The sequence below is a fragment of the Balaenoptera borealis genome (genome assembly GCF_965194805.1).
Source record: "Balaenoptera borealis genome assembly, chromosome: 9".
NCBI classification, from domain to species: domain Eukaryota; kingdom Metazoa; phylum Chordata; class Mammalia; order Artiodactyla; family Balaenopteridae; genus Balaenoptera; species Balaenoptera borealis.
In genome coordinates, this window is record NC_138873.1 from 26,619,375 (window position 1) to 26,691,463 (window position 72,089).

Sequence of the window (72,089 nt, forward strand, 5' to 3'; positions counted from 1 at the left end):
CCTCCATAATATTGTACACAAAACCCCAATGTATTAAACTGATAAAACGAGCTGCCCAGCTGAAGGAGACTCCTGAAATGGGTTGATGGGAGGAGGAAGAATAGACCTCCACGCACCCACTCAGCCTTCCTGGACCTCCCCCACCTTTCCTGCCAGCCCCGGCAGTAACCACCTCCACAAAACCAGTGGCGTCCATGAAATGCCATTTGAAAACCGCATCTCTAAAAGATAAATTCATAATTCCCTGTAAAGCAAAAAAAAAAGCCTCCTGTAATCTAAGCCCCACTCCTCTCCAGCTTCCTCCCCTCCCATCATTACCTAGAGATACCCTGTGCTCTGTAGCTGTGCTGACAATATGGCAGTCACTAGTCACATGCAACTCCTTAAATTTAAATTAATTAAAATTAAATTAAATTAAAAATCTGTTACCGCTGTCAACTAGCCACATCTCAAGTGACCAAGAGCCACCTGTGGCTGGTGGCAGCCATGATGGCCATCACAGATACAAAATATTTCCACCTTTGCAGAAAGTTCTATTGGACTGCACTGCTCTAGCGATATGAAACTAAATGCAGTTCTCCAAACCCCGCCCACTTTCTCACAGTCTAGAGCCTTCACACATGCTGTCCTCTCTGTCTAACATCTTTTCATCTCTGTTGTCTATTTGGTAAATTCCACACATTCTCCATGAGTCTGTCTGGAGAAAACTGCCCTTAGGTGCCTTCCCCTAACTTTCCAATCTCCTGTCTCTTTCAGGGACGACTTGAGCACTGTTTCCTCCCTGTACCCTTTGTACTCTGAAATCCTTCTAAGCTCCTGCCAAGGTTGGCAGGAAAGGTGGGGAGGTACAGCACTTTTCACCTGGTTTTTATTTGCTTGGCTGTGTATATTGCATATTAGACTGGGAGCAGAGATATTTTAACTCATCTTCGTAATCAAAGCAATCAATAAATATCTATTAAATTAATAAATTAATTGGTAAAGGATGGAGAAAAATCAGATTGCTAAATACATTTGGGTGAACATGATAATCATCGTGGAAATGGTGAATGTGGTAGGCAGCAGAATGACCCCGCCTCCAAAGATGTCCATGTTCTTTTGCTCAGAACTTGTGAATATGTCACCTGACATGGCAAAAGGGACTTTGCAGATGTTGATAAAGTTAAATTGTTTGAGACAAGAGGGACTTTGCAGATGGTGATAAAGTTAAATTGTTTGAGACAGGGAGATTATTAGGCATTATTCAGGTGGGCCAAGTTAATCACAATGGAATCCTTAAAAGTGGAAGAAGGAGGCAGAAGAGAAGATCAGAGTAATGCAATGTGAGAAGGATTCAGTCAGCAGTTGCTGGCTTTGACGAGAAGGAAGAAGGCCAGGAGCCGAGGAATGTGTGTGGCCTCTAGAAGCTGGAAAGTCAGGAAAACAGATGGTCCCCTAGAGCCTCCAGAAAGGAACATAGCCTGCCTACCCCTTGCTTTTAATCCATTGAGATCCATTTCCGACTTCTGACCTCCAGAACTGTAAGAAAACACATTTGTGTTGTTTTAAGCTGCTATGTTTGTAACAATTTGTCAGAACAGCAGAAGGAAATGAATACAGTGGAATTAGGAAGGAAAGGGTGTTGGTACAGAAAGAAACTATATTTAACTGGGGGACTTCTCAGCCCTGGGGTCCTGGAGTCCAATGCGGGGAGAAAGCCCCACTGCTGTAGAGTGAGGACATCATCACTGACCCCAAGAGGATGTGTCCCGGGTTCTGGCTTTAGTCTGAGAATCACAGTCAGGTGTGAGAGGGTTTTACCAGACCCTGGAGCTGGGGATTTTAGTACAGGCAGGAAGAGGGTTTCTCTTGAAAGGCCCAAGCGTGCTAACACCTAGTCTAGATTTTATCCTCTTTGAGAACACAGAAAATGACCAAATGACCTTCCCTGGGCCCGACCCTCGGCATCTAAGCGTCAAGCTGTCATAGCTGTTTACTATGTCTGTGAGCATCTGTGCTTTATCTCAGTTTATTTTGTGCATCCATCAGCAAGATGTGTCCTAAGGTAATTGCTTCTTTGCTTTAGGCCTTTCCGGCTTACTAAAGCTGTCATAGGAAAGCTCTACTTTCAGATGGTGGGGAAACTTGTAGATACAAATATTGAATTATTGTGTAGTACACCTGAAATTAATGTAAGGTTATATGTCAATTATATCTCAATTTTTAAAAACTGATCTTGCACCTAATGTAAATGCCATCTTAGGTAATTGACAGGAGAATTTTCAAAGGCAGATTTTGAAATGCATCCACCACACCCAGTTCAAAAATTTATAAATTTTCTCTGATTCCACCATCTAAAATCCGGTTCTCCCCTAGGTAATTTCTGAACTCCCCAAAACTGTATGTGTAACTTCCAGCTGTGCCTTGTATTTCTTTTTTTCCCTCACTGTACAGTTATCTACTTAAGCAAAGGGTCTTTTCATAGGTCCTTGTAGCTTACTGTAGTGCCTATCACAAAGCACCTAGTAAATGCTCAATATTCATGGCAGCACTATTTACAATAGGCAGGACATGGAACCAACCTAAATGTCCATCAACAGATGAATGGATAAAGAAGACGTGGCACATATATACAATGGAATATTATTCAGCCATAAAAAGAAATGAAATTGAGTTATTTGTAGTGAGGTGGATGGACCTAGACTCTGTCATACAGAGTGAAGTAAGTCAGATAGAGATAAACAAATACAGTATGCTAACGCATATATATGAAATCTAAAAAAAAATGGTACTGATGAACCTAGTTGCAGGGCAGGAATAAAGACGTAGACATAGAGAATGGACTTGAGGACACGGGGTGGGAGGGGGAAGCTGGGGAGAAGTGAGAGTAGCATCGACATACATACATTACCGAATGCAAAATAGTTAGCTAGTGGGAAGCAGCAGCATAGCACAGGGAGATCAGCTCGGTGCTTTGCGGCCAACTAGAGGGGTGGGATAGGGAGGATGGGAGGGAGATGCAAGAGGGAGGAGGTATGGGGACATATGTATGCATATGGCTGATTCACTTTGGTGTAAAACAGAAGCTAACACAGTATTGTGAAGCAATTTTACTCCAGTAAAGATCTATTTAAAAAATGCTCAGTGAATATTTGTTGAGTTCTCTTATTCCTTTCATCAATAAATAGATGTTAAATTGCCCCTCTATGCAGGGCACTGTGTGAGACAGTGAGGATACAACAGGAGGCCCATTATGCACAAATCCTGCTTCATGGAACACCCAGGTTACTGGCCACACAGACATTAATCAAAACCTCACAGATGTAAGTGTGATTTCAGTTGTGATTTGCAATCCAAAGGCAAGATGTGCTGTTGTGATTGCCTAGTAAAGGCATTTCCAAACCAGGGAGGGCCAGGGAGATATCTCTGAGGAACTGATGCTTTGAGCTGAGTTCTGCAGGAAGAATGGGGGTTAACCAAGTAAGGGGTTGGGGAAGTATACAGGGCAGAAGGAACAGCACATGCAAAGTCCCTGAGCCAAGATGGAAAAGGAAAGAAGAAATGGACTGACATCCTCTCCTAGAGCAGGTCGGCCGCCAGGGAAGAAGGTCAAGGCCTCGCACGCATGTCTCACTCTCCCTTGCCACTTCCCCACCCCTTCATAATATCAGTATCAATATTAGGTGGCAAATATCCCTACATTAAAACAGCATCCAAAGTTTGGATTTTTAAACGCATTAAAAGTTTTTCATTCACAGTTCATGAATTTTATTTTATTTTATTTTTAATATTTATTTATTTGGCTGTGCAGGGTCTTAGTTGCGGCACACAGGATCTTAAGTTGAGGCATGCAGGATCTAGTTCCCTGACCAGGGATCGAACCTGGGCCCCCTGTATTGCGAGCTCAGAGTCTTAACCACTGGACCACCAGGGAAGTCCCAACACAGTTCATGAATTTTAAATTGCAGATTTGTATGGAGAAACAGTCAGTGGCACAAGAATCAAAAGAATCTAGGTTCTAATTACTGTGTAATCTTGGTTATTTGCTTAACTTCTCTGGGTCTTGATTTCTTTTTTTTTTTTTTTTTGGCTGTGTTGGGTCTTCATTGCTGCATGCGGGCTTTCTCTAGTTGCGGTGACCAGGGGCTACTCTTCATTGAGGTGGCTTCTCTTGTTGTGGAGTACGGGCTCTAGGCACGTGGGCTTCAATAATTGTGGCACGCGGGCTTAGTAGTTGTGGCTCACGGGCTCTAGAGTGCAGGCTCAGTAGTTGTGGCGCATGGGCTTAGTTGCTCCGTGGCATGTGGGATCTTCCCGGACTAGGGCTCGAACCCGTGTCCCCTGCACTGGCAGGTGGATTCTTAACCACTGCCCCACGAGAGAAGTCCTCCCTTGATTTCTTGATTTGTAAAATTAGGAGGGTAGACCATAGACTACTGTAGAAGTTCCTCCCTGGTCTAAGTCTTCTACATTTATGTGGGTTTAGGTATTTAAGGCTTGAAGAGGCATTGGCATGGTATAATAAAAAAATAAATAAATAAAGCAAAGTATGACATGGTTCTCATCTCTGATCTGTTACTCTGTAGCTGTGCTATCTTAGGTAAATGACTTTACCTGTCTGAGCCACAGTTTCTGACTATAATAATGTCTACTCTGCAGAGTTACAAGAAAAAATATATAAAGTAGTTGACTCACAGAAGTTATTACAACTGATATACACTATTTTAGTACTCTGAAGGATTCTATGACCTCCTTTTTAAAGGAAATTGTAAAACAATACACAGTAGTTTTAAGAAAAATGAATTGTTTTCAGAGTTTTCCAAAGAGAGTATATCATTTTTCCTCGATAAATGCAGGGTGTTATCATTCGCTATCGTCACTAACTTAGACACACCCTGATAAGTAGAAAATTAAATTTACTAAACATTTGCCCTTTTGCTGAAAAAACCATTGAATTTGAGAACGTGAAAGGCCTTTTTCTCATCAAGTAAGGAGAGAAGAGAATTACTATCAATAGGGGATTTGCATCTACAATCTAACAATTTTTGTTTGTTTCAGCTTTCATTCTAAGAGGCAGTGTCCATAGTATTTAGGGAACAAAATGTGGGAAGTGAACCCATCAATATGACAGGCTATGAGAATGCTCACCTCAGAGAATCGTGCTATTAATTCAGCGCAGTTTTAGGAAAATTGTATGAGAAATAATTTTCCCTGATGTCTTACCCACATAGGCCCTGGACCCAAAATCCCAGCAAGCATAAATCCTTTCTCTTCTCTGAATAACCGACATGAACGGCGCTATGTGCTTCTAACTGAGACGGGTAAAATTAGATTTTTGAAGACACATTCTTCATTCTACCACAGAAAAATGGTTACAATTATTTCAAAAGTTTAAATCAAAATATTTAAACCAAAAATTTTCATTTCTTTTACATCATCGCTTTTACTAAAGTTTTAGAAATATCACATTATTTATTCCACTTCCATTTTCATCAGATGGAATATTGTTTACTGAAGGAGAGGAAAAACAATTTTTCCTCTACCCCTCCAGCTTCTTGGCTGAAACCACCACCCCCTCCCATAATAAAAGAGAGATTAACAGGAAAAAAAACAAACAGAAGTTTAATAACATGTATATCTCCTGTATCCATGGGAGATACCCAAGAAAACTAACTCCCCCAAATGACCCAAGCCATCACCTTAAATACCATCTCCAGCTAAACATAAAAGGTGTCGGGGGTGAGAGTGGGGAGAGCCAGTTATGGGGGGTTGCCAGGAAAAGCACCGTAAACAGGGGCAAGGTTCTGCAGATTTAAGTCCTGTCCCTCTCCACTGACACGAGTTTCCAGAATTTTAGCCATCTTCCTCTTCTTGGTACAGAGACGAAAACATGATGACAAATGGAGGTTTCCCTTACAAATGTAAATTTCTCTTACAAAAGGGTAGCTTTGGTTTTCAGAGCTTCTCCTTTGTCTGCTGTTTCTTGAAAATAACCAGCTCAAGATAATCTTTATGCCAAAGAGGCATATTTTGGAGTGGCGTATTCTGCTCCCCTTCACTGTATTGAGAAATCCTCCCAGTACAAAACATTTATATTAAAATTACATTAAAAATATTTTGAAATGCATGATTGAACTTCTGGGACAGTAAGGCAGTTCTTGGAGGCCCCATACAACAGGGTTAAAGTGATGTTTATGCTGAGAGTGTATTCCTAATTCTGGTGGCCCAGGGCATGTAGTCTGGGGTTCAAACCAGTCAGATGGAAGCTCCCTGCATAAAACATAAAGGGAGACTAACTTGAGAAATAAAAACCCATTCTGCAGAGGTAGGTGCTGAGGCTAGTTGCCAATCATAGCCATGCAGCAGGAAGAAAAAATAAGGAAGGAAGGGAGGGAGGGAGGGAGGGAGGGAGGAAAGAAGGAAGGAAGGAAGGAAGGGAGGGAGGGAAGTAGGGAGGGAGGGAGGGAGGAAAGAAGGAAGGAAGGAAAAGAGAGAGAGAGTTTAAAGATATAGGGAAAAAGAGAATGTAGGGAGAGAAGGAGAAGAAATGAAGGGAGAGAGGTGAAGGGGAAGAGGAAAGGGTCTTTTCAGAGAATTTCTGTCCTAAACTGATACTTACATGAGTTTGAGAATTAAAGTTCAATTAATCTCTGTTCCCAGTAACCCAAGCTAAAAATTTAGTTTAAAATCTCTATTTTGGTAGTATACTAAGGTGCTTAGCAGAACTAAGTGTAAATATGCTCTAGGAGAATGCACTTTAAATCCAGACATCAAGGAATTCCCATTAAAAAAAAACTTTTCCAAGGAGCATGATTTGACAGTCATGACCCCAAGCCATCAAGAAATCAAGCCGTCATCAGGAATAACAAACTGCAGAATGAGACACACAATGTCTGCTAATATGGAGTTATCAGATACAGGTTATCAAATAAATATGTTTACTGTGCTTTAAAGAAATAATAGAAGGAACTGAAGATAAGATGAAGAAGTAAGAGGTTATCAAAAATGACCAGTCAGAATTGAAAATAGCCAAATAGAAGATGTAAAGTGAAAAAAGTAATATTTGAAATTAGAAACACAATGGATGTAGAAAACTGTTGCTCGTCCACCAGTTCTACAAAGACTGAGTCATTAGCCACTGCGGACGCTAACGGACCTGCACCCTGAGAAGAATGTAGGATGAGAAGCAGGATGGGGCACTCTGTGCTTTGGAAAAACAGACCTCTTAGATAGTTAGTTGTGCGTCTCAGGAAGACTCTTGCATCTTCCCATACACGGGAAAGCACTAAAATCATCAACTGAGATATCAGTTCCTTGTGACTAGCAGTAAACTTTAACAGAGATGTGTGCTTGACTACACAGATGCCCTAACCAAAAATCATATATATACTGGCTTCTCCCCTACCTCTGTGGAGCAGTTCCCTCAGAGCTACTGAGAGGCTGTTTCCAGGGCTATAGTCTTCATTACAGCCCCTGAATAAGACTGAAATTCACAACTCTTACATTGTGCATTTTTCTTTTAATTGACAGTTGCACAGCAGATTAGACACAACTGAAGAAAAGATTACCAAAACACAGTCAGAAAATGATGAGAAAAAGATTACCAAAACACAGTCAGAAACAGGAAATTAGGAAACAGGTTGAAAGTTTCGGGTCATAGAATGAGAAAATGTGAAGTATAGCTAATCAGTTTTCCAGAATGAGAGAAAAAATTTTGAAGAGATATTGGTGAAGAAACTTTTGGAATTTATAGAGAATAACAATTTTCAGATTCAGTGAATCCAAGGAACCTCAAGCAAGATAAACAAAAAGAAATCTATACCTATTGAAAATGTACTGAAACAAAAGAACACCCAGAAGATCCCAAAGTTGCCAAAAAAGAACAGGTATTTACCTCTATCTTCAAAGTGCTAAGAGATTTTTATATTCAGTGAGACTGTCTTTCAAGAACAAGGGTAAAATAAAGACATTTGCAGACAAAGACAAAGGTTACCAGCAACAGAAACTCACTAAAGAACTTCTGAAGTACAATCAGCACTCTGTATCCACAGATTTCGCATCTGTGGATTCAACTAACTGCAGATCAAAAATATTCAGAAAAAAAATATTCCAGAAATCTTCAAAAAGCAAAACTTGAATTAGCCATGAACTACTTACATAGCACTTACATTGTATTTACAACTATTTATGTGGCATTCATATTGTATTAGGTATTATAAGTAATCTAGAGGTGATTTTAATTATACAGGAGGATGTTTGTAGGTTATATGCAAATACTACATGGTTTTATATAAGGGGCTTGAGCATCCAGGGATTTTTGTGTCCATGGAGGTCTTGGTCCAATCTCCTACGGATATTGAAGGATGACTGTATGTTTTTCTGGAAGAACGAAGGTCTCAGATGCAAGATGGAATGGTGAATGAAGAAAATAATAAACGCATGACTAAATCTGGAGACTCACTGATTACATAGAATAATAATGCCCAAAATGACTACTTTTTGCAAGTATAAAGATAAGGCAGGCCTTCCCTGGTGGCGCAGTGGTTAAGAATCCTCCTGCCAATGCAGGGGACACAGGTTCGAGCCCTGGTCCAGGAAGATCCCACATGCCGCGGAGCAACTAAGCCCGTGCGCCACAACTACCGAGCCTGCACTCTAGAGCCAGCGAGCCACAGCTACTTTAGCCCGCATGCCTAGAGCCTGTGCTCTGCAACAAGAGAAGCCACCGCAATAAGAAGCCTGCGCACCACAATGAAGAGTAGCCCCCACTCACTGCAACTAGAGAAAGCCTGTGTACAGCAACGAAGACCCAACGCAGCCAAAAATAAATAAATAAATAAATTTATGAAAAAAGAAAAGGCAGAATCAAAATCCTTGATAAAAATAGCATTGAAGTTAGGAAAGGGGTAATCAGGGGCAAAGCATTCCAAAAATGCTAGTGTTTAAAATGAAGGTAAATGTTTAACTTGAGACTTAAGTTAAATGTGAATATTAAAATTTCTAGAATCACTGCTAAATATATACAAATAGAATGTATCATTTCCAGATTTGCAGTGCGAAAAAATGGAACATGGAAGGCAGATGCCTTAAATCAATGCATTTACAGAAGTCAAAAACTGCAGAACTAAATAATATATGTTTTCAAATACATATATGATGAAATTACATTTTTTAAAAAGCAAAGGAATGATTAACACAAAGTTTAGACTGGTACATGCCTCCATAGGCCACCCCTCCCTGAGGAGCTGGCTGCATCCTTAAAAGAAACAGAGGGTACACTCAAATGGATTCGAGAGGAAGTTACTAAAGGGATTACTTACAAAGGTAGGGGCAGTGTGGAGAAAATGTTAATGCATTGCCCTATTGCATTGCCCTATGCCAACTGGAAGTCAGAAGGCAAAGGAGGCTGTAGATGGAGACCCTAGGGGTCAGGGTCAGCTCCCCAGAGCACGGAGCGCGTGGAGCAGAGCGGAGCAAGGGCATCAGGGTGATGGGCAAACTGAAGGTATCTACACAATGGACTCATTTCATTCTCCTTTTAAGTCAGTAAATGTATTTTTTTATATCAGTTTATGTACATGATATATTTTACAGCTCAAAAATGGGGGAAAAAAGCAACAAAAATAGGGTTTTTTTTTTCTCATTGAACTATTACTATAATGATATTTCAAAAGCAGAAATGAGGAGCAAGGAAAGTAAGAAACATTAAATGACTAGTAATGGGCATTGTTTTTCCTTTCAGGGAGAGCAGTTTGCTGGCGCAAAAGGGGTAGACTGGGAATAAATTAGATCACATTTGCTGTGAAAATGATACAACATAAGTAAATAAAAGTTAAATAGAAGACTGTTAAAACACAAAATTCAGTGGTCATAAAGTCATTTTTCTTTCTTTCTTTCATTTTTTTTTTTAGTTTCAGCACTCCCAATTATAATGAAATTATATACAAAAGCATAATTAAGCAATAGTAATAACCAACAATTACAAAGTGCTTATTCTTTTTCAGGCAGTGTTCTAAGTGTCATACCTGTATTAGGTCATTTAATCATTACTGAAAACCTACAAGGTAGGATTATTAGTACTTTTTTTTACAGATGAGGACTCTGAGATGTAAAAAAATCAAATCACTAGACAGTGGGATTGAGCTCATGTTCTCCTGTGTCCTGGAGATGCTCCAACTGAGGGAAGCTTAGATTGTGAGTTTTTAACCCGTGGTTCATGAAAGGCTCTGAAAGCATAGATAAACTCTTGTGTGTATGTCACCTGAATGTCCCAGACATCCTTGCCTGTGAAATCAATTTTCCGTTTGATGTCCAAGTCACAAATAGTCTGAGTCCCCAGCATGCTTAAGTGACCAAAGTTCAGTTCTTTTTCTAGCTGCCTGGCAAAAGAAATCTTGCCATTTCCAGGCAAACTTACATGGTCCACTGAAAGGGAACAGAACCAGCCTCCTCAAAATGTGCTGCTTTGTCATGTGGATTATTTTGAACTAAAGGCAATGGGAACTCTGAGGGCACAAGAGAAACTCTGCTCCTCCCTTAAATACCTAGAAGGATTTAAATTGGGGGTCTTTCCCAGAATGAGAATTATTACCAGAGATAAATTTTATCTGAGTGACCCATCTACATGGCAAGGCAAATATCTAATTACTAAACATCTGCTCTTTTTATTGTCTTATGAATCACCTCCCCTTCTTTGAAGCCCCGGGTCCCTTTCCCATTCCTTAGTTTAGGATGACATATATACTTCATTTTATCCTTCTGTCTTGGAAACTCTCATGTACGTGGGGTTCCTGTATGTATAAAGTTAAATTTGTTTTTCTCCTGTTAATCTGTCTCATGTTGATTTGGTGACTAAGCCAGCTGAAAGAACCTTTGAAAAGTAGAGGAAAATTCTTTCTTTCCAACACCACACATCATCCTGGTTGTGGCTTGCCCAACCAGACCTCTGTCTCTATAGTGTCCATAGTCTCCTTTCTGCAGATACCTCTTGCCATTTTACAAACAATTGATTACTAAAATCCTTATCTTAGAGAAACTGAGTAGTACAGTAAAAATGCACAGACTTTGAGATCAAACAGACCTGGGTTTAAATCCTGTGTCAAGCACTTTTTAGCTGTGGACAAGTTGTTTAAATTGACCTCGGTTTCCTCATCTTTAAAGGGAGGATTATAATATCCACTTAGCAAGATTATAGTGATAATGATATTCAGTAAAGCACGTGCCTGGAACATAGTGTATTTTCTGAATGGCAGCTCTTGCTAGATTATTAATCTTTGCAACAGAGACTTCTGAAAAAGTGCGGAATCCTTAATTTCTTACATCAATGTAAGTATTTCTTACATCAATTCGCAAGAATGCCAAAGACAACAATATTAAGTTACATTGCTAAAGACAATTTAACAAGAAGCTACACTAATTCAGACCAGATAGTTTAATTTCTGGTGATCTAATTTGATAAAGGGCTAGAAGTTAAATCTTACAAAGGATGAATATTAATATTTTACTCAAACTGTTGTCAAATATGTTACCTCAATTGCACTTTTTTTGTATGATTTAATTAGGTTAACTCAGAGCTTTTTGGTGAGTTCACTAAATATATAAATATTCTTTGGATACAAATATTCTTTGTTGTTAAACTGAGACTAGAACTACAGATTTAAGGTGCCAGATGTGTACGTGGCTTACACATTCTCATCACTCTATACATGACCCTCTATAATTTTAAAAAATTATATATAAAGTTTTAAATAATACAATGAATACCCATGAACACATCACCCACAAATTAGAACATTACAAATAATCTACATCTTCCTATTTGCTTTCCCTCTTTCTTATCTCTCCCTCTTCCCTCAGAAGGAATAGCTATCCTGAATTTTATGTTCATGCTTCCCTTGCCTTTTCTGTTTTACAATAAATATTTGTGAACTAAAAATAGACAGATGCATAAATACTCTATTATGTAATTTTATGTGTTTTTTAACTTTATAAAAAGAATATTAAACCATGTGTTGCCTTTTTTGATTTGAACTGTTGATTCAACATTATATTCCTAAAATTAATTCACATTGTTGCATGCAATTGTACTTGATTCATTTCCCAAGTAATATACTGTTCTATCATGAAAATGTACTATAATTTATTTATCCATTGTCTGGTAAGTGAGAATTTGAGTTGTTTACAAATTATTTGCTATTATAACCCAAGCTTCTATTAATATTTTTCTGCTTCTCTCCTGATTCATCAGTGTCAAGTTTCTCATTTGCATGTAACTAGAGAGAAATGGCTGGGGCATAAGCTGTACAAATGTTTAACTTTACATGATAAAGCTATATTGTTTGTCAAACCATCACAAAAATAAGTCTCAATTACAGTAAGTGAAAACCGATTAAACTCATTTATCGAAAGATAGAATATCTGAAATTCAAGAAGCCAGGGAGGAAAAACATGAGTGAATAAAGAGAAGGAAAAAAAAAATAATAAGGGAAACAATAAAGATATATTTAGAAATTAATGAAATAGAAATAAAAGCAACAACATAATACTAAAATAAAAATGTAATTTTTTGAATAAATGCATTAGGTAAAACAACATCCTGAAAAGACTTTCAGAAAAACTACACAGGCAAGGCTCCTAAAAGACCTAGCCAAGGAGGTACCTTGCAGCACTATCTATGTATCATGGAGCTAGAGGCAACCCAGATTCCATTACTGGTGGAGCAGATGGATAAAATGTGCTGGACGCATATGACGCAATGTTATACAGCAGAGGCCAAATGGACGAATCTTAAGGATTCAACACCTATTTATTATTTTTTTAAATCTCAGAGCACTAAGAATATAGAGAATTTCCTTAAGTGAAAAGAGATTATCTAGCAAAATCTTTTAACAAATATCCTACTTAATGGAGAAATTTTGGATGCTTTCATTTTATGATCAGGAGCAAGACCCCCTATCACAGCTTCCACTTGACTCAGTACTGAAGACCTTGGCCAACATACAAAAACAAAAGTTTAATGATTGGAAGGGAAGAGGCAAAACTGCCATTATTTGTAAGTGATATCAACTAGCAAAAACAAAAATGTGCAGAATCAACAGAATAACTCTAGGAAATAACAAGAATATTTAGTAAGATTGCCAAAAATGTGGTCAACTTACATTCTTCTACATAAGCAATTACCAAAGAAAAATGTGATCGAAAATAATAGAGCAATAAAAATAGCAAAGAAAGTTGTATTTGGAGAAAAGTTTAAACATCTACTAAAGGACACCATAGAAAAGCAATTTAACATTATTAAGATGTCATTTCTCCTCAAACTGATCTAATGCAATTCCAATAAAAGTTCCAGTTGAATTTTTTTTGAAGAATACAACAAACTAATTTCAAAAAGTATATGAACGAATAAAAGATTATGCATACATAAAACAATGTTCAAAAAGAAGAACACAGTGATGGGCTCCCTGCTAACAGATATTAAGCATACTACAAGCCATGGTAACAACTTTTTAAAAATAGCATAGGAACAGAATAGCTCAGAAACAGTCCTTTGTATAAATTCACATGTAATCAGTAAGGAAACGATGGATTGTTTAGTCGGTGATTAGCTTATTATAAAGAGAAAAATAGATTTCTACTTCCCATCGTACATTAAGGTTAGCTCTACATGTTTTGAAGAACTGAATATGAAAACTATAAGGTAACAGAGAAAAATGTAGAATATTTTTGCAGACTTAAGGTGAGAAGGAGTATTTTAAATAAGACCCAAATACTACAAGTTGTAAGGTTTAAAAATAATTGATAGATAAACTTATGTTGAAATTAAGGATTTTTTTCCCAACAAAAATCACACAGATGAGATAACCTCATTGGTGAAAGACTGGGAGAAAATATTTGTGATACCTAAAATCTAGAAGGGATTTATTTCTAGAACAGAGACATGTCAACAAAAGACAGGAAACAATAGAAAAATGGACAAAGGATATGATACAATTTAAAGAAAAGGAAATACAAAGGCTAACAAGTATATAAATAGATGCTCAACCCTACTATTAATTGGAGAAATGCAAACTAATAAGATTGAACTTTAGGTAAATTTAGGTAGATAAACTAGACATTAGATAGACAACAATTAGGTAATCAAAAAAATGTTAAGTTTTAGTAAAAACAGAGGGAAACGGGAATGATTATGTACTGCAGGTGGGAATGTAGTGTTTTAGCAATTCAGGAGAGCACACAGGTTGTCCTCAGCAGGTCCCATGAACAGGCATTCCTACCCCTGGCTATATTCCTAGAGTGGTCTCCACGGAGGTCTACAGACTTGAGTCTGCACACAGGAACTCCTTCACAAAGCAGGAAGCTAAAGGCATTACAGGTGTCCAATACTAGAGGAACAGATGAGTAAAATCTGGTATGGAACTGTTATACAGCAGTCGGAAGGAATACGAATACAATCTTAAAAACAGAGTGTTGAGTTTTAAAAGTAAGGAAAAAGATCACAGCACGATACTATCTAAATAAATTAAAGACACATTTATATACAATCAGCAAGGTATCTCTTGCAGAATATATGTATTTATACATTGTATTTTTTAAAAACCCTTTGGGACCAGTGAATAGGAACCTAACTTGAGTCACTACAATGAGGAATCACGGTCTCTCATCCAGCTCCCAGATATGGGCCAGTTATAGAGGCAGAGTCACTTGAATGAGGAGCCGATAGAGCTCCCTTGAGGAAGGACCCTTCATTACTGCCATAATTATGTACCATAAATCTTTTCCTAAACCTCTAACAGATAAACATGAGGTCCTTTACCAGGGTGACTAAGCACTGGGGAAAAGAACACTCCCAGACTTTGGGGATATAATTAGACACTGGATCTGAGCTGACCCTAATCACCGTGGAACCAGTACCCTGCTTGGGTCCATTTGTCAGAGTGAGGCCTAACGATGGAGGACAAGGGGGCAGATGAAAGTGAAGTGTTGGCCTGAATTGGTCTCAAATAGTCTGCAAACTCAACTTGTGACTGTTTCTCCAGTCCCTGGGTGTATCTTTCAGCCATGGAGTGAGATATATTTCGGTAGAAAAGACAAACTGGGAATCCCTCTGACTGCCTCTTCCTCCTAAAATATCAATCAAAACAATAGCACATCCTAAGGGAATCACAGAGATCAGTACCACCCATCATCAAAGATGTGGAAAATGTGGGGATTGGAGGGTGACTCTTATGACATCCCCACTTAATTCACTTGTCTGGCCTATGAAGGAGACGTATGTCTTGAGAATGCCTGTTAATTATCATAACTGTAAATCACAAGGGGGACAACTCCAAGTAAGGTCTTTTTACAAGTCTGGTCTCTTTCCTGGAGCAAATCAACCCAATTCAGTCCCAGCAAATCATTGGGGGCAGGGACTATCTCTCATGATTTTCATATTAAGTGGTCAATTTTGTGGAAGACCAGAACAACTCAATAGGGTTAGGACCACTAAGGGCTCAGGCCTTTCAGGAATGAAGGTTTCAAAAACTCAACCAAGTAAAAAAATCATCCAACCTTGTAAAGAATTCCAACCAGCTAAGCTGCTGGCTAAGGGAAAAGAGAATACGAATGGATAGAGGATGAATAAATATCATAAATATCAACTAGCATAAATATCAACTAGTCTTGTGATAATTTGCAGAAAGAAGTTCTAGACTAATCAGTATGTACTAACTGCACAGCTTTACTACTCGCATGTCATCTCTGAGCATCAGTTTCCTGGTCTATAGGTCTATCCTGAGCTGAAGATAATCATATCTACTGTGCAAGGCTTACAGGATTATAATCAATATCTATGTATTTGACACTTAGTAGGTGTTCAGGACATGATAATCGTCTTTTAGAGAGACACTAGGATCTAGTATAAAGTGGTTAAGAGCTGAGACTTTGGGGTCAGAGTAGAGGTTGTAATCCCAAATATTTATAGACCCGGGGCATGATGGTTAAGTTCTCAAAGTCTTAAATTTCCTCTTCTGCAAAGTGGAGTTAGATATACCTATTTAGTGGTTTTCTTTAAAATATTCAATTAGGTAGGGTATGACACTTGAAAGTACTAAAAAATAGAAGCAATTATTTTTACGAGGTAGAGTACAAGTTTCTTAAACCTAGTGGGGGAAACACACATGAGTAGATATGTTCAATGTAAGGTGGGAAGTAGGAAGAAACATGTATGTTTGATGACCAGGGTGCAATGAGAACATGGCCAAGTGAAGATAATGGAGATATTTAATCCAATCTGGTGGACACTGTAAACAGAACTAAGTCCAGAAAAGTAAAAGTGAATTTGCTCATGGTCCCAGATATAATTAAGGAGAGAGTTGAGACCAGAATATAGAACTTCTAACTATTGCACCAATTTATTTTATGTGTCTAAATGTTATATTTGTATGAGATTTAAAATAAATACACCTTATTCAATTTTCCTATGCAGAATTCTCAGAAGATAAGATGCGTCTATCATATAATTATATCTTTTTGTGACTAATAACCAAAATATATGGCTTTCTTGTTTGGAACCTCTTACCTCTCATTCACACAGATCTTTTCAACATAATATGATATGGTAAGACCCTTAACATCTGTAGGAGCCATAAAGGAAGCAAAAGACATTAATTCATTCACTCAACAAATATTTTAATATCTTTTATATGCCAGGAAACTTTCTACGTGCTGAGAGTACAGAAGTCAATCAAAACAGACAAAACTGGGGTGGGGGGGGATTATAAATATGTAAGTAAAATATATAGTACTGTATCTGCCTTTATGGGACTTATGGTAAAATAAGCCTGCATGGGGATATGACTTACATACACTTTCAAATCTTGCCGTTTAAAAAGAAGTGTTTAAATATACTTTTTAGAGTTAGGACTTGTTATAACTGTGTTTTTTGTAGCTCCAACATCTGAGAAGGGTGGCTGTGAAGATACTGTTGATTATACACTAGAAAAACAATAAAGCCGGAGCTGAGGTTGAGAGAAGACAGAAAGTATTTCCTGATTAGTTAAACAATATCTATAGGGCTCATCTAGGCAACAGTAAAGCCCTTCATAGGACGATGCAATCTCTATGGAAGGAAGGAAAAAAGAAATCTCAATGAAAGGGAATGAGAACCTCTGAGAGTTACCTTGAGGAAAGGCTGGAAAAACTGGCAAGAATTTTAATACTCAGTCAGAAAGTTGCAAGAAGAATGTTAGGTATTCTGACTCACAAATTAAGTCAAACTCTCAAAGCTCTGAAACATGCATAACATGAGAGAGTTTGTGGCATGAACCACTGAGGTCTGGAGAGAAACTAAAGAATTTTTTTTTTCAGTGAAGAATGAATGAAGAACTAGTGTTTATGAAACAGAGAAGAGAATGTTCATTATATTTAAGCATCTATATTTCTTTGATTCTTGTTCTAATTATATTTTTCAATCAGAAAAATAATCATGCTGGAATTCCCTGGCAGTCCAGTGGTTAGGACTCTGCGCCCTCACTGCCGAGGGCCCGGGTTCAATCCCTAAAAATAAAAAAAAAAAAAGAAAGAAAGAAAGAAAAATAATCATGTTCAGGCTTAAAGCTTTATGATTTCCTTAGAAATTCCTAATAGGAAAAACGTAAAGTTCATATCTGAATCTTAGCTCTAATATGATGACTCCTCATTTGGACCCTGAACCAAGGCTCAGCTGATTCTGGCATACCCTCGTTTTAATATATGCGTATTCCCAGCACTGAGCTGGTACAATTCTAGCAAATACACAGTGACAGCAATTGTCACAGCCAGTCAAGACAATTCACAAGCAAAAAGAACTTCCGAGAAGCCAACATAGTTCTATGGTTTGTCCCCTCAAGTATTTGACTACCACACATTAGAGGTTGTTAGAGTGAACACAGCCCTACATTGTTGTCTCCAGCTAGATACAGACTGCTTTCATCACCAGTTAGCTTTCCTTTCAGTGGCTAGAGTTTGTGTCTTACATCCTGATCAGCCTCTTCTAATAGGCAGTCAGTTTTCACGTGAAGAACTGAGAGAAAGTTTGTGTGAACATCCTTTTTTGTATGTTTTAAAATCATGACCAGAAAAACAACCTATATCCTAGGGATAATGAGTCAATAATAAAGACTTTTTTAGTGGCCAACAGAACATTTATGTGGGACATCTTTACAAAATCTAAACCTCATATCTTCGGGTTGAGAAGGTTAAGGGAGTTTGAATAAGAGCATGTATAGCTTCTCTTTCTCGATAACTATGGTTAATTACAAAAAAAAAAAAAAAAAAAGTTCTCCCTAAATAAGTTTCCATATCAAATAATAGATAATAAAACCATCTTCCAGTTTTTAATAAAGGAACATCCAGTGTAAGGATTAGAAGCCTCACTTTAGAGGCAAAATAAAGGAGACAAGAAATCTCACATGTTCTATTCTCTACAATCAGAAGAATGGGCTGCCCACGGAAAGCTTTTCCCATTCTACTCTAAAGCAGAAAGAACAGCTGAACAACAATTGAGAAACATTAGAGCTCTTCTCAGTAACCCCAAAATTCCCAGTTTTAAGCCATGTTTTAGGTTATTCACAACTATTCAATTCCCTGTAACAACAGAGAAACTTTTTAAATGGTCAGCATAAATAGAGTACATTGTGCAACTTCCCTCAACCAAACCACAAACTGTCACAGTGTAAACAGTCAGATCCTTAAAAGAGAGCAACTGAAAACTGTAGATCCAAAGTAGGGACCAGGGAAAAGGGACAATTTTTTGAAATGTACCTTTATGTGCTTTCTGATGGGGAATACCTCTTTCTGTAAGTTACAGAAATAATAAATAACAGTTACTTAGTGCTTACTGTGTGCAAGATGCTGTACTGCTTTACATGGGTTACCTGATTTATTCTTTGTAGAATTCTATGAAAAAGACATTGTAGTTGTTGTTATTGTTATTGTTATTATCTCCGTTTTACAGGTGAGGAAAACAGGCTTAAAGAGTAGGTAACTTGGCCTAGGGTGGTAGTAAGCAGAGGCAGATAGAAATGGTCAGATGCTGGGCATGTTTTGAAAGTAAAGCCAAAAGCAAATGCTGATGGAGGTGATGGACATGTGAGAGAAAGAGAAGTCAAGGCTGATCTCTAGGTTTGGAGCCTGAGCGTTTAGAAGAAAAGAGGAAGCCTGCAGGGGGACACAAGTTTGGGATTATGGAGGCCAGGAGTTTGGCTGTGGAGATGTTACATTTGAGATGCTTATTAGACACCAGGACAGTGGTGTTAGGTAGGTAGTTAGATGTGCAAGTTGGGTTCAAGAAAAAGGTTCAGGCTAGAGATATAAACATTCAGAGGTGGAGGAGATAAGGAGGAATCAACAAAGGAGAATGAGAAAGAGCAGGCTTTGTTGCAGAAGGGGATTCAAGAAGGAGTAGTATCTTAAGGTTAAGAGAAGAAAGGGGTATCTGGTGCGTCAATTGTCTTACGTCAATGCTGGTGATAAGTTAAGTAAAACGCAACTGGAGGATTTCCTAACCACTGGATTTAGTAAGACGAGGACTCTGTAAAATGCTGTTTCTCTTTAATATTGGAATCCTTTGTCTTATTCTTTAAATGTGAAACTTCAAGCATATCAACACCTTATTATCTTCACCCCAATATTCAGCTTCTAATTTAGATTATACTTTTATCCTATCCATCTTTTTTTTTAAAAAAAATCCTATCCAGCCTTTCCTAATACTACAACCTAATTCAGGTCCCTGTGACCTCAGGACTGGGTTCCTGAGTCCCCTCCTACACTACCTCCTGATTTCTAGTCTCCTCACCAGCAGCCCATCCTGATTAGTCATCCTGGAACCAAGCTCTTCTCAGGGATTCCCCAAGCTCTTTGGCTGTCATCAGAAACATACTAATAAGAGGTTTTTCTCACCCACTTCCCCACTCCAATGCACGAACATGCCTTCCAGATGCCCAGCAGAGCCCGATGAACCTGTGAATGGCAAAGGTCTGCCTGGACCCCACAGAAAAGAAGCCACAGTTTGAACCACCAGTAGAATGGTTGGACCCCTCTCTTTGCCACAATTTGATGGAGTCTCTTAATCTACCAGGAAATGTGGGAGATTGAAAAATACCAACGCTGATTAAACTGGGCAAAGGACTGATGCTTTCCAATAAAAAAATATGCTCACACACCTAGTAGAATGATTAAAGTAAAATTAAAACAAAAACAAAGCCAACCTTACAGCACCAAATATTGGCAGAGACAAGAAGCAGCTGGGACTCTCATTCACTTCCTGTGGGAATGCAAAACCATTTGGCCACTTTGGAAAATAGTTTGGCAGTTTCTTATAAAGTTAAATACTTAAAATAGGACCCACCAGTCCCACTCCTAGGTATTTACCCAAAAGAAACTAAAACATATATTCACATACACCCATAAAGTAGGTTAAAAAAAAACCCATAAGTGAATATTTACAGCAGCTTTATTCATAATCACCCCAAACTGGAAACAACCCAAATGACCGTCAAATGGTGACCAGATAAACAAATTGTTGTACATCCATGAAATGGAATTCAACTCAGGAATAGAAAGAACAAACTCCTGATGCCTGCACCAACATGGATGAATCGCAAAGGCATTACGCTAAGTAGAAAAAGCCAGACACAAAAGGCTACATACCAAGTGATTCCATTTATACGACATTCAGGAAAATGTTAAACTAAAGAGAGAGAAAACAGATTCCTGTTTACCAGGGCCTGGTGGTGGTTGGAGGGTCTGACTACAAAGGAGCCTGAGGAAACTTTTTTCGGTGATGGAAAAATTACTGTAACTTGATTGTGGTGCTAGTTACATGAGTGTATAGGTTTATCAAAAATCATAGAACAGGCTTCCCTCGTGGCGCAGTGGTTGAGAATCTGCCTGCCAATGCAGGGGACACGGGTTCGAGCCCTGGTCTGGGAAGATCCCACATGCCGCGGAGCAACTAAGCCCGTGAGCCACAACTACTGAGCCTGCGCGTCTGGAGCCTGTGCTCCGCAACAAGAGAGGCCGCGATAGTGAGAGGCCCGCGCACCGCGATGAAGAATGGCCCCCACTTGCCGCAACTGGAGAAAGCCCTCACACAGAAACGAAGACCCAACACAGCCATAAATAAATAAAAAAAAAAAAAAAAAAAAAATCATAGAACTGTACACCTAAAAGTGGAGAATTTTACTGCATGTAAATAATACCTCCATAAACCTAATTTTTGAAAGGAAGTTCCATAAGGGCAAGTACTTTGTTATATTCACTGCTTTATCCCTAGCACCTAGAACAGTGACTGGCACATAGTAAGTATTTATAGAAAGGAAAGAATATAGGAATGAGAGGAGGAAGGAAGGAAGGAGGGAAGGAAGGAAGGAAGGAAGGGAGGAAAGGAAGGGAGAGAGGGAAGGAGGGAGGGAAGAAGAAAGAAAGAAAGAAAAGAGAAAGAAAGGACAGGAAGAGATAAGGCAGGGGGGAAGGAAGATCTAATCTTAGATTTTAGGCTGAACATTCTTTAGATTTTCTAATACAAAAATTCTGGAAACAGTAAGTAGCCCATTCTAGAGCCTTAATTTATTAAACATTTGATTTCAAATTTATAGTCTAGAGCAGAGAGTAAAGGTCAATATAAGGATTAAGAAACTATATACATTTCTGGTTGAGATAATACAGATATAAAACAAAAAAAGAAAACTCACAATATAGTACATTTTTAAATTGATTGGGAGTCTAAAAGAACATAGAACAAATTTACCTTTGCATATAACTGTAGAATTTTCTATTCAAATTGCCTAAGCTAGGAGTCAAAATCAGTCATTCAAAGTTAGATTCCTCTACACAGAATCATCAAAGTAAACATTAGTGAGTTCCAGTAGCCAGAAATAAAATCTTAAAGAGAACTGCCTTTAATTAATTAGTGTGCTTTATGTCAAACTTCTACTGTATTAAGTTCAAGTGTAAGAGTCTGTGTGGTCCCAAGGTATAGTGTATGGAGGATGTTTCAATTAGTAACAACCTGAAAGAGTAACAGTAGCCGAGTCTTCATAAAACTATGCCCAAACATAACGTTGTCCAATTCATCTATTTTCTCAGTAGAGACTTCATTCATCCCACTACAGCAAGTAAAGTAAGAAAAATAACAGCTCAGACCTTAATGCTAACTAGTCCTCCAGATTCTCACAGATAATACTAAATACACAAAAAAGCATTTAAAGGCTGGCAAGAAAAATGTTTAAGGAACATACATATGCAGGAAAGAATTATGCTGTGAACATGACTCATCTATGTGTTTCTACTGGTGAGAAAACGCATTGTTCTTCCTTCCTGGCAAGGAGTAAGTTCACCTTTCATAACACTTTCTTGCAAATGGGTAAAATGCTGGAGGAGGATGAGAACAGCCAAACAGAAATAGAAGAAAAGAGTGATGAACGTTAGGTTTGTCTAATTAAGGCCACACTCGAACACTAACAGGAAAGGTTTCTTGAAAAACTACCTTGTGAAATATGTGTATCAGCACCTATACAGAGGGAGTCAGTTAAGAACATGGTAGGGAAAGCAAACTACAATGTTGGTAAATAAAATTAATTTTTAACAAAAAGTTGTTAGAATTAGTTACGTCTGTGGCAGGTAAGAAATGTAATGGTAAGACTGCTCATGAAAAGAGGGAAGGGAAAAGAAAAACTTGGAGGCTATTTTTCTCCTCTCTCTGCTTACTTGTTTTTAAACCTCAACAGTAACCAAGCAAAAGAGCCTGAGACCAACATGGTGACCACAGGTATGTAAAGAAAATGGCAGAAATGAAGGACATCATTTTCTAGCTTGGGAGATATTCATGCGAGCCACCTATGTGATTTGAAATTCTCTAATAGATACATTAGATAAGCATAAAAAAGTATAAAGAGACAGATGAAATTAGTTTTGATAACATATTTTATTTAACCCAATATATTCAAAATTTATGATTGCTCAACATATAATCAAAATTAAAAGAATATTAATGATATGTCCTACTTTTTTTTTTTTGGTACTAAGTCTCCCAGATCCGGTAAGCATTTTGTACATCTCTATTTGGACAAGCCACATTAAAAGTGCTCAGCGGCCACAGTAGCTAGTGGCAAGTCTAGGCTCTTCAAACATCTTTAGATGTTTTACTCTTTCTCATTTCCTAACCTCCAAACCACACTGGGTTTACAGATTTTTAAATCCAAATCTTCACCTTTTAAAAATACATTGAATGCGCGGTCCATTTTTTTTGTTGTTGTTCCAAAATCTTCCATATAAAATAGAAGTGTTCGTTCACGTAAATCTGGACTAAAGCAATGTGTACAGTGAGTGATCTAGTTAAAAACTACAGCTGTGGAGCTCAACCAAGCCCCCAGCTCCTCTTCACTGCTGACGCATTAACACACGCATTTTCAACCACAGAACTGAAAAAAAACAAATCTTTTGAAGTGATGATGAAGTAAAGATTAGAATTTAACACCTTCGAAAAAGGAAACGCCTCAATATAGCTATATAAACTTCTAGGCTCTAATTTTTTTCGACAGAGAAAATGACAACAATTTTTACCATCAAAAATTGTTATTTCTCTATTTTCATTTTTTTACTTAAAAAAACAAAAAAAAACTTAAATGTAATACAGTCATCATTAAAATAATCATTTTATAAGGAAACTATTACATTGCTGAAAATTTTAAGGATTGGGGGTTTTACCTGCATCCTCACCCAGTCAGAAATTCGGCCCAGGTCCTGCAAGTCAAGATCAGGATACTATTCACCTCCTTAATTTTGCCTCCGTCTCAGATTTCCAATTTTCCTGAGGTACCATGCCCAGCACGTATGTGAAAACTGTAGTGGACACCAATTGTCTTCTTCCTGAAGCAGATTCTACTAATTTGCCTTTTTCTGGATGTTATGCTTCTCACAGGTAGTCAGGTCCAAGTTCAACTGTATAGCTAGGAAGTTAGGCCTTTTCTGACTCTCCCAGGCCTGCTTCTTGGAATCTGGTTTTATGCCAGTCCCTACCCTCTTCCTTAGCTGGCCTGGAGACAAAGACCCCCCAAACTGCAATAGCAAGACCCAGTTCTGTCCATATCACAAACCAATACCTGCGTGAGTAGGAAAAACCTATGAGCCAGTGAATTGTATTATCCTGAGAAAGTGCTCAGAGTCTAACTTTACATTTAGTATCTATGGTTAATTTTATGTGTCAGCTTGGTTGGGTCACAGTGCTGAGATAGTTGGTCAAACATTATTCTGGGTGATTCTGAGAGAGGGTTTTTGGATGAGATTTACATTTAGGTTGGTGGACCTTGAGAAGGCAAATTGCCCTGCATAATTGAGGAGGGCCTAGAATGTACGGCTGGGGCAACTCAAGCCAAAACCCATGACTGCTACGTAGCAGGGGAGGGCTGGGAGAGGTGCTGCAAGGACAACCACAGCGTTCAGAGCAGGTCCCCACACTCTCCCTGACTTGGTCAGAAAGGCTATCAGCATAGTCTATAAGTAACCAACTAAACGTGTGAAACACTAAGCATGATTGCATAAGCCAGGCGAGATGTATTTTAAGGAATTAGCTCATATTATTACGGAGGCTGGCAAACCTAAAATCTGCAGGGTGGGCTGGCAGGCTGGAGACCCAGGAGCCAATGTTGCAGTTCAAGTCTGAAGGCTGTCGCTGGCAGAATTCCTTCTTGTAGTGGGAGGTCAGTCACTATTCTATGAAGACGTTCATCTCACTGAATGAGGCCCTCACTAATTGTCCGGCCCTGTGGCCTATCATGGGTCCCCCTGCCAGCCTTCTCTCTCATGGTGATTATCTCTCAGAGGCCTGCTTCTCACCTCTTCGGTCCTTCATATCAGGGTCTATGTTCCTGAGTCCCAGTTGCAGGCAGGGTTCAAGGTCATCTCAAGAGGTTCCCAGTCCCATTTAAATCAGAGGATACAGGGACTTCCCTGGTGGTCCAGTGGTTAAGAATCCGTCCTGCAGTGCGGGGGACGCCAGTTCGATCCCTGGTCGGGGAACTAAGATCCCACATGCCGCGGGGCAACTACGCCCACGCGCCACAACTACAGAGCCTGCACGCTCTGGAGCCCACATGCCACAACTAGAGAGAAGCACAACAACAGCAATGAAAGAACCCGCGTGCTGCAGCTAAGACCTGATGCAGCCAAAAAATAAATAAATAAATAAATAAATAAATATAATATTGTGTTAGTTTCAGGTGTATAGCAAAGTGATTTAGTAAAACATACATATTTAAAAAAAAAAATCAGGGCTTCCGTGGTGGCGCAGTGGTTAAGAATCCGCCTGCCAATGCAGGGGACACGGGTTCGAGCCCTGGTCTGGGAAGATCCCACATGACACGGAGCAACTAAGCCCGTGGGCCACAACTACTGAGCCTGCGCTCTAGAGACCGTGAGTTGCAACTACTGAGCCCGTGCACCACAGCTGCTGAGCCTAGGGCCCATGCTCTGCAACAAGAGAAGCCACTGCAATGAGAAGCCTGTGCACTGCAACGAGGAGTAGCCCCCGCTCACCACAACTAGGGCAAGCCTGCACACAGAAATGAAGACCCAAGGCAGCCAAAAATAAATTAATTAATTTAAAAAAAAAAATCAGAGGATATGGCCTAGTACCTGTTTAAGGCTCCTGAACATTTCATGACAGTCAGCAAATCCCCAATATTCCATGACCATCCTCGGCTTGTTTGTTCCATGTACTCTGAGGAGTTTTAGCAGGCTTTCAACTGTTGACAGAAATAATAAACAATCTATAACAGGAATAGAAAAGAGTTTTATTTGAGCCAAACTGAGAACTATATAGCCTGGGAGACACAGATTCAAGAAGCACTTGAATTGTGTTCTGCTGGACCACAAAATGGGGGAGTCTTATAAAGGCAAAACCTGCAAAATTACATAAGTCGTTTGTCAAGAATTATCACTGGAGCTGGCAAGAAATAAGGGTGATTGTTATGCAAGGATTGGTTGGGATCCGAACTGGTTGCATAGTTACCTTGAGACCATAAGGTTGCAGCTGGAAGCTGCTAGCAGATATTGTTTTGAGAACGGCTGATGTTGTCCTTGAGTTGGATACAGTTCAGAAAATTCAGGTTCTCAGTGATGCAGGAACATCCCTGAAACTATATTCACAATGGCCACCTTGCTCTATTTTGGATGCCTGGACCACACTTACTCCATTTTTGATTTTTAAATACATTCTTGTCTTTAATGGTTAATGCAGATGTATAATGCATGTTTGACAGGCCATAAGACAGGCTGTTCTAGTTAGCATAAAATTCAAGCCAAATCATGTATAAGCCAGAATGACTTCCACATACACTAGTATGTGAAAATTTCTTCCATCACACCTAACACCACTAGCCAAAGTCTCAGCTTCAGCCCCACTAAATAACCAAAGTTAATGTCAGAAATGTCAAAATGGAATGGGCTTGTATATAGAGTGTGCTGGGATTTGGGGACAGAGGAAAGATGATGAAACTGTGACCAGATGATGCTAAGAAAAGAGAAATACTAGCTATGATTTCTCAAGCACTTTCTCTGTGCCAGGCATTGCACTAATACTCTTACACCCACTCACTGAATCCTCACATCTGCCCTACTGAGGTGAGTATCCACATCTCACAGACAAGAAAATTGAGGCACACAGAGGTATAATAACTTACTCAAATGTACAAAGTTATTAAATAATGGGGCTGGGATCTGAGTCAAGGCAGTCTGGTTTACCACAATCTTAATTAACTGCAGTATTCTCTGACAAAGGGACTACATACGTGCACAATCAGGAAATGACATCTCTCTCTGGGACTCTGCTGGGGGCACACTAAACAGTTTTACCTTCCTGAACTCCACGTTTTTTTCTGTGTTTCCATCATAACCATTCCTCTTCTTCTGATGCAGTTTTTTAAAAAATTATGCTAATATCTTCACTTAGGTCACAATTAAATTGTTCCTCCCTCTTTTGGTCTAAGAGGTGTTAACTTCATTACATCTTGATTTTAATAAGCAAGCTCCTTCATAGATAGAGAACAAACTGAAGGGTTGCCAGAGATGGGAGGTGGAGGTGGGTGAAATGGGTGAAAGGTGTCAAAAGGTACAAACTTCAAACTTCCAGTTATAAAATAAGTAAGTCATGAAGATGTAATGTACAGCATGGTGACTCTAGTTAATAGTACTGTATTGTAAAAAAAAAAAAAAAAAAAAAAAAATTACGAAGGGACTTCCCTTGTGGTCCAGTGGTTAAGACTCCATGCTCCCAATGCATGGGGCACAGGTTCGATCCCTGGTGGGGGAACTAAGATTCCGCATCACACTGTGCAGCCAAAAAAAAAAAAAAATTTAAATAATACTGTGTTGTATATTTGCCAGTTGCTAAGAGAGTAGCTCTTAAAAGTTCTTATCACAAGAAAAAAATGTTGTAATTATGTGTGATGTTAGATGTTAACTAGACATTGTGGTGATCATTTCACAATGTATACAAATGTTGAATCATGTTGTACAACTGAAACTAATAAAATTTTATATGTCAATTATACCTCAAAAAAAAAAACCAAACAAGTTCTTATGGTCTTCTACCTGACTGCCAACATTCTTAAATCTGACATGAATGACTAAGGAATGGAGCGTGGTAGAGGTGCAGAGTTTGTGGGTCTGTAGTTCAGGAGCTATAAAAGGCAAAAACAGGGGAAATGCAAGCAGATTTGGTACTTGTATCATTGAAATTTACGGCAGTGAGCATTTTTTTGGTCAAAGATATTCATTTCTTAGTAGTCAATAGGAAAAAACGTACTGTTGAAATTTTCTATTTTATTTTGTCTGCCACTATTTGGTGGTTGCTAGGAGACCAAGGTAAGAGTAAAAACTGGTTTCAAGATTTAGTTCAAAGATCCCTGCCTCTTGTAAAGAATTTCCTGATTATTCTCCACAACTTTGAGTAGAACTGACCACTCCCTGCTGTGTTCTCCCTAGAGCTGGCACAGACTTCTATTACAAGACAAATAAAGCTGTGATACCATTTTTAGTTTACAACTCCCCCCTTCTCTCTTATAAAATAAGTTCCTTCAGAAAAGGAATGATAGCTTATTCTTATCTATATCACTGTGTTGGGGGATATTGAGCAAATAATAATACAGCTAACATTTATCTACTTTCCTGTCAGGCCTGGGGCTAAGCAATGTTCAAAACTATCTCATTTAACCTTCACAATGATCCTATGTGGTATACATTATTCTATCTCCACTTTACAGGTAATGAAACTGAGGCACAGAGGAATTGAGTAACTTGACCAAGACCACATGGGTTATTCAATGGTGATGAACCCTTGGCAGACCAGCTTCAGAGGCTTCATGCTTGACCATTGCACTGTACTGTCTCTCTCATAAAATGTCTGATGATGAACTGACTGAAGAAAAGACTGTCTTGCTCACTCCTAACCAGCAGCCTGGATTCTGTAACAAGATTAACACACTTCCACATGATAAATTTCCATGTAGATAAAATTGTTCTCTACACACTTTGGAGTAATATCTTAGTCTGTTCAGGCTGCTGTAACAGAATACCATAGACTGGGTGGCTTATAAACAACAGAAATTTATTTCTCACAGTTTTGGAGGCTGGGAAGTCCAAGACCAAAGTGCCAGCAGAATTGGTGTGGGTCCTCTTCCTGGCTCATAGACTGTCATCTTATGGGACAAGTGTGTTCTCTGGGGTTTCTCTTATAAGGGCACTAATGCCATTCATGAGGGCTCCACCTCATGACCTAATCACCCCCCAAAGGGCCCACCTCCTAATACCATCACATTAGGAGTTAGGATTTAACACATGAATAGTTGGGGTGAGGGGGACACAGACATTCAGTCTATAGCAAGTAGTAAGAAATTATCTTATTTTGGTTTGATTTCTAGTCCAAAATATCATATTATGAATTCTTCTTTCACACAAACTTAATGTATTTCAATTCTCTTTTTAGAGGTCTGGATGGTAGGACATATACATTCTTTGATCAAAGTATTGATCGTGATAGCTTCGTGGAAAGCTTTCATTAAAGGTTAATTTAAATTAAAGAATGATATGAAGTAGAGGTCCCAAACTCAAATGCCTACAAGAACCCAGAAGGTAGCATAAATCAAGCAATGTGTGAAGTGAATGAGACAGTGGGCCTGTGGTTCAACTGGGGAATGGTAGGCTGTAGAGAAAATTTTTATGTTTTATGTTTTTATGTTTCATGTTATGATTTTCTGAGCAAATTTTACTGACATTTGGGATCTGAGCTAAAAGAACAAGACTGGACATGAATTTATGAGTGATTACCTAATGAGAATTCCAGAGAGATTTACCTAGAGCTTTTTGGTTTTTTTAGAGTCAAAGAGCAATGAAAGCCCCTCACACACCCACCCCACCTCATCCCCACCCCTGCAGGACCATGCAGACATCTTCTGTGATGTAAAGCTGGAGACTCTAGTCTTATCTTGTATGTGGATGAATTTATTCACATCCCAAAGGGTAAGAACCCAGGATCCGTCTCCTTTGTGTCCTCAAGGAGAATTTGTTCACAAGAGGGAGCAAAAGATTTCACTTTTTCTCTCAGAAAGGGAGAGATATACAAATGTGTAGGTTGATTTTGCGGAGAGTGATTTGCTCACCTACAGGAGACACTGTTACAAGTAACAAGACATCGTATGGCCCAGGGATAAGAATTGGGACAAAGGGGAGATGGGATGATTATTTCCTGTAAGTAAATAATAATCTGCTCTGCTCTAGAAACCCAGTATTGGTGTACAGGATAATATTAACAAATATAAATATCAAAAACTTAAAAGGAACCTATACTCTACCTAGAGCCAACGAAAATAAAATTATCTCTGCTGATCAAACAAAACATGTCTACAGGCTGACTTTAGTCCATGAGCTGATAGTTTGAAGTAACTAGTATTAGGTGTGCCCTGTCTTTTGGAAAGTGGGTTGTCATATAATTTTAAAGGTACCTAAAAGACCCCTCTTTCAGAGCAAAATACGTTACTCTCTCGGTTTTTGTCAAGACCTCCAATGTCACGGTTGTAAATTCATTGTTATGCTAGTTAGAAAGTTATAATGCTAAAATATATAGGAGTGTTAACCCAAAAATGGCTTTCAAGACGCTGATATCTATAAATTAATCTGTTTATTCATCTTTACTCAGAGCCAGCTAAAAGCATCTGCCTGCAGATTACAGAATCATTTATCTAAATGTTGATCAAAGATTAAGGTGGAGAGAAACCTTAAGCTGAAGCCTTGTGACCCAGGGCAGTTCTAGGTATTCTCAAAGGAGGACTCTCGTAGCTGAGAAGCAGCAAGAGGGCATTGGTGTGATGTGGGAAAGCACTTTGAGAGGAAGAAGCTCTGAAAGAGGAAGTGCGAAGCACTGAAGACAAATTGCATGCTTCTTTACATTGCTTCGTTCTTGCTCAGCAACAGTTTATCCAGCCCAGTGTTTTGTGTGACATTGAGAAATGTTTTCTAAAAGAACACGATAGCTGTCCTTTATGGAACTGACCACACATGGCTGGAAATTATGTTAGGTGGGTTCTTTTAGTTGCAAGGGACAGAGACGCTCTGATTACCTTTAGTGACAAGGAATTTTGGTGCAAACGTATGGGAAAGTCAAAAGAGGAAACAATCACCATTGAAGCTGGTCCTTAGGGACCACACTGGGGAAGCACTCTTCAGGGTACACAGCAGTGCTATGAAGCCTCTGGCTGCTTCTGCAGCTCCAAGACTTGGGCCTCTTGTTGTCCCCTCAACAAGGGATCTTCTTTGCCTACTATTCTAGTGTTCTGCTTTCTGTCCCTGAGTTTCTTGTTTCTTCTTTTTACTTTCTTCCCTCCCCCTCCCTGCCCGCCTCAGCCAACCTTCCTTCCATTGAGGTTTACATACCAGCTCTCTGAAAGAGAATTTGTTTAGGTTGGTCTGACATTGAGAAAAAATGTCAACTTAATTAACAGAAAACCAAACTGGCAATGGCTTGAATCAATTGGGCTTTATTTTTCCTCCTATGACAAGAGTCCAGAGGTAGGTGATTGCAGATATTGGTTCAGCCGCTCAACGCTAACATCAGTATCTCAGGTTTTCTATTTTTAGCTGTTGGTTTTTCATCCTTAATCGTGTTGCCTCATGGTTGCAAGATAGCAGCTGCAGATCCAGGCATCATGTGCCTACATTTAAGGCAGGAAGATTAGAGAAGGGTCAAAGCCAGCAAGCTCTCTTATTGCATCTCTCTCTCTCTCTCTCACACACACACACGTGCTCACAGACTTCTGCTTAAATCTTGTTGACCAAAACTATGTCATATGACTATGCAGCTGCCAGGAAGGTTGGGAAAGTGACTATTGAGCTTTTCTAGACTCTACAGTGGGAAGGAAGCAAGGAGAAAGGTTATTAGCAGTGAGTCAATGAACAATGCCTGCCACAGTCATAATCTTGCACGTAGCATTGATCTTAGGCAGTGCTCCAAAACAAGCCATCTACTAGAAGACTCTGCAGTCTATGAATAACTGCCTTTGAGTCAGGGGTTTATCTGATATGATCAGACGTCTGCATGAGAGCTCTCCTCAAAAGGGGGCTGTGTGCAGGGCAAGAACGGATAGTACTTGGTTTGGTACCAGTATGATACCCAAACATGGCTAAATTCTCATCAGTGATTCAATTATAGCTTGATCGACCATAAGTTTAACTATTCCTGCTACATTCCCACAAGCTTGCTTTGTTCACAAGCTTGCTTTGTCCATTCATACATTTATTCAATAAATATTAATGGAATTATAGGCACTTACCCTGGTGCAGGGGATATGGCAGTGAAGAAAATAAGGAGCTTACTTTCTAGTGGAAGAGAGAGAGAATGTATGCTCCAATAATCCTGTTCTTCTCTTTGTAATAACCACCACAATTTCAGTGCTTATGTGTTTGTGCATACATAATGGCTAAAACATAGTCAAGTAAGGGGCAGTGTGGAGGCAAGGGTAGAGTGTGAGAAGGTAGGGGAGTATCGGCTTTAATTTACAGAACAATCAGAATTCAGAACTAAATGCTTTAGCCACAGGGGCTTCCCTGGTGGCACAGTGGTTAGGTATCCACCTGCCAATGCAGGGGACACAGGTTCGAGCCCTGGCCTGGGAAGATCTCACATGCCGCGGAGCAACTAAGCCTGTGCGCCACAACTACTGAGCCTGCGCTCTAGAGCTTGCGCGCAAAAACTACTGAGCCCGCGTGCTGCAACTACTGAAGCCCACGTGCCTAGAGCCTGTGCTCCGTAACAAGAGAAGCCACTGCAATGAGAAGCCCTCGCACCACAACGAAGTGTAGCCCCCGCTCGCCGCAACCAGAGAAAGCCCATGCGCAGCAACGAAGACCCAACGCAGTCAAAAATAAAAATAAAAAATAAATAAATTTATTAAAAAAATAAAATAAATGCTTTAGCCACAAACTTTTCAATCTGTTTCCTTTACATGGAAAGCGGCAGACATTTCTGCTCTAGAGAAAAAGGGAAGGAAATGCACAGTGCCAGGAGCCAAAAGTGTAGTTTGTGCTGTACACCCAGTCTCTGTTCTTATTACAACATAGTTTTAATTTCTTAAATTATTTTATTTGGCCTTTATTTAACTTCCTCTAGGACATGTTGAACGTGGCCTACAAAATGCAGCTTTGCTCCTGAGCGGCACTTCTCTTTACACTTGGCCCTGGATTTACCCACCCCATAGCCCACACTGGGTTTTTTTGGTTTTCAAAACTCACCAGAGGATATAGTGGGGACCAACGTATACTTGGATATTCTCTGGCCATTAGGCATTAGATGTTTACCAAGGGAACTGGCACTGTTCATTTGCCTTCTGTGTGACTATATAAGATTTATTTATTGGATTTTTAAATTATTTTACTGATCTTCCTCTTACCTCTCTGTGATCCTCCCTTCCCCCAGCTTTATTCAGGCTAATCCTCTTTTATCCTTCAGGTCCTAACGTAATTGTAACCGCCTAAAGAATTTCCTTAAGACTTAGACTAATGTCCTGTTTATGCTCCTGTAAATTCATGACTCTCCTTTATAATAGTTATAAGTTCAGTACTTATAATAGCTTGATTAACACCTGCTTAATCCCTCAGTAGACTGTAAGCTCCACTAGGGCAGGGGCCATGTTCTGTCTTGCTCAGGTCTACACCTCAGTGTGTAGCAGTGTTGGATACACACAGTGGCACTCAATAATATTTAGTGAATTAATAAATATCTTTAATCTCCAAGCGACTAGCACGGTGCCGCCGATGGATGCTGATTGTGAAGCTCTGCCCAGGACTAGGAGATTTAGCTCCAGCCTCGCCCTGCTGCTGGGAGTGCTACCAGCAGACACCCTAGGCTGCCAGTACTCTTTGGAGAATGCCTTACTTAAAGAAACAGGCAACCCCAAATCATGTCCCCTGTCTGGGTGGTTTGTATCCAGTGACTAATCAATGCTGGGAGTTGAAGGTCCAGCCACTCGTGCCAATTCAAAGATACCTCTAGAAGGCCATCCTGGCTCCAAGGGGTCAGCTGAAGGCTTTGTTAGGATGGCATTATACATCATCTTCTCCTGCTCAATCCTGTTCCCTCCACCTCCCTTTCACAGGAATCGATCCCAAGAGCATACAAGAGCATGTCTCGCACATCAATCTCCCCCAAGAGTCTACTTCATGGGTAACCCAACCTGTGATGTCTGCTACGAAGATATTTACTGAACTAAACTGAATATTATGTTCAATTGATTTGAATGTTATGCTCCATAAACTCCTAAACAGCAACGATCATTTCTTACTTATCCTTGCATCCTTGCAATGATTAGAAGGTGACTTTTATATAGTGAGTGCTATGATCTGAATGTTTGTGTGCCTCCAAAATTCATATGTTGAAATTCTAACTCCCAAAGGTGACGATATTAGGTGGTGTGGCCTCTGGGAGGTGCTTGAATCATGAGGGTGGAACCCTCATGAATGGGATTAGTGCTTTATAAAAGAGAGATCCTTCCTTCTTTTGTCATGCCAGGAAACAACTAGAAGCTTGCTAGCCAGAAGAGTAGCCCTCACTCGACCATGCTGGCACTCTGCTCTTGGACTTCTAGTCTCCAGACTGTGAGAAATACAATTCCGTTGTCTATAAGCTACTGAGTTTGTGGTATTTTGTTACAGCAACCCAAACAGACTAAGACAGTGGACATCACAAATACATGAAACAAAATATTTCCCAAAACTTAGTCTAGTTGAGTTAAAGCCTTACTATGCAAAGTGTGGCCTTAGAGCCAGTGGCATTGGCATTCTTTGTGTATTTTGTTACAAGTGCAGACTCTGAAGGCCCAACCTGAATCAGAACAACTAAATCCAAACTGCATTTTAACAAGAACCCAGGTGGTTCACATTGATTTTCAGAAATACTGAGCTAAGGGGTTTATTCATATAAGTAAAATTAATATTTATTCATATAAATAAATGAATATTTATTCATATAAATAAATTAATATAAATAAATCCTCTCTAGTTTGTACAGCATCTTCATAAGGTTTTTCTCTAAAATTTTTACTTAATGCTAGTGTAATCATGCCTTCTTTCATCCAACAAATACTAAATGAGTGCCAAAGATTTCAGCCCTACAAAGCTTACATTCTAGAAGGGGGAGAAAAATAAAATCAATATGCATATCATAGAGTGTGAGGGAAGGTAAGTGCCGCGAAATAAACAGTAGGGCAGTGTAAAGAGGACGGGAAGATGGGTTGCAATTTCAAATTTTTGCAGAAGGCCATGATAAGCAGAGACTTGAAGCAGGTGCGGTAGTTAGCCATGTGCACACCTGAGCACAAGCCTGGAGTGTTCTAGTAAAGGCAGAGGCCAATGCAGCTCGAGTGGAATAGGTGAGATGATGCAGAGTAATATGAGATGTGGTCAGAGAGGAAAGATCTCATGATGAGAGGCTGCTTAATAAATCGCTATTTGATATTTAATTGCTGAAAAGGTAATGCAAGCTATTTTTCCTCCAAGAATAAAGTAGTTCTTGGCCGAGCCAATTCTATTTGGGCTATGCAAGTTTGCACAAACCATTTCACCCGCGAAACTTCGGGTTCCTCAGCTACAAATGCAGGGATTAGAGAAGGCATGTAAGGGCTCTTTCTGCCCTAAAATCTAAGTTCCCAGACGCATTGATGCCAAAGTCTTATATAAGATAAAGTAAGCATTGTGGCTGGGTTGTGGCCTAGGGCAAAGTTCTGCAAGTCCAGAACACTGCAAAAAGAGGAAGATGCATCACGGAACGTCGTGGAAACCTGAAAGAACATGACCTTTGGACCCAAGTTACTCACAAACCTGCGAGCCAAGGTCGCGAGCACAGACGGTCGTGCCCCTAACGCCGAGCTTCCAAAGAGGCCGCCTTCCCATTGTAGTCCTCCTCCCCTCCCAGGCCCCGCTCCCCAGGGCACCTCCGCCACCCCGCGCGTGCTAACTACCACGCGCAGGCCTGCCTCCGCGCCCCGCCTCCGCGCCCCGGCCCCGCCTCCGCGCCCCGGCCCCGCCTCCGCGCCCCGGCCCCGCCTCCGCGCCCCGGCCCCGCCTCCGCGCCCCGGCCCCGCCTCCCCCGCTCTGGCCCCGCCTCTCGTCCAGGCTGGCGTCCCAGTCCTGGTCGCGGCTTCGCTGTGCGCGCCCCACTTTCCCGTCCACGCTCCGCCTCCCGCTGGCGGGATGGTCTGCGGTGGAGGAAATGACGCAAGGCCGAGGCCCGAGGGCCGCGCCTGGGGCTGCCCGCAGTTCTGGGCAGCACCCGAGTCGGTCCGGAGCAGCATGGCTCTCTTCCTTTTCCTCGTCCTTATCGTGCAGGCCGGAAGCTGGGCTGAGATGGGCGCCGCGGATCAGAAGCTGTCCTCGGGTATTGTTGCTCGCGGCAGCGCCGCGACCGGGTGGGGACGGGAGGGGAGGGAGGGAACCCCACCGGCCAGGAACCCTCCCCCCCGCGGAGGAGCCGCGTCCGCATTTGTCCTCGACGCCCGCATTTGTCGTTGACGCCCGGTGGCTTCGGGTCCTAAGGGGGCGGCCGCCGGGAAGGCGACGCAGGGTTTCCGCGGTTTGCAGCCTTCACTTCCCTTTCTCTGGCCCCTTACGTGGTTACCAAAACAACAAAACACGTTCTCTTAATTAATTTTTAAATAAGTGAGTGTCCTGGTCAGCAGTTGTACACTGTGGCCACAGCTCATGACTTAAATATTCGTAAGGTAGGCCCCGAATCCTTAGAAGTTCTTTCGCCAGCTGAGAATTATGAAAAGGCAGTTTACTAACTGCTTCTTACCTGTAAATCTGGAAGTGGTCCAGTGCGTGCACTCACGAGCCCATTTGTCAGACAGTAGGTCTCTCCGCATAGCCTAGTTCCTCGTTTATCTCCGCCTGCTTTTTGAGATTTTCCAGGAAACATGATGAGAACATGTTTTTCCTAAAGCTAGGTATAATGATAATTAAGAGCTCCAGTGAAATCAGTAGTTTTTCTGCAAAAGGGATAAACCTAGATTATCAGAAAACCGGACAGTCTTGAGTGTCTTCTCTGTGCAGGCAGTTAGCAGCTGCCTGGAAGGAGTCAGGGAGACCCAGCCTCCTTTACCCTTGGCAAACTCTGGGTCTGCACCTCTGTGTTACGACTTCCTCAGTGACATTTGTTAGATGTGCTCCATTCATATCCAGCTCTCCTTTGGCTTGCCGTTTAGAAGTCAAGCAAACAAATAGTTAAGTCATTCCTTGAAAAAGAAATTGTGCCAGGTGTTGGGAATACAAAAATGGGAGTTATTTAGTTTCTGCCTTCAAGGATCGTGATTTTATAGCTAACAGTTATCAGGCACTGTTGTAAGCTCTTATCACACCATTTCCCAAAAGTCCTATAAAGTAGGTGCTGTTGTATCTCCAAATATGGCTGAGAAACTGAGGCACAGAGAGGTCTAACCAAGTTGCTGCTATTCACTGGGGAGCTTGGCAGTTGGGTTCCAGAGTCCAAGTTCTTAACTCTGCACTCTGCCATTACCTGGGGCAAGTTAGTCATCCGCAAGGGCGGCTGCAGTCCTTTGTGATAAGAGCTTGAACTTACACATAGTTTACTGGAAAGCAGGATATGGGCATCTGGCTCTAAGCAGGGGACTCAGGAAAGGCTTCACAAAGAAGATGACCCCAGAGTTGGAACTGGAGGTGCAGAGAGACTTGTGTGTGCAGAGGAAGGGCTGTGAAACAGCAGGTTGAACTAGTGGAATAACTTAAGCATTTTATTGTACAGTACGTGTGTGAGGATATAAGGGGAGAAAGGGTATGTGGAGAGGTAGGAACCAATTAATGAAGTGCCTTGTCATGTGTAACAGCAAAGGACAGAAACACAGCTTTGGCTCACTTAGACAAAAAGAGGAATTTATTGGCTCAGAGAATCCAAGTGAGAGTTAAACAGAAAGGTACAGATGCCAGCTGGGCCTCAGGAAGATGAACCAGGAACTCAAAAGTGCCCAGACCCTCCATTTCTTACTACTGACTCTGAGTGTTGGCAGTCTTCTCGACTTGGCAGGAATCATGGATGTTGACAGCTTTTGGGTTTTGACATCTTGCAGCTTCCTCCACCGTAACCAGATCCTGGAAGAAGGCTCTGATTTGCCTAGCTTGGGGCAGACGCCAGCTTGCATGGGAAGCATATTGTTACAGGTGGTGGCAGTAGGAGACTTCCCAGAAGAAGAGCAATAATGTTCCTGAAAGAAGTACAGATGCTTAGCCAGCAAAATAACAGGCTCACTCTCCCTTGCTCAAGTCAGTGGGCAGCCATGGGGTTATTTTAAGGAGATAAATGATTTCATGCAGGATCAGATAGGCCATTTAGAAAGACCATTCATCTTACCGAATAGTTTGGCGGTAGACTCAAAGGAGGGAGGTCACTTAGGAGCCTGCTGCTTAAGTCTGGGAGGAGACCATGGGAAGAGGCAGTTTAAATGGAGAAGAAGAAATTAGAAGACAGAGTCAGCATAACTTGATGATTCACTGGATGTGGGAAGAGAGGAAGAGGGTGACTGAAGTTCCTGGCTAGGGCAGAGCATTAAACCAAGTGCACGGCCCTTCCTTCTGAGTACAGAGCCCTCCTGAGCATGGGGCCCCTCGTGAGTACATAGTTCGTATGTCCTTGAAGCCGGCCCTGGGAGTAGGATTGCCTGCCTTCCCCCCACAGGAAGATCTTCTGTGGCTTCTGTACTCCAGCATTTTATAAACACAGGTGTCAGCTACCTTCTTCCAGTTTGTTCTTCCACCCTGGGTATTATCTGAAGAGCATATGCTTTAGCATAGGGGCGGGGCTCTTAATTCACCTTCTCCACTTGGTTATCAACTCTTCAGTCTCTAACTTCAGGTAATGCTCTGGGTGTGTTGAAATTTTTCATTATTTTCTTTGGAATCTGTATGTTTTCCAGAGATTCAAAATACTTAAATCAGTGCATTTCAATTATATTTATTGAAGAGGGTATTAATAATAGTTTTTTCATTTTATTCTGATTCATGATTTGTATGGATTTTTGAAAGATCCACCTTTTGGTTCTACATAAAAGAAACCCTAAAGAATTGAAGAGAAAAATAACCCCTTTAAAGAGCTGTCTTATACAGTCTGGCAGCAATAGCGCAATTGTTGTATGAGCTAAATGGATAATTTATGGTTCCATTTTAATTGGACAAAGAATCAGAATGAAAGATGAACCAGAATTAAATGAGTTCCTGACAAGAAGGAATGCGTTTACTTGTAATTTTCTTATTAAGGGAGTGTATTTTAGATTATCCCAATACTATTCAATAGATATCCATTTCAATCATGTCCATTCTAAATAAATAATTTAATACATTGTTCAGATTTTGCAGTGCCATCATGTGATTGTGATGGTATGATAAATCAGGCAAAATTACTTGAAGCAAATGCTTGTGATGTCATCAGAAAACAATTATCTCCAGTTCCTATTATATATGGAGCTTATTTTCCCCATTTTTTATTAAACTATCATAGAAATGATGCTTAAGCAGCTTTTGTTAATTAAAACCAACAAAACTTTCCACATTGTCAAGTCTTTAAGTAGCTTCTCTAAGCCTTTTTTCCCTTTTTGGTAAATATTACCTCCCGCCTAGGATGGTTTTGGTGCTTAACTTAGATAATGCGTAACAAAGTTGAGCTCATAGCTTGTCGTGTAGTAAATGTTTAATATATGTTGGTGACTATCATTCAATTATGTGCATCATTATTTTCACAAATATATTTTTAAATATTAAATTGTTTTAGTTATGAATGAGAAATTGTGTCAGCTTTTAAAAAAACAAACTCATCCAGATTAATATGAGAAATTTAAAGTAAGCTCAGCAGCTAACTCCTTCCACCTATTTCCTGTTCTTCATAGACTGAAAAGGCCTCTTTAGTTTTTTTCAGTTCCTAAACTATTTCTCAACTTAGAATGCATTAGTCCAAAAGGGAATTAGTCTTGAGAAATGACTTCTCTCGGGGACTAGGCGGATCTGGTTCAATTAGAATTTATTGGCCTGCCAAGCAAACCCAGCTAATGAAACTGAATAAACAGAAACAATAATAGAACCCTGCATTTCAGATCAGAAAAGTGGCTGGGAAGAAATTTTTTGGATAAGCCCTAACTTGGTGATTTGAGTGAAAGATCTGGGGGGATTTTAGTTAATTATGGGTTCAGTGTAAGCCACTATTTGATATGCCCATCTCTTTAAAAAAAAAGAAAGGAGGAAAAGTATTTCATTCACATCAGTTGCATTACTTCTGGACCCCACATTTTAAGAAAGAGAGAGTGAGTGGTAAAACGTGAAGACAGTCAGGAGGAAGAGAAGACTGCAGGGATACTAGGGGTGTTGACCCGGCTAAGGAGCTATCATATGGCAGGTGAAATAGTCCTGAAATATTTTAGATGTCCTCACTTGAACCCTTAGTTCTGGTACTCTTTTTCTGAAGGTACAAGGAAATAACAGAAGGAAGTAGAAAAAGGACCGTTTTTCCATTAGTTTCACGAAGTGATGGATATGATTCATTTCAAAGCCCCAAAATATTGATATGTTTCAGTTTTAAAACTTTTATGAATGCTTGAAACACCATGTGCAAGAATTCTTAAATGTCTTTATTCATCTTAAGTCTAGAGGACGCTGCTACTTGCTAAGAGAAAAAGTTGGAAAGCATTAAGAAAAAGTTATTTTATCAGCACTATAAAACCATTCAGTAGATAGATCATAATCATAAATATATCTGAAAAAAATGCCAAAGTCCGGATTTGATGTTTTTCACTTTTTCTGCCTGGATTTCTCATGCCATTTCTCATTTTGCAGTGTAAGAAGAGACCTTTGTGAAAACGTCCATGGCCCCTCATCTTTAACACGAGGAAGTTGTTAGCTCTTTTCTCTGAGAGTTGCTTATTCAGTAAAGGGTCTGGATGCTTTAATTTAGAGCGTTTGTTTTTGAGTTGTAGTGTCAGATGACCTAGAATCCTCCAAAACGATTTAATTACTGGCCCGTGTATCCTTACTTCTTTATGCTTCTCAGTTTGTCCTTCCCATAGAGAGGTTGGTGAGCAGATAGTCACATGGTGTCTACAGAGTACAGAGCTCTGTTTGGCCTTATATGTACACATCTTTTATTTAGTCTTCGAATGCTATTGTGTAAAACTCGGTGAACTACTGTGGCTGTGCCTCTTCCCGTAGAGGCACAGATACTTTTGGTGGTTATGGGATGGAGCACAGGAGGCAGCCTATGCTTCTGTCACCGTCCATGCAGAGGAAACCTGGAAATGTCTGTAGCTGTTTGCTTCCCCTTCTGCTGCCTTCCCCGGTAATTATTACAGAGCTGTTCCGGCTGCTGCTTTGGGGGCTTCCATGACATCTCCATTGCCGCATCCAGCGGCACTGCTTCACCACTTGCTGATCTTCATATGTCTTTTCTGTTCTCTACCTTGGTCTTTTTTCATATTTATCACCAGGAAGCAGTTAGTTGTAATCAGAACTCTCCTTTTTGTCTGCATTGTGCTTAAAACGTTATGAAGAGTGATTCTTCTTTGTTTGGTTTTGTTTAATTCTCAGCTGCTAGTTCCTAGAGGAGTTCTGGGAAGCAGATCTTCAAAGAGCTAAAGTGTACTCTGGGTAGGATGCAGATATAATGCTCCAAATAGCTCTGAACCCATTTTCAAAAACAACATGTGTTACAGAAAACTGTCGGCATTTTTAAGAGATAGGGAAATGTGCAAGCTTATTCTACTTCATGAAATACTCTAGTAGGATCTTTCCTTTAACTGCACACTCTCTTGCTATTTCTACATACATTTTTATTGACATAGGGTAAATTTTTTATGAATAGAAGTTTGTTGTAAGCCTCAATTATTTATCTGAATATGTAGCCATGTAAACTTTAGGTTATAAAATTCTGAAACTTAAGAAAACGAGTTACTCATGTCAATTTATCATGAGATTTTAGCAAAGATGACAAAGGCAGATGTCTAATAACCGCATGGTTTCTCTTCTGGTAGCGTTAAAACCACAGGTTACATCCTTTGGTGTCAATATTTAAAAGTTTCTCCTATAATCTAGTAGTAATTTCTATTTGCTGGTTCCATTGAAACCTCTTCTACCACCTGTCTTGATTGCTTTGGAAGCTGTGGTTTAAGTCCTTATCCTAGTCTAACCATGTCAAGCTTTCACTTAAATTATGGGAAATATCACCTGACTCACACGAAAAACTAATCTAATGTAGCACAAGTCTACTGCTGTTTGTATTTTATAATGTATGATTCAGTAACCTCTTAAATTTAAATGCACTTTATTTGATATTCTAGAATACAGATTGATTTCTGTATGCCTTTTCCTCAAATGCAGAAATTAATCTCAGATTGAGTACATACAGTTAAAATGTCATTCCTATTGGGAATAATTTTTTTAAAGGGGGCTTAAAAGGAAGTGAAGAACTTCACTGGAAATGAGAAAGAGGATCCTTGTTACACAGTAGCAGGAAGCTTAGCAACACCATCACCTTCAGTAGCAGGGAAAGCAGGAAATGTGCCTGGTGAGCCCAGTGGCCTAGTGAAGGAGGTTTCCAAGCAGATTGAAGGTGCCATGTGGTTTCTTCTTGTTTCTTGTAAAATATGAGATTAGAGAGAGTAATCAAGGGAAGGACTGTTAAACAAAAAGAAACCAGGACCTGATGGTTTGTAAATTCTCAGCCACGAGAGAAGCAAAAGATGCTAAAATTAAGAAATGGCTTCTGAGGGAAGTTCTGATTCATTATGAGTTTGCTTAACATCAGGTACCTCTCTTTTTTATCTAGTTGCAAAATTATATTTGTATGTGTGATTATTATTTGGTATCAATGTTGAATTGAACCTGGAGGGGGGTGTCTTAATTTCCTCCTCAACCATAGAATGTAAGCTGTTTGAGATGGTTGTTTCTGAAGTTGAGGTGCAAACACACCATAGGAAAAGGAACCCTGTTAAGGAGGCCTTAGTCTACCCTGCTGTGTATGGCCATGGGAACTCCACCAAAACCAGGGCTAAATCTGGCAAGACCAGTGCTTCCTGACTCACCTGCAAGGAAATTGCTTAGAGAACCAAAGATGATAAGTACCAGCAGCCATCAACAGTATTCCAGAAAGAAAGAGTAAGTAGAAAAATGGTAGATGTCTGATCACTGGCTGCAGATCAAAGGGCATGTTGTACCTACTGAGTACTTGAATCTGAGACATCCTTCCAGCTTCATAATCTCAACCTTCAGGCACAAATTGTTTTGCTGCTTTGGTGAATCGTATGGAAGTTAGACATTTCAGCAGTAACCAAAGCTATTTGCTGAGCGGGAAACATAAAATGTACTGGTTTATCAAAAAAATTCTGTTTTATTTAATTTATCTATTTATTTATTTTTTTTATTGAAGTATAATTTACAATATTATATTAGCTTCAAGTGTATAGCATAGTGATTCAGTATTTTTATAGATTATACTCCATTTAAAGTTATTATAGAATATTGGCTATATTCCTTGTGTTGTACAGTATACTCTTGTAGCTTATTTATTTTAGACATAGTTTATGCCTCTTAATCCCCTACTCCTATCTTGCCCCTCCCCCCCCACTGGTAATCACTGGTTTGTTCTCTATATCTGTGAGCCTGTTTCTGTTTTGTTATAGTCTGCCATTTGTTTTTAGATTGCACATATAAGTGATAACATACAGTATTTGTCTTTCTCTGACTCATTTCACTAATACCGTTTAGGTCCATCCATGTTGTTGCAAATGGCAAAATTTCATTCGTTCTGTTTATGACTGAGTAGTATTCCATTGTGTGTATATACACCATATCTTCTTTATCCATTTATCCATTGATGGGCACATGAGTTACTTCCGTATCCTGGCTATTGTAAATAATGCTGCTATGAACATTGGGGTGCATGTATCTTTTCAAGTTAGTGTTTTCGTTTTCTTGAGATATATAAGGAGGGGTGGGATTGTTGGGTCATATGGTAGCTCTATTTTTAGTTTTTTGAGGAACCTTCTTACTGTTCTCCACAGTGGCTGCACCCATTTACATTCCCACCAACGGTGCAAGAGGCTTCCCTTTTCTCCACACCCTCTCCAGCATTTATTGTTTGTAGATTTTTTGATGATGGCCATTCTGACTGGTGTGAGATGATTTCTTATTGCATTCTGTTTTTAAATTAGTTTTTCCTCCTAAATAAAAAAGATTCCTAAAATTATAATAAAGCAGGGTTTCTCGGTGTTTGGCACTGATGGCATTTTGGACTGCCAAAATGTGGAAAGCTATCCTGTGCATTATCGGATATCAGCAGCATCGCTAGTCTCTACCCTTTAGAGGCCGGTAGCACCCCACCACTAACAGCCAGTCAGGAGAACCAAAAATGTCTCCAACAGTGCCGGCTGTCCAGGGGGGACGAAATCATCCCTTGTGGAAAACCACTGATGTAAAGGAAAAAATAATCAGAAAAAAGGGAAAAAATGGCAGTAGAATCTAATTGTCCTTTAGTCCATATAACTCTTGATCCATGTTCTGCTTTGAAACAATAATACAGGTGCTAAATAGTTGTAAATTAAGACAATGTACCAGTTCGGGTTCAAATATTGGAATTTTTGTTTTGGGAAAAAATATAGTAGGTGTTTTCTTCAACAGTAAGCAAATATCCTATGTGTGTGAAATTAACACCTCACTTGACAGGTGAGGAATTCCGAAGTAACTCTTTAGTAGTATAGCAAGGAAAGAACCCAGATTTCTTAATAGCCAACCGAGGGAATATTTTTCTTATTAGAGCAGTCTACTAGGTGTAAACATAAGTGATCATCATTATCATCTGGGATACTTTAAAAAAGTATAAACTTTTGGCTGTCTTTGAATTTTTTAGGATGATAAGTTATGTTTGGAAGCCACTGCACCTGACCACATTGCTATTCATTTATTTATTTTAGTTGTATAAGCACATCATGTTTAGTGGAGGTTTCCAGATAGATAGGATTGAATAAGCTTAAATTTCGGGTCATATTGCTAACTCTGTCTATACCTTCATGTTCATTCATGAAGAAGGGAAGGAAAGGAGGGAAAGAAAGGGAGAGAGAGAGGAAGGGAGGAGATGTGTGTGTGTTCAGTGTTTTAAGGGGTGGTGAACAGTAACCTTTTACACTGAGCAGGGGAAAAAAATAGCTGCTTTTAGTAACTAGATTATGGTCATTGTAGTGTTTGATTATAAGATGTTAAAATGACTTCTGCCTATTCTCTTGTGTAACACTTTCATGTCTTATCAACAAACATTTTCTAAATTGGTTTAAAAGAGCAAAAGCAGGAAGAAATACAGGGTATGTTTTGAAAAAAGCCCTGCACACCTCAGAGAGCAAAATGTTGATGAAACTGGAATGCCTGATGGCTCCGTCAGGCAATTGTTAGGCATCTATTGCTGTGCTAGAGAAAAGGTAGTAAAAGTGTGTAATAGTACTGGCTGGAGGGTTGAGAGCCCAGGTAGTATTTTAGAGTGAAATTGACTATCCCTCTTGTAGCCAGTTCCTCTCTAGACATTGAATACAGTCTGTGGTATCAAATATAGAAAATTCTAGTGATTAAATGAATTGAGGATTATTATTGCAACAGGCAGTACAGTTATTTATAAAAACTCCTCAAACATTCTAGGAATTTATTGCTCATACTATATTTGTGTTCCCCTTGCATTACAGTGTTGTTTCAGTAATTTAAAATGAATCCAAACACTTCTATACATTTTTAAATAAAATTAATTTTTAGAAATACCTTAATTTAAATACATTTTTTATCTATTCTGGTGAATTCTTTTCTTCAAGTACATATTTGGCTAATTTGGCTTCTTATATTGAGGTTTTCTAATGTTAATGTTAGCTTCTTACATCCATCCATCTTACAGTGCCGACACCAACCAATCTTAGAATTGAGGCCTATAACTTGAATACTGTTCTATTTTGGGATTACCCAATTATGCCGCGGAGCCCTGTGTTTACCGTACAGGTGATGACCTATAGGTGAGTGTTAACTCTTTTATCTTTTTCATTCTGTTTTTGCCCAGGTCCTTTCACGTTTCATGACTTGTTTACTTCCATCATTGTTCCTTCCCATGTGGCAGTACTTCCTGAACTGCTTATAGACTTCCAGAAGTAATAAGGATGCAAATTAGTTCTTTTCAGAATACTTCCTGCCATTTAGTTCTTCTTCCTGTCAGAATTGACGTAGAGGAGTATCACTAACTTCTGACATTTTAAGGCATGACAAATAAAGGTTACAGTTCTGTATTAAAAACAGGGAAGTCCTCTTACGTCCTATAGTGTATGTACTGTCGAATAGAAAGAAAAATTTCAAAAAATTTTTTGACAAGTGTTAGGAGTGATTGTAATATGTTGGATTCTGTAATTAAGTAATGACTCAATGAAATTGATTTGTTTAAAGAACAGATTTTTAAAAATTACATGTGGAATGTGGTTTGTACAGGTCTTATTTTGAATTGAGCCTCTTCATTGTAAATGAATTTACTATAGACCTTCTAACCAAAGAGTAAAGGTTTCCTACTTTGTCTAGCTTCTCCATCCTATTCTTATTCAACTCTTTCTACCAGCTCCATGCTATGAATGAAAAGCAAAGCACAGACAGAGATGGTTCAAGTTTATGTGTTAACAATAAAAGTTACCTTTGTGTTTCTTTGTTCTTCTTCATTTTAGGGACGGGCAGTGGATTGATGCCTGCAATACCTCCCATCATTCTTGTAATATCTTTTCCATAATTGACGATCCATCAAGCCCTCTCTGGGCTAGAGTTAAAGCTAGGCTTGGACAAGAGGAGTCAGTCTATGCACAGTCAAGAGAATTTATTTTATGCAAAGAAGGTGAGTGGAATGTATACATGTCTAAATTTTAATCTTATGCATGTCTTCTGTATATATTTGCTTTTATAAACAGTTGCTAAAAATTATCAGAATGCCCCAGAAACATTTGGAGGAATTTAGGGAGTTCCTGTCTTCTCTTCTCCCAAGCCCCACAAAATAGGGCTAAGAGGCTCCCCTCACTTTGCCCCTTCTAAGCTGTGACACTTCCACCCCATGCAAGTGTGGGTCTGCACTCTGCACCCCTTCCCCTCTCTGTCCTCTGTCACTCCTCCCTTAGTCGCGTTCACTGAGGACTGTGAGAGCTGCTCTCCGTCTTCCCCTCTACCTTAAGTCCTCAAGGCCTGTGGGAATTTTAATACCAATTTAATACATTAAAAATTTTAGAGTTCCATAATCGCCTTCATCCTAGTTCAGCTTCAGCCCCCACCTTGGTTCTGCTCCTTCTTTTTGGATCGTGCCTCCTTTGTCTCTTCTACAGGCCCCTCCTCTACTTGCCCTTGAAGTAGTTTTCTTCCCCAGAGTCCATGCTTTTGTCACCTGATAATTATACCCTCTATATGTCAGATTTTTCCCACACAGATTTATCAAGGGCATACTATGTGCCAGAAAGTATGCTAGTTCCTGAGGATACATTGGTGAGTAAAAACAGACCTGCCTGGCGCACAGTAGGTGTGCAATGAATACGTGAAGAATAGATAAATGGTTCACCTACAAGGTTCCAGACATCAAAGACATATAGTAAATATTTGTGGAATCAGTGAATATCTAGTTCTGATTTTCATAATAAAAATTGAATGTATTTAGCAAACTTTTATAGAGCCTTCATTCCAGATATCCATAGGCATTGGAAATACAAAGAGTTTCAGTGAAGATTCAAAGATAACTAAAATGCCTTTTCTGAAACGTTTTTTAGAGAACATTTTCTGTTTTCTGTTTAATGTTTTTTAATCTACAGAAGCAAAGATAAAGGAAAAATAACTTCATAGAGCTTCTATTATGTCAAGGCTTTTTACCAAGATTCACTAAGGACAGTTAAAATATCTTCTAGATATCTGTGGAATGATTTAAATGTGGTCCTGCTTTAGAACAACAAGAACAAAAAGAGTAGGTTGATTGATTGAGTTTTGGTAGTGATACGTAATACACTGAATTTCCAAGGCTGGTACAAATTCTACTCCTTTTTTGTCCCCTCAGGGAAAATTGGACCACCTAAACTGGGTATCAGAAAGAAGGAAGACCAAATCATTGTTGATATATTTCACCCTTTAATTACGGTAAATGAAAACGAACCAGAAGCCATATATGATGATGAAAATACTTGTTATACATTCACGTACAATGTGTTTGTGAGAATAAATGGAAGTGAGGTATGTTTCTATTTCATCTTTTTCAAAATGGAAATTTTTCTGTTGCTAGCATAAGTTGTTTCTATATGTGGTGTAATGAAAGTGGAATGTTCATGAATATTCAGGCAAGACTCATGGATCATAAGTTTTACTAAGAAAGAAGAAATATATGAATGCTGCTGAAGGGAATCAGTACTGGCGGTAATCTTTAACACTGGCCATGTGAAAACATTTTAAGTTTTTCTTTGCCTCTTTTAACAGCATGGTCCTAATCTAGGATATTAACCTGTGTTTTTCCATTTCTCCACTGGTAAGATGAGGATAGTTTTAATCTTTTCTTCCTCATCGGTAGTTATGTAGTGATGTGAAATAATATGAAGCTCTAATTGGAATCTTTGTTTTTGAAAGAAAACACTAACAGTACTACTGTGGGATATGATTACATTCTAGCACTGGTGTGCAGACGACACTTTGACTAGACTTTTTCTGGTCCAACCATTCTCCACAGCACTGCCATTCCTTTATTTAACAATATTTGTTAAGCACATGCCCGGTGCCTTCTAGGCACCAGGAGATAGCAGTGAACAGTACAGACAAAAAAACTCCAGTGATAAGTACTGTGGAGAACAACAAAGCAGAGAAGAGGGCTGGGCAGTAGTGATTTTCAGCAGGGTGGCCAGGCCTCACTGGGAAGTGTTAACTGGAGCCAGGGCTGGAGGAGGTTAGGAGGTGAACTCTGTGGATGTATGTGGGAAGAGGGCATCAGGCAGAGCCTGGCAGTAGCGCCCAGGCATGTGAAGGGAGCAGCAAGGCTGGCTAGAGCACGGGGGCAGATGAGGTCGGAGAGTTCACTAGGTGCCACTTCTCTAACGGCTTTGGAGGGATTTGACTCTTATTCTCAGTGAGACATTGTGCCTCTGGAAAGATTTAAGCAGAAAAATGACATCTGATTTAGGTTTTAAAACATCACTTTGGTTGGTAGCTGAGATGTCTTTCTAAAGTGCAAATCTGACCATATTACTTCACTGCTTAAAACTCTTTAACAAATCCCCATCAGCTACAAAATAATATCTAAATCCTCTTCCATGGCATGGCCTGCAAGGCCTTCATGATTTGGCCTCTTGCATCATTTCCAGCTACCTGTCTCCCCATTCCTTCCACCTTCATTTTCATTTGTGCTTTGGTGAACTGCTTGTTGTTCTTAGTTTCCTGCAGGTACACTGCTCTTTCACAGAATGCCCTTCTCCACCTTTTCTACTTTGGAAAATTTCTACTCATTCTTCAGTATTCAGCTGGCATATCATCTCTCCTTCGAAATCTTTTCTGACAAGGTGGACTGTTTCCTCTTCTCTGGTCTGGTTATTCCTTGTTCCATAGAGTGGTCCTCTTGGAGTACTTGTTACTCTTACATTTCTTTCTTATCTGTCTTCCACACTCTATGATAAAGTTATTTGAGGTCAGGCACCACTGCCCTACCTTTGTGTTCTCAGGCCGTAGCACAGTGATCCGTGCACTGTGGCTGGTTGAATGAATGATCAACTCCCAGAGATTGCTTCAATCCCTTCTGTGTATCACTGCCAAGAGATACAGCCTTTGCATAATACCTATGTTGTTCTTACCATGAGATGCTTTTCTCTCTCACCAGCTAAGTTTCTAGCACTAGAGGAACAGGACTAATGAACATTTGTTGGTTTGACAACTAAGAGTTTTAAATTCATAATCTCTATTTTAATTTTTAAATTTATTATCTCTATAAAGAACATTTTAATGGATATATAGCACCATGCCATGTTGAAGTAACAAATTGACTTATTGTTTGATATCAACACTATTTTCAGACATGTTCAGCATTCATCATGTTGGATGATTGATTTTTTTCTTTCCAAATTAAAAGGAGTCATGCATTTTCATTGTTTTTTTTTCCTCTTTCCAGACCACAGATAAAATGTACATAAAGAAAGAAGATGATTGTAACGAGACTCAGTGCTTCTTAAATATTCCTGTGTCCTCGCTGAACTCTGAGTACTGTGTTTCCGCAGAAGGAGTCTCAGAAATGTGGGCTGTTACAACTGAGAAGTCGGAAGAACTTTGTATTACCGTTTTTGATAATAACAGCACAGGAGGTAAGTTCTTGCCATTTTTTCCTAAATATAGGGAGTGATCACTAAAATAGGGTAATGTAAAAAGAGGCAATTTGTAATTTCAATAAATCTCTGCTCTTTTAAAAAATACTCAGTAGTTCCATTCTTCAGAGAAGTTCAAAATTAAAAATAAGGCCATTTTTCAGGCATTAAGAGATACAAAGCAACCAATTTAGAAAGCCATGTGATGACCTTTTGACCCAGGAAAGAAAAAATATAACAAAAACATAAAACCATGTGCATAAATGTCTGCATTTCAGGATTATGCATAATGATATAAGTCAATTTATTACTCCAATATAACAAGTTGTTATATATCCATTAAAATGTTCTTTATGAGGACAGTAAGTTTAAAAACTAAAAGCAGCAATGTTCATTGACTAAAATTGTGTCATATGTGAACTGGACAAGCACTGGAAATTTAACATCCAAAAATAAATATAGATAGCTTTAAATGTGGATTGTAGGTCAATTGTATAACACATTTTAAAATCATTATTTTTATTTTATTATTTCTTGTGTGTGTGAGGGGGATACATATGATAGAACTTCAGAACTGGCATTCTCATTTGGCAGGTACCTTAACAAAAATTTGGACTTTTTTTTCCATGGTATGAAATTTAAATGTTCATTATAGATAATTTATGAAATATAAAAAGCCAGAAGGAAACAAAATGATCTGTAGTTCTAAATTACAGACACTCAGTTGCTCACAGTTTGGTGGTTTTTTCCCATCCTGTTTTTTCTTTTGCTGTGTAGCCTTGATCATATTATGTAGTATATGTAACTTTGTATACTGCTCCAAGCATATGCTATAAATATTTTTCCGTGTTATTTTACATACTTTATTAATATTATTTTTAATATCTCTAGAACATTTTATTATGAAGATCATATTTATTTAATGTTCCTCAATTTTTGGACTTTTGATTACTTGTAGATTTTTCTCTATGATAAATCATGCTTTGGTGATTGTCTTTGGGTGTATATATAATTTTTTTGATTGCTCAGATGTTTTTAGAACATATTTTCTAGGTTAAAAAAGTGTACAAAAAATAACACAGTACAAATTTCTTTTTGAAGAATGGAAATCTAGGCTGAAGAATCAGACCAAACACCTAAAATTAATACTAAAAACTTTTAGGCCATTATATGAGGGTTTCAAATAGGTGACTTAAAATAATGCAGTGCATTTAATACCAGTTTGTGTTATACTATTTGGAGTCAGAAAATCCTAATTCATGCATAAAATTTGAAATAATGCAAATGCCCCAGATTTATTAAAAAAAAAAAAATCCTGAGTTACAAACTGGGCTGATATTGTGTCCACATGATTGGCACCATCGTGGCTCATAAGCAGCATTCCCTACCTGCCTGCTCAGTGCTTCTAAGCAACGTGCCAGTGTTGCTTATGGGGTTATTTTATCTTTTCCTATTGTAATAATTTTTTTCACCTCCTGTAACAGGTGTGATAGAGGCATTTATTTGAGTAGCTTCCAGAGTCATTATTAGAATAGAAATTAAAGGTAATAAAATGCTATGAAGGAGGGCAAACACCACCACAGTATGTAGAGTACTGTTAATTTGTTTTGTTTGTTTGTTTGTTTTTGGATTTGTTTGGTTTTTTTTTTTTTGGCCATACCACACGGCATATGGGATCTTAGTTCCCCGACCAGGGATCGAACCCGCGCCTCACCCCTCTGCAGTGGAAGCACGGAGTCTTAACCACTGGACCACCAGGGAAGTCCCGAGTACTGTTAATTTGGAAGAGAGGACTATGGAAAAAAAAATATTGAAAATTGTGCTGTGAAAATAAAAAGCAGCATTAGAGAAAAATATACAACCGTGATTATAGATGTTTGTGCTCTGAAACGGATCTTCCCAATTTTATATTATTCGTTGTATCTGGTTTTCATTCAGTGGGAATTTATTCCTGTTCAACTTTCCTGTGTGCGTGTGTGTGTGTGTGTATACACATCTGTGTATTTTTATAAGTTTTTGTAATCTTTAACAATTTAAGAATTCAGAAGGGTGGGACTAAATTATTTTAAGAGTTAGAGACATTGCCAGAATTTATTTCTAAAGAGATATATTTAAAATATTTTTCTTTTGCCTCTTCAACTGAGAGAAAAGTGTAACTCTAGAAACACTCTGTATTTGGGGCTGTAAGGAAATTGTTATGAAAAAGTTATTTTAGCCACATCATATCATGACAGTGTAGTCACAGAAAGTTTAGAATCTCAAAGCTGGGAAGAATCATGTTGGTATCCAGGACAGGTACGTAATTTTTTACTCATCTCTCCTGACTTCTGTGTCAGTGTTCTTTAAAACTCTGACCATTTAATTACCTGATATGTAAATCTGTTAAAGAATAGCACTAAGACTTTCTAACTATTTGATGGATATAGCAGTGTTCCATTGTAATTCTAATTTGTGATTTTTCCCTTTTCTTAGATCCTGTTTGGATTCCAATTGTTGCTGCTTTACTACTCTTTCTAGTACTTGCCCTGGTAGCTGTATGTTGTCTCGTTAAGAAGATGAATCCATTTAAGAGAGAAAACATCATGTTACCCAAATCCTTGGTAATATATTTAAATATTTTTTCTTTAATTATATACAGTTGGCCCTTGAACAACACAGATTTGAACTGTGTGGGTCCACTTATACTTGAATTTTTTTCAATGAATATTCTGGAAATTTTTTTTGAGATTTGTGAGAATTTGAAAAAACTCTCAGACAAACCACATAGCCGAGAAATACTGAAAAAATTAAGAAAAAGTTAGGTATGTTATGAATGTATAAAATAGATGTAGATATGAATATAATATGCAGAATATGTGTGAATTGACCATTTATGTTATCAGTAAGGCTTCTGGCCAACAGCAGGCTATTAGTAGTTAAGTTTTTGGAGAGTCAAAAGTCATATGTGGGTTTTTTGACTCCATAGACGCTCAGTGCCCTTAACCCTTGTATTGCTTAAGGGTCAAATGTACACTAAAATGTTAATTTGAAATTTTTGATAATTCTTTTTTTTTTTTTTTTAATTTTTATTTATTTATTTATTTATTTATGGTTGTGTTGGGTCTTCGTTTCTGTGCGAGGGCTTTCTCTAGTTGCAGCAAGTGGGGGCCGCTCTTCATCGCGGTGCGCGGGCCTCTCATGATCGCGGCCTTTCTTGTTGCGGAGCACAGGCTCCAGACGCGCAGGCTCAGTAATTGTGGCTCACGGGCCCAGTTGCTCCGCGGCATGTGGGATCTTCCCAGACCAGGGCTCGAACCCGTGTCCCCTGCATTGGCAGGCAGATTCTCAACCACTGCGCCACCAGGGAAGCCCCGATAATTCTTAAAATTTGTTTTTTAAAGTAGAATGATGTTCAGCAGTATGTCACCTATCATAAATAACTCAATCTTCCACACATCCAAAACTACATATTTTTTACTATGCACTATGCTTTTTTATGCATGGGGCAGAGGCATAGTGAGACAGTGCTAAGGAGCTTAAAGTCTAGTGGGGAAAAAAAAGATAAGTATTCAATGGTTGTCCGGTGTGATAGGTTCAAAGATAGACGTTTATATACGTGCCAGTGAGGACTTCTTTTCTTCTACCTTTGCAGGGTAGGGTTGGTCATGGCTTTTCCAGAGGCAGTGATGCCTGAACAGTCTTGAGGGACAGATAGGAGTTTACCCAGATACTAAGGGACAGTGTGTGCTAAGGCCCAGTGTCAGGAAAGCGTGGCTTTTGAAAATCTGCAAATACAGAAACTCTTCATGGTGGTTAGAGGGTAGAAGGAAAGATGACCCAACAGTGAGTCTAAACAAGAAGTGTGACATTTTAATGCCTAACATTTAAAAGTCTTTGTCTGATGAAAAGAACATTTAAAAGTATCAGAATGATAACTATTTAAATCAAATATGACAGGCAAAATATCTGTGATATGCAAAGGGCATATTTAAATTTGTTATGGAAACATTATCTTTAAGTAGAGGGGTTAAGAACTATCAATAGTTAGTAGACAATTCACCTATGAATTATAATATTCTTACTACTAGTAGTTAAGCACAAACCAACCTTGCAGTATGCTATGTTACACCCACTAGAGAAGGAAAAATAAACCTGAATATCCATTAGTACCTTGTAATAAACCTGGTATATGCTGGCAAAAAGTAATTATAGCCCCGAGGGGAAGGTAAGCATACAGTGGGTGTACAGAGTAGTAGCATCCTAAACATGCCACACTCTTAGATCTAGTAATTCCTCTCTTAAGAATTAATTCTTAAGATAATTTCATAAATAAAAAGATGTATAGAAGTATTCACTTCAGCATGTTCTATAAATGGTGAAAATTGGAACACCTTAATACTTAGTATTAGAGAGATTATTTAACCATCAGTGTAAAATTACTGAGCCCATGAAGATTAGAATTATGAAGACAAATGGTGAAATACTACGTAAAATAAGTAACTGCACTCCCATTACAAATGTAACATGCATACATGTCGAAGGTAGTACACAAAAAGCAACATATGTTGGTGAGATAGTGACTTTCTAAAAATTCTAAAATATTGTTTTTAATCTTAATATATTTCCATTAAAAAGAAAGAAAAGGCAACTATCAGATTCTATTACACTGTTATCCTAAATATGCCATTCAGTTGTATATTTAGTTAACCATTACCATTAGACCATTTTTCTTTTGAGGATGAGCACTTATGTTTAATAAATTATTATTTTTAATCACTGATTTCTCTTCCCCTAGCTGTCTGTGGTAAAAAGTGCCTCTTCAGAGACAAAATCTGAATCAAAATATATATCGCCCATCACCTACCAACCAATTGCCATAGAAAATGAGCAGCTCTCTCCGGGGACAATTTCAAACGTGCATACTGAGGACAATCCAGGAAAAGCAGAACATGGAGAAGATCTTTCTAGTGAAACAGAAGTGGTGATCACTGAAGAAAATATTTCGGACTTGGCCCCTGGTAGCTCTCTGACCCCAGTAAAGGGAGAAAATTCTATCCATGCAAGCAGTAACCAGTCTGAAACCTGCAGCATCACTTTAAATGCGTATCACTCCAGAAATGGTTCTGATAGTGGCCTTGTGGTATCAGACAACTGCCCTGACTCAGAATTTCCCCCAAGTAATAAAACTGAAATAAAGACAGAAGGACAAGAGTCCATAACGCTGAGAAACACTACCACCTCCTTTGGTTATGACAAACCCCATGTGTTAGTGGATCTGCTTGTAGATGAAGGTGGTAAAGAGTCCTTGATTGGTTATAGACCTACAGCAGATTCCAAAGAGTTTTCGTAAGATCAACCAAGGTCACCAACTTGGAAGGATCTGCTTTTCCTGAACAGTTTTTCTGCTTTGATTTCATGAAAAGGTCATGATTTCAGAAATTGTGTCGTCTCGATATTAATCAAATGGAATGTCATGGTTTGGATAAAAGTGTAAAGAGCCTGTTTGACACTGTCACTTTTGGTCGGAAAACTGCAGTCTTTAAAAAAAAAACAAAAACCACTGTCACATGTGAACCTTTCCATCTAGATTTGTGAACAGTAACAGTGAACGGTCTCTAATAACCCTGCTTCCTTTAATGGTGTTACCCCCAGGGTCCTTTGTAACCACTTCAAGAGACAAAATGGATTTTTTCCTTTCTGTGCCTCAGCATGGTATTTGTTTTTGGAAGTTTATGTATATAGTCTTTTCTAATATTTTCAGAAAAAACATGAATGCTTTTCAAAATTGTACTTAAAATTGAATTGAAATCAATAGTGTTAATAGAGTGTGTAAATAAAAACATGTATATATTTTTTATGGAACATTGCATTTAAGGATTTTTATAATAAAGTAACTTCAAAGTTCATTTTTGTATTCATTTATTCAGAGTTAACTAGAATATTTTTTATTCGTTTGCTTCTTTCCATCCATTAATGTTATAGAATCATTTTCTAATTATTCATCTCTAATCTTTAAAATAGTCCTAAAAATAGCCTAGTCTTTAAAAATGGTCCTTTTATATCTGCATCTTAATATTTAGCAATCAGTGTGCAGAACACACAAGCTGTGTGTCCCAAGCTGTTTGGGGGGAAAAGCAGAGATTTAGCTGTAGAGGGTGTAGAGTGAGAAGTCTCTAGCATAAAGATGGTGGTCAGAACCACAGGAGTGGCTGAGGAAGAGCTAAGTAGCATGTGGCGTGGAGCGAGAATCCCCAACCAGAGGCAAACCAAGAGTTTATATACCACATAAAAGTTCTTGGGAATTACTAAGAGGATAGGAATTTTAAGACTCAAATGAATTAACTTGACTAAAAAAAAATGTTAAATACAAATTACATGAGTAAATTAACAAGCCATGGAAACAATATTTCTCCTCATTTAAAAGTGCAAATTGAAACGAGTTGCTGGTTTATTAGTGGGAAAAAAGTACTAGTATACTCATTTGGGGGACAGTGTCTTATGAATTGCTTTTTAAACTGATGTAAGAGTACACATAACATCCCATAAAAATCCATATGCTTTACAGAATCTAATCTCTATTGTAGGAAAATTATAAAAAATAAATTTTTAAGGCAAATGAAAAATGTAGACATTAGAATGGGAAAAAGCAAAAATATGAAAATAATGGATGTAGCCAAGGATAAGGTGATAGTTACCACTCTTCATAAGGATGGTAATAGGTATTACCACCAAATGTAAACAGAGTACCTGTTCTTTTTACCCTAGCTAATTCTGATAACAATCTTTTTCATTGCTCCCAGTCTTTGTAGAAAAAATACTTTAATGCCTTCATTTGCATTTCTTTCATAATTAGTAAAGTTGGGCATATTTTATATATTAGGTGTTTATACTTCTGTGACGACTAAAGTCCTTTGTCCATTTCTTTCTGGGCTGTGTACATCTTTTTTTATTGACTGTATCCTTTGTCTGCCATGAGTTACACATTTATAATTTCTTGCCTTTCACCCAAGTCTTACTACGTAGATGTTTAAAACGTTTATAAAGTCAAATTCATTTTTCCTTTCATTCTTAAGAAAACTCCCTTTCCCAAGAAGATAAAAATTTTCACCCATGTTTTCTGATACTATTTGGGAGTAATTGTTTGTTTCATTTCTACTTTTAATTCTTTTATCCGTCTAGTTTCTTTCTTTTTCATATAAGGCATGAGATAGGGATTCAGCTTTATTATCTTGGTTTCTAGGGCTGCCATAATAATTACCACAAACTTGGGTGGCTTAAAACAACAGAAGTTTATTCCCTCACATTACGGAGACCGGGCCAAGTTCTGTCTGACAGCTCCCTGGAAAGGTCCTTTCTTGCCTCTTACCAGCTTCTGGGGTTTGCTGGCAACACTTGGCATTCCTTGACTTGTAGATGCATTGTTCTAATCTCTGCCTCTCTTATCACATTCTTCCCTATGTGTCTCTGTGTCCAAGTCTCTCTTTATAAAAACACTAGCCATTGGATTAGGGCCCACTCTAATCCAGTAAAACCTCATTTTAATTTGATTAGATCTGCAAATAGGTTATTTCCACGTAAGATCACAATCATAATTACGAAGGGTTACGACTTAACGTATCTTTTTAGGACACACAATTCAACTCATCATCTATTTTCCTCTTATAAATTACTCAGTTGTCCCAACACTACTTATTAAAACATCCAACTTTTCTGTGCTGATTTCAAATGTCAGATTTGTCATATGCTGATTCTCAGTATTCCTGGGACTGTTCATTGTTTTGTATCCACACCACACTGTTTTAATTCTTACAGCTTTCTACTGGGGTTGTTTTGCCTTGTGAGCCCCTCCTTAATACTTTCGGTCAGTGTTCACTGCTCATGTTTCTCACAAATGATTGTTCTTTCAGGTGAGCAGGATGCTGGAAGTTTGGGAAACATTACGACAGCTGTCCCCACACACCCAGCCTGCAAGTAGGACTGATGTTTATCAAGTCTTTGTTATAAGCAGATGTTTGGCACATTTCTCTTACTGATCCCCTAGAGACCTGGTGAGGCAAGTTTATACGTTTTTTTCCAAGTGAGGAAACTGGGGCACAGGAAAGTTAAAGGTTGTTAGGTAAACTAGAAATCACAGAGGTATGTCTTGGGAATATAATAGGAACTCAGAATGCAAATAAAACTTTGAGGACAGCAGGGCTGAGGCCTTGTGCAGCTAGGGCATGGGGGCAGGTGCAGCTCAAAGGCTAAGTCAGCCAAGCTCTGGGATGTGGGAGACAGGAGCCCAGCGTGACCTTGAGCAGCTACCTCTGCGGGAGTCTGTTGGGCTGAGGGAAGGACACATCCCTCCCCCCAGGGATGGGGGGAAGGCAGGCGGCCTCTGCAGTATGAAGGTGGAGTCCCTATTTGGGGGAATATGGGATGTTTAAAAGAGTCCAGAAACCCCAGAAATCAAAACTTAGTCAGTGTTCTGGGTTTGTCTGGGCCTCTGGGGGAGGGGGATAAGAAATGGCATCCTATAGGACGTTGAGCACCAGGATGGGGACCCCGCTACAAATGAATGAATCTCAGAGAGATGTATTTTGAGAGACTCAAACTCGAGTTTCACTTCTCTCCAAAGTCCAGGCTTTATCCACTGTGGTCTGACGTCTCTAGCTTCCTATGTAAACAAAGGGACACTAACCCTTCCACTTGTCTTTGAATATACGTTATTCTTTAACTTTGACAACAGGCACTTACCTCCAGGTACAGCCTTCAGTGAAGCTGTAAATACACTGGAATAAGTTACTTATGGTGGTTACTCATGATGCTATAGTAAAATAGTACATAAAGGCATTATTTTAAAACGGGAAAGGTACTTTCCTTACTCTGAGTTTCATGAGGATTTAAAAAATTTTGTTTAGAAGCTCAGTGTCCATCTTGTTGTATTGTCTGGATGTTTTACCTTTGTTCGTGAATAATAAATTAATACTAATCTGTGTCTCTGCCCTTCAACTCCCAGAAAGCAAAGCAATAGGAAAGGGGATTTCCAAATTGCAAATGGTTGCCAAAGTCAGCATATTTTTCTTCCCTGGGAATCATGAAAAAGCAACAATGAGAACTGAAGTTAAAAAGCTTCTCCACTTGGAAGGTTTGTTTTTAATTCTCTCTGTAAAAACCCTTGGATCAGAAAAAGGAATCTAAATTGCAGAATTGTTAAAGAAATAAATAGAGAAAAAAAATCACATTTCAGAGCCAAAGGGAGAGCCTGTGGGATACATTCCGGAGTAGATTCCTAGTGTGAATACTTGTACTGATATAAAATAAAGAATAAAACAAATGAAATAGACATCTGACAAAAGGAGTTTTTCGTAAAAAAAAAGAAAAACAGATTAAACAGAAGAAAGATAAAAGAAAAGAATTTTAAAAGGTAAAAGAAGATATGAATGAGACATTAAATTTTTAAAAAGCAGAATATATAACTAATCATAAAATCTGGTTCCTTGAAAAAATTTTAAAGATAAATAACTAGCTAACCTAACTAAAAATAAGAAAACAAGGGAGAAAATATCACTACTTAACGTCGGAAATTATAATAGGGAAACTACAGAAACGGGAAATTGCATACATCCTAAGGGAATAATTTGCTCAACTCTCTGCAAATACATTGAAAAGCATAAATGAAGTGGACACTCTTCTAAAGAAAATAAAATTTGTAGACTTTTCTGAAGAGAATAAGGACCACGTAGCACTTCATTACCAAGGAGGGATGAAGAAGATGATGTTGGCCCCCTGTGGACCGGCTCTGCTGACTTGTTCAGTACTGGATGCCTAACCTGGGGCCTGGCACGCAGCACATGCTCCGTAAAGATTTGTCTGAGTGAATAAAGAAAGGAATGAATGGTCAAATCTTTCTTTACGGACTCAATGTTACAAGTGAAAACAACGCATGATTTTATAATAAACCTCACACCCTGAGGGCAGCGAGATCTGACTGCACCCCTCACGGTGTCACTGCATGCTATAGGGCCTAGTCAGGTTCTCCTAGCCTCTCTGTGTCTCAGTTTCTTCATCTGTAACATCAGGATAATAATACAGACCTCCTGGGCTTGTTGTGATGATTAAGTAAGATAATGTACGAAAATGGGACTTCCGTGGTGGTCCAGTGGTTTAGACTCCTTGCTCCCAATGCAGGGGGGCCGGGTTCAATCCCTGGTCGGGGAAGTAGATCCTGCATGCATACCGCAACTAAGAAGCCCGCATGCCGCAACTAAGAAGCCCACATGCTGCAACTAAAGATCCCGCATGCCACAACTAAGACCTGGCACAGTCAAAATAAATAAATAAATAAATTCATTCATTCATTAACTTTAAAAAAAGATAATGTACGAAAAGAATCCACCATAGTGCCCCACAATTATTAGATATTATTATCAACACTAAAACGTCATTAAAATTACTGTAAGAAATTTTGTAAAGATGACATCTTGTAGATAAGCTTAAAATTTTTTTTCTTTTGTTATGAAAATTTCAAATGTATACAAAAGTACATAGTATAATGAACCCCCGTGCACCCAATACCCAGTTTCAATAATTATCAGCTCATGGCTGGTCAGCCCCTTCCCCAAACACTTGGATTATTTTGAAGCACATCCCAGACATTATGTCATGTCATCTATAATACTTCAATATCTATTTCTAAAACAATAATAATAACCAAAATCCCATATCACACTTAAAAATAAATTAATAATGATTCCTTAATTAGATGAATTGTTGGTCGGCTGGAAGCCACAGGAGAAAAGAAGAGAATCGAGTCGGTCCAAGGCAGGGCTTTAGGTAAGTTTTTTCCAGATCCAACATGATAGAGGCACCCACTGTCACTGTCAAGGCGGTCTCTTTGTGCTGAGGGTCTGGTGGCTGCGGGGTGGGTGGGGGGGGAGGTAGAGGGGAGGGGAGGGAATAAGTTTGAAGCCAGCATTTCATGCCTGAAGAAAAGTAAAGCAAGGGTCTCCCATTATCTGTAATTTTCTTACTTCCCAAAGCAAATCTAATTTCATTTGAAACAATTCTGTACAAATTCCTCTGCTTCCAAATTGGTAAGATTTTAGAATTTAATTGTATCTTTTCATTACCTTGAGTCACAGTTGGTAGTGTGGCTTTTATGCAGACTCTGATATCACACAGAGAGCTCATCTAAGGGTGACAAGACTAGTTTATAGTTTCTGAAATTTTTTTTTTAAGATTTTTTTGATGTGGACCATTGTTTAAACTATTTATTGAATTTTGTTACAATATTGCTTCTGTTTTATGTTTTGTTTTTTTGACCCCGAGGCATGTGGGATCCTAGTTCCCTGACCAGGGGTTGAAGCCTCACCCCGTGCATTGGAAGGTGAAGTCCTAACCACTGGATCGCCAGGGAAGTCCCTGGTTTCTGAAATTTAACATAGCAATGAAGCTCACACATCTCTGAGAGAATTCAGTTCTTAGTATATTCGATGCTCTGCTCTCTTCCCCCCATTTCCCCTTATTTGTTCTACAATATCAGGAACCCAGTGGAAACCCCAATTTCCTTCTCTGCTGCTACTTACTAAGCCTTAAATTAAGACATTTTCTTTTTTTCTTAACTGGAATTTGAAGCAATTTGGTTGCTCCAAAACATGAGCTATTGGCATTAAAGATATTGAACATCGATAGTTCAAACCCAGATTTCTATTCCCCATTTAAAACCAAGGTGAATGAAAAGTCTAGAGTTCAGTGGCTAACATGAGCAAGGAAGTGAAGGAGATGCTGAGAAGGCCTGGAGACAAGGAGTCCCCAGAAGGTGCAAAGGGCACCTAAGATAGGCTGCTTGTTTCTTTGAAAGCCTAAGCGAGCTTAGAAGCAATGGAAACTTCACCTGGAGGAGATAAGGAGTTTGGATTCAGAAGTCTGACCCAGCACCACGGCGCTGGGAAACCTGGCGTTATCTCCCCAAGCCCTCCATCCTGCTGGGGCAGTATGCCTACTTCCCCCTTTAGAAGTCTGGTTTGGGTAGGTAGGGCAATGTCTATTTTATCTGCTGCTGCATCCTTGCTGCTGAGGACAATGCCTAGCACATGGTAGGGCAGCAAATATATGTTCTTGAATGAATGAATGAATGAATGAATGATCACTTAAATAATTATTGATTAATTAGTACTACTCAGCAGCCATCACTATTCCTTACTAAAGGGGCTCTTCTACCAAGAACTTGAAAGTTTGACTACCCAAGAGGAAAAAGAAACCAGCATATATTTCTTCTTTTGACCCGAAAAGCCTCTTTAAAAAAATCTTTATGACTTTCTTGTGCTTTAATGTATAATTTTAGTGTCTCTAAAAACATGTGGTAAAAAAATTTTTTTTTGGTAAGAAAACTGATGTAGTGAATCATGGGCAAAGAACAGATGACTTAGTTTGATTAGATAAGAAGATAGGACAAAGATTTAACGTAGTTCAAAAATGAACATTGCCCCCGAATTCATCCTTTTAAGGAATTACTTGGTTTGACGGGCTCAAAATCTTTATCAGCTAGGTTGCTGGAAACCGAGGGCAGGAATGGAAAAGGAAGAAGCATGAGCTGAGTGGAACCCATTGACCGGGATGGCTGTGGAGTGTGGGAGGGAGGCCTGCAGAGAGGCTGAGGGGGCAGAGGGTATGAGGTCTACACCAGGGAGGTTACTCGGGGAGCTTCCATGAAGGCAGGAAAAGGAAGAATCAACCAGAGACCCCACCTGCTTGAACCACTGCCAGGGGCCCTGATCATTGCAACTGCCCAAGCCCTTTACTCAGAATCACCCTATCAGCCACGTCCCGACCCTGGCAGCCCCTCTGCCCTCTCTGCCAGAATCCCTGAAGGCCTCCTTCACTCACCTGCGAGCATCTTGCATAATTCCTAACCCTACCTGCCCTCCAGGCCACCAATCCTCAGTGTTTTGCCTTTTCTCAGCTAGCAAAGCTCCCAAAAAAACAAGCGTCCACATCAAAGTGACTTAACAGCAAATGTTTTTTGAAATGATTCTTAATATTTATTACCCCCAAATTATAATACAATATAATTTATGAACAAAATGAAATTGTATTTGCTTCAAGAACCATGGTTACAACCAAAAGGGGATGTTGAGTGGGAGGACTCGAGTTTCCTCTCCTGTCCAGAGCTATTCTCTCCTTGAGGGGAACGCTGGTCGCCTGACCGGTCACACTCACAACCATGACACCTAAATATTGCTTTCTAGGCTTCCTCATCTGTGTCCTCCTGCCTCGTGTGGTAGGTAAGTGCTTCATTTCTTTTTAATTGCTCACAGCTTTGTCATTTGAGTCTGCTCAAGGGGATTGTTAGACATGGCAGTGGTGCATTTCTGGGCTTTGTAAAAAATTTCAGCTTTCTCCTGTCACAAACTGGTCCGGACAGACATGGGGTCCGTTTCTCTCTGCAGCCTGAATAACGGCATGTGGACTTCACAAGTAGCTACTAAAGAGGAGGCACTCTTGTGGGTGCAAAAACTTCACACAGGACAAACATACACCCGCTCTGTCTCCTTAGCCTTTCTTTCGCCTTCAAGGACAAGATAGCATAGTGGTTACCAGCACAGCTCCTAAGCCAGACTGCCTGAATCCGGATTTCAACTCTGTCATTTGATTATCTAGGGAAACTGGGGCAACTGGCTTAAACCCCCTCTGCCTCAATGACGTCATCTGTAAGGTGGGGATTGTAGGTCACTGTGAGGATTAAATGAGTTAATACATGACGAGTGCTTAGCACAGTGCCTCGTACAGCAAAGACCATAAACAACATGTGAGAATTTGCTGTTCGTATTCATGGAGAACTCGTCAAGAGCAGAGAGCATCTTACCATCCCAACATAGCTCTGAGCAAGGCCATTAGGGCCCCCAGTTAACAGATGGGTACCTCTCAGTATAAGCGTCTCAAGTAACTTTCACAAGACTGTACAGTTGCCCAGTGACTGATAACATAAAAACAATTCAATCCTCCATTTCCCAGAAATGTGTGGATCTGAGTAGACTATGCCTTTGGTCTTTGGTCAGACCAAGAACTCAATTAGCAGAATATGGCAGGAAGTCAAGTGCTACCCAAATGACCTTGGCTCTGCATCTTACCAGACCTGTAACCATATGGGCAAGATACACAACTCCTTTAGACCTCAGTTTCCCCACGTGTAAAACGTACTGATAAAAATACCTACCTTATTGGGTGGTTATGAGAATGAAAGAAGATGTAAAGCTTTGAGCACAGGGCCTGATATACATTTAAGGTTCAAATATGTTCAGTGATTAATGAAGGCCGGCCTGGGGGAGGAGGAGGAGGGAAAGAAGAAGGAGTATCTTCATCCTCTCGTTGCTCTGCTTCCTCCATTAGCTCCTCTCTCCTGAGGCTTTTCTGTTGGTTTGCTGTGACAGGTGAGAGGCAGGCTCCAGGACCAGACAGCCTGGGTACAAAATCAGCCTCACCGTCTGCAGCTGTACCAGCTCTTTTACTTCTCCAAGGCTTGGATTTTGGTCTGTAAGAGGAAGACCACAATAATATGATTTTCACAGATGAGCTGGGCAGACTCAATGAAGACAGGTAAAATCCCCTGTGTCTGGTACAGAGGGATTGCTATTTTCTTTGATGGAGGTTAGCAGTGGTGTTACAAAAATGAGAGAAGAAACCTGAAGACAAACGAGGTAAAGGACACTGGACTATCTATCTTCAGGATAGCAAATCAACTCTAGGAAGGATCTTCCGGAAATTGTGCATGCTTGTCACCTCCTGAAAACTTCTGCTAAGTACAATTTTATGTGCTAAATATGATTGATCGGGTAGTGATCTGGGTGAGCAAAACCAATGGTGGCATTTGACTCTTTCCGAGTACACATCACCACTTGATGTACTGAAGGAGGTCCAAAAAATAAAAATAAAAACAAACAAAAACCAAATAACAGTAATGACACTATTTGGTTGGTAAAAATAACTACCTAAGGAAACAGCCCCATTCATTAGAAAATAACACATCTTGAATGTTCAGAGCTGAGACCATGGGCTTAGGAGAATTTGCTTCCATCTTAATGATATTTGAGCAAAGACCTAAAGGAGATGAAGAAATGAGGCATGTGGAAATCCAGGGAAGAGCATTCTAGGAAAAGGGAAGGGCCAACGCAGAGACCTCGGTTGGGGCCATTCCCAGCACGGTGGACCAGGAGAAAGGAGGCCACTCTGGAGAAGCCAGGTGGCAAGTGGTAGAAGATGAGGAAGAGACAGGGGATGTGCTTCCTCACTCGTCCTGCCCACCACCTATCCCTTAGCAGAAACTCTGGGCCTACTGGAGAGGCAAAGCTTTACCTCTGCCCATTTTAGGTTTTCAGCTGGGACTCTTTTTTTTTTTTTTTTAACTCACACAATGTTTCATGTTAAATTTATTCAATAAAAAAGTCGGCTAGGACTCTTTAACAAAAAGGCAGATTAATAAAACAGTTTATTAATGCGTGCAGCACACAACACCAGGGGGGATCCTGTATGAAGAGAAACTCAAAATGGCGGCTTAGAATTCCAGCTTCTGTAGCATCTTCAACAAAGCACGATACACCTGTAGGAACATGACAGGACAGAGGAAAGCAGTTTTAGTCTTCCAAGGGAGGAATTTGCGGGAAAGTAAATACGTGGGAGAAAACTAATGGAGTAAGTTTCATTTGCAGATTCTTCTGGTGCCTTCTTTGGGCTGATAAGAATCTGTCTCCAGTAAAGTAAAAGGAGAATTTATTGGATTTGGCCCAAAAGTTCGTTCGGGTCTTTCTGCGAGAGCCTACCAAAAACCCGAACGAAATTTTTGGCCAGCCCTATGTATCCTGCCTTTAGGCAGAAAAAGGGGGAGGTCAAGAGAGCTTTTCCTGCATTTGCTGCTTCTTAATTGCCTTCAGCTCAAAATAATTTTTATGTCAAAGAGGCATATTTGGGGGTAATATATTCTGGTTTTCTTCAGACCCTAGAATAAAATTTTGTCAAAGGTCTCTTGCCTCCAGTGGACTAAACGTAGGTGAGATTGAGCTCTCATGTCGCATGAATTGACCAAGAAAGCACAAACTATGCCAGTGCGAAATTATCCCCCTTCCTGCCATGACTCCTTTCGAGACTCTTCTCAGGAACGCTGGCCTCCACGACAAGCCCTTGGGCAGTTTCCCTCCGCAGCCTGGACCCGTCCACCTGAGCAGTTATGCTCGGGCACTTGGCACCAGGATGCAGGCAGGTAAGAGCATCCACTCAGGAGTGGAACCGGCCTCCATGCAATAAAGCCAGGTCAGCTGAGAGAGGCGGAGGACAATGAAGCAGGACGAAGAGATGAAGCAAGAACCAGAGAAAAGGAGGAATGAGTTCCAGGCTGAGGTCCTGGAGGCAGAATAGAATCCAGGCGAAAGCTTGCCTCAGAGGAGCAGTAATGCAGGGTCTCCTAGGAAGGTGGGCAAAGTGGCCTTGGTGAGGCCTTTCATCTCAGTCATTACATTCCATCACCACCAGGGGTGGAATTAAGGGCAGTACTATCTTTTCACTGCCGTTACTTCCTCTCCAGCTTAGGGGTGGGGTGGGAGTTTATCACGTATGTTTTTATGGTCTGGATCACAACTGTCCTGAGACGTTAGCATGCATCAAAATCATCACATCAAAGATCAAAAATGTTGATTTCTGGGCTCCACTTCCACCATCTGCCCCTATAGCAACTATTTCAAGGAATCCTGATGCAGGTATTATTACATTGAAAATTATGGCTAATAACGATGGTGCTCATGTCAATGTTCAGTGTCGCTCCGTTTCTTATTATTTTAGAAACTCAGCCAGCCCACGAGTCTCTGAAACCTCAACGAGTACATTTTCAGTCCCAAAATTTTCACAACATTTTGCACTGGCAGCCTGGGCGGGCTTGTCCCGGCAACAGCAGTATCTATTTTGTGCAGTATAAAACGTAAGTAATCTGAGCTTCCTCCAACTAGTAGAGATGGCCACTAAGATTCCATGTTCTAGAAGGCGATGGAGTGTTAGGATCTGAGCTTTTGTCGGTTTCAGAAGGGTTGAGAAGAAGCAGAGGTGGGGGCAGAAGTGTCTTCCCTGAAGGTGACACAAAATGCATGATGACGTGTAGTCTGTGACGGGAGATACTTCATCCCTCAGAGACCCAGCACCGAGACTTCACAGGCTCAGCCTTCGGCTTCACAACAGAGACTCTCAATACACATTTGTCCACTGAATGTTAGAAGCGACTTGTTTAGCACCTAATAGGTACTCAATTAAATTGACGCTATTGATAGTTGAAAAAGAAGTTGTGGGACACATGGATGTGAGTGTGTAAACTACATTTTCAATTTAAAGGTCATTTCTTTAGAGTGGGTTTACTATTTAGAAAATTCCTTTCAAAAACGAATGCCTCCTGTAAGCATGAATGCAAATTGGAACACGCTGAGGCATGTTCCTCCTGTGTGATCTTCAGACTAATTCTAGTGGATCGTTGCCAAAACTCAGATATAATCTACTCCTTTCCTGGATTGAGACCTGGAAACAGAAGCTCCTGATTTGCAAATGGCAAGTTTTCCCCTTCACACATCTCTGTTCACGGGGCTGGGGGTGGGAGTATGCAGATAGGAGTTGAAGCTCTTCCTTCTCTTACATAGATTGAGATCCTAGCTGAACATGAGAAAGGAGATATTACAGTTTAGCTTTTATGATTTTTCTATTAGAAATTCAGAAGATTAGATGTAGCTATGGACCAAAGTAGCAATTTTTATGCCATAAATTCATTCATGTCTCTCCAGCATGGGGTAGATCCAAAGTCAGATTTTTCCATTTATCAAGCTCTCACTAACTTCAGAAGGACTATCTCCAGAAGTTTCTCAGTCTTTAACTGCTGCTTTTCTCAACATATTTTGTGTAGCAACTGTAAACTTCACAAACCTTTACAATAAAGATTTCTCCACTCCAAAACCAGATTTGTGCGTCGTTGGAAATGCTTCCCTGTAGGAAGTGGGGATTGGTGATCTTTTTATTCTTCCCCTGTAGGCAGTATAAACATATCCAAAGTGGACCTATTTATGGTTCAACATAAACAGTGGATTAGACGTTGTTTTTCCATGAAATTAATGAAGATTAAACTTTAGGGCCCCATGGAAAAATTTCATAGTTGTAATTCTTTTTCTTCAATAGAGCTCTTAAACTTGTATAAAATTCAGAGTACCTGGATCCATTCCTACCTATGTGATATTTTCAATAGCACAATGCAGATTTATATTTTCAAAATCTTTCATTTTGGGTCTATCCAGTTCTCATGGGTCTACTGAAAGTTTCTGTCCCATTTAGGATAGGACAAAAAATGAGGTATTACACTAAAAAAGAAGCCAGTCATTACAGCTAAACTCAGCTAGCAAAGGCAATGTCTAATAAGAGTTAGAAAACATTAAATTGTGCTTAATATATGTTGTTGGTTCTGCTCTTATGGTGTCTTCTGATATAATGAAACTGCTGTCAGCATATAGTTTACAGAGTACAGACATCAGCAATACTCTTCATTATATGGCTAAAAAGTTATATTTCAAGTCCTTCAACAAATATTTTGGAAGCTTTCTCCCCAGCCTCTAATTCCTGCTCTGTTCCCACCATCATCTTATTGCATTTTCTTTGATTTGTGACTGGTAAGGAAGGGAAGCATTAATCTTCCCTTTTGCTGTTACACCATCCCACAGTCTTAGGCTGAATCAACGTATCTGGCGCTTTGCCTCATTACCTTTTCTTCCTGGGTTCTCCCCCCTCTCTCCCAGCCTCTAATTACAAAACTCCTTAAAGAGCCCTTCCTACAACTCTCGTTCAGTTGTCAAAAAAGAGATTGACGTTATGTGTTGGGTGTCACCTGAGATGAAAAGTGGTAGCAACTTCTCAGAATCAGCCACGTTACTCAACAGCAAGCTGATGAGAAGTGAGGAAAACCACAAAGTGTTGAAACCTCAGGAGCCTGAAGGACATGGAGAGCTCATAGTCAAAAATGGAAGTTGGTTCAGACCCCAGAAGAAAAACTTCACTAAGTACTAAAAATCCAAAAACCCTTATGCTAGTGTTACAGAAGGTATCAAGCTTGAGTTTATATTTCAACAAGATAGCACTTTGATTAACAAAAAGAAAAAAATTTTTAAAGATACTTAAGAGCAGCTGTCAATTTCACAGTGGTGCTGATATTGGAGGACAAATTACAGCCAGTCTGAAAACTGAATAGACTGAAAAAACTGAAGACTCCTTCAATGGAATAAAGGAATTCAGATTTTTGTCTTTTCACTTCTATAGGTATGGACAGAGACAATGGAAAAATAAAGAGGACTGCTGGGGTATTCGAGAGTTCTTCTGTGACCTTACCAATGAAACGTCAGACATATGGGAACCTTACTACGGGAGAGTGAGGACGACCCTGGCTGGGGTCCACTCAAGCTGGACCATGACACAGCGGTTCTCTCCCTGGTGGGAAAGTGAGTCAGAAAAGTATCTATTCCAGTGTCTCTTGTCCCGTCCCTGTTGGAAGGGATCAAAAAAGTCTGCTATATAAAGTGAACTATACTAGGGGTTCAGCACTGGTCCTCCTAACTGGGAAGTTGAACACGCAGGAGCGCCAGTCCAGTCTCGGCAAGAAGAAGTCTGCATTGTTGAGTCTGTATAGCTTCCATCCCTTTCACACTGCCATTTTATTCATGAGCCTATCGAGCAAGTGTGGGGCATCGGGCAGACAGGCTTTCATTGCCTCCACCTAGATTTATTAAACAGCTTTATTGAGATATAATTCACACCCCTTACGATTACTCATATAATGTGTACAATTCAATAATTTTTTACTATATCCACAGATAAGTACAACCATCACCCATAGTCAATTTTAGAACATTTTCATCACCACAAAAAAGAAACTGCATACTCTTTGGCTATCACCCTCCTATTCTCTCCCCTCTTTGGCCTCTCAGCCCTAGGTGACCACTAATCTACTTTCTGTCTCTAAAGAGTCCCCTCATCTTGATATTTCATACGAATAGAATCATATAATATGTGATCTTTTGTGACTGGCTCCTTTCATTTAGCATAATGTTTTCAAGGTTTGTCCATTTTGTAGCATGTATCAGTGCTTCATTCCTTTTTGTGGCTGAATAATATTGCAGTACACGGATATACTACATTTTGTTTATCCATTCCTCAGCTGATGGATATTTGAGTTGTTTCCACATTTTAGCTACTGTGAATAGAGCTCCTATAAACATTCATGTACAAGTTTTTGTGTAGACATGTTTTTATTTCTCTTGGGTATATACCTAGGAGTGGAATCACTTGGTCACCCTGTAACTGTATGTTTAATCATTTGAGAAACTGCCAGACTGTTTTCCAAAGCAGCTGCTCCATTTTCCATTCCCATCAGCAGTGTATGAGGGTTCCTGTTTCCCCACATCCTTAGCACCACTATGTCACTTTTTGATTATAGCAGTCCTAGTGCATGTGAAATGGTATCTCATGTGATTTTGATTTGCATTTCCCTGATGATTAGTGATGTTGAGCATCTTTTCATGTGTTTATTGGCCATTTGCATATCTCCCTTGGAGAATTGTCCATTCAGATATTTTGCCCATTTTTAAATTGACTGATTTGTCTTTTAATTACTGAGTTTTAAATTTTTTGTATATTATGGACACCATTACCTTATCAGATATATGATTTTCAAATATTTTCTCCCATTCTGTGATTTGTCTTTTCACTTTCTCAACGGTGTCATTTGAAACCCCAAAGTATTTAACTTTGGTGAAGTCCAATCTACCTATTTTTTTCTCTTGCTACTCATGCTTTTGGTGTCATATCTAAGAATTCTTTGCCAAATCCAAGGCTATGGCATGTATGTCTCTGTCTCTATCTCTAAATTGATTGATCATGGCTAGTTTTCAAGAATTATGAAAGATATGGATCTACAAACTAAAAATACATAATGAATGCAGAACAAGAAAACAACAACAAAACCCATTAACGAATTAAATCATTTAGAATTACTATAGTTAATCTGGGGGAAATTAAAGTGACTATTAATTTATTTAGTTTTCTTTCCTAGTTAACGATCATCTGATTATTGACACCAAATGCAAGAAACAAAAATTCTCTCTTGATCCTTCTCCTGCTATTCCATAGTATATAACATAATTCTGTTGAAATAATTTTATAGCAACAAGTCTTCAAATCATTTTCAAGCTGCTTTGAAATTTTACAACTTTAAGGACCTACAAAATATTTGCCTTACACTAAGATCTTCACCCAAATAACTTTTTACACTTCGTTTTCCAAAACAATCACTGCTGTGGAAATGATTGATAAATGTCCTCTTAAAGCTGATTCAGAGTATATGTCTTTGCAAATAAAGAATCATCTGCAAAGAAACTTCTCAGATATTTATATTTTAGGTGTTAGCAGTATCTCTTCATAATGATTTTTGCCAGATCCCTGAACTTAATAATGATTTGTTATTATGCATAATGTGTCCATATGAAATATTACATTATTGAGTGATATTGTCAAATTTTCCTATTCTTTCCTCAGCAAAACTAGATCCTCCAGTCATGAATATAACCCAAGTTAATGGATCTTTGTTGGTGAATCTCCATGCTCCCAACTTACCATATAGAGACCAAAAAAGAAAAAATGTATCAATGGAATACTATGGGCTAGTATACCGAGTCTTTGTAATTAACAATTCACTGGAAAAGGTAAGTTCAGATGAATAGACAAGTTTGGTATTTTTTTCTTTTGTTTAAGCAACATTTTAGCCATAAAATAGGTCCTGTCTTTTGCTACTCTATCCCCTCTTATTTTTCCTTATCTTTTTTTAGTTCCTTCTCACTTTCACCCTCATTGATAAGCAATTAGTGGTTACCATCGCCATCAGAATTGTGTGTGCGTGTGTTTGCACCTTTTCCGTCATTCAGCTGGTTTCCTTTTGATTTTCCCTGCATATCTAAAGATTGGTATTAACAATATTTAATTCCATTTGATTGTCACAAATATTCATTTTTATGAACTTTACACACCTTATTTTAAAGTGGCTTTTGGATCAGAGCATTATATATTAGTGCCAGTTTTGCTCTGATATTATAATCCTCCATTGGTGCCTTTATTTTGGTTTGGTGGTTAATTGAATGTTCCTTTTTTTTTTAGTGTCATATAAGACAGGGTTCCTTTGGC

The 72,089-nt window shown here is 39.3% G+C and overlaps 2 protein-coding genes and 1 long non-coding RNA gene across 3 annotated transcripts in view; 2 read left to right on the forward strand and 1 right to left on the reverse strand.

Annotated features, from left to right (window-relative positions):
- Positions 1 to 27,196: 27,196 nt before the first annotated feature.
- LOC309635019 lies at positions 27,197 to 35,508 on the reverse strand. Its single transcript, XR_014248581.1, has 2 exons — positions 35,359 to 35,508; positions 27,197 to 31,199 (listed from the first exon to the last, which is right to left on the reverse strand). It is a non-coding gene; the product is annotated as an uncharacterized lncRNA (long non-coding RNA).
- Positions 35,509 to 35,657: 149 nt separating this feature from the next.
- Positions 35,658 to 55,777, forward strand: IFNGR1 (interferon gamma receptor 1). The gene is made up of 7 exons (XM_082405329.1): positions 35,658 to 35,914; positions 45,455 to 45,569; positions 46,260 to 46,423; positions 47,618 to 47,790; positions 49,703 to 49,892; positions 52,365 to 52,492; positions 54,667 to 55,777. The coding sequence occupies exons 1-7, from the start codon at positions 35,731 to 35,733 to the stop codon at positions 55,219 to 55,221; spliced, it is 1,509 nt and encodes a 502-aa protein (XP_082261455.1). The 5' UTR covers positions 35,658 to 35,730; the 3' UTR covers positions 55,222 to 55,777.
- A 2,054-nt stretch (positions 55,778 to 57,831) lies between these two features.
- Positions 57,832 to 72,089, forward strand: part of IL22RA2 (interleukin 22 receptor subunit alpha 2) — a 16,931-nt gene continuing 2,673 nt past the window's right edge. The window contains exons 1-4 of the mRNA XM_082405764.1: positions 57,832 to 63,136; positions 66,681 to 66,816; positions 69,177 to 69,355; positions 71,448 to 71,614. Of these exons, the coding sequence (XP_082261890.1) occupies positions 63,076 to 63,136; positions 66,681 to 66,816; positions 69,177 to 69,355; positions 71,448 to 71,614 (543 nt within the window). The 5' untranslated portion in view covers positions 57,832 to 63,075. The remainder of the gene's footprint in view (positions 63,137 to 66,680; positions 66,817 to 69,176; positions 69,356 to 71,447; positions 71,615 to 72,089) is intronic.

What these genes read in the sequence shown, in the direction of transcription:
- IFNGR1 (XM_082405329.1), top strand. Translation starts at nt 35,731, where the DNA reads ATGGTCTGCGGTGGAGGAAATGACGCAAGGCCGAGGCCCGAGGGCCGC. An exon ending in GGATCAGAAGCTGTCCTCGG is followed by an intron (nt 35,915 to 45,454) that starts GTATTGTTGCTC and finishes TCCATCTTACAG; the next exon opens with TGCCGACACCAACCAATCTT. An exon ending in TCATGTTACCCAAATCCTTG is followed by an intron (nt 52,493 to 54,666) that starts GTAATATATTTA and finishes CTCTTCCCCTAG; the next exon opens with CTGTCTGTGGTAAAAAGTGC.